A 72,089-nucleotide genomic window follows, 5' to 3' on the forward strand; every position below is an offset into this window, starting at 1 on the left:
AATAATTTAAACTAAAATCTTGTGTATGGAAAATTGTTGGATTTGTAAACCAAAAAAGTAAGTAAATTATCTGAAAAAGTTCTCTTTTTATCAAACATGTAAAAGTTTGACCTTCATATCTGTTTTCAGTTTTACTTTTAATTCTTGGTGTAATAAAAAAGAAACAGGATAATTATTCTAATGACTTATGTTTAAATTCATGAAAGCCAATGTAATAAACCATTGATTTAAAGCCTGTTTGATGTGGTATCAGTGACTTTATTTGTTATTTTAATGCTGGGCATTAATCATCAAAATTTTGTCTGGCCTACAAATGATACAAAATTCCCAGTTTTTCTCAGATTTTCCAAAAAATTCCAACCTATTCTCAAAAAATCCTACAAATTCCAAGTTATTCCCAGAAATTCCTAGGAATTTTTGAGAATTTTAAGGAATTTTCAAGGTGAGTATATTTCAGTTGGAATTCCTAGGAATTCCTAGGAATTCCAAGTTAGCTCTGTGTAAACTTGGAATTCCTAGGAATTCCGAGTCCAAATTACCGTGAAAATTCACACCTTAGATTCCTAGGAATTCCTAGGAATTTTTTCCTAGGAATTCCTAGGAATTCTTAAAGTTATCTCACAAGGGAAGTAACCAACAACTTTTCTTTGAGTATACATAAACACTTTGGCTCGCCTCACTGGAACAACTCTTGACATGGTGAGTGTCACGTAATGCCTAGATTTAAGATTTATAGCAGCAATTTGTATCAAAGAAGAGAAAATTAACTCAGCAAAACCCACTGTGATCAAATGACTAAGGGAAACTTAAACAAAGAGGGATAGTTGCACATTTGATTATTCAATAAGAGTTACGAATAATCATGCAGGGTCAACTTTAACTCGGCCTACAGGGGCTACATTTTCACATACAAACACTTGATTAAGTTGCCTCAGGGGGAGGGTTATCTCTGGTACTCGAGACCATATAAATAGGACCTGTGTTGCCTCAAAGAACACCCCCACGATTTTCAAAGGGGAAGGTCCTTAAAGAGGACCTTAACCTAGGGCAGCTTCAATGGCAGATTCCCTCTGATGGCTTGGATTTAAATACTTGATTTAATTACTTTTGAAGGGGACTAGAGCTTAAAAATCTTGCTCGAATGATGATGCTCTCATGTTACGCTTTCTTCACACATGCTAGTTGAAAATTAGTCGAGAAGCAGAAGCTTGTTTTTCCCCACTACGGCGAAAAGTATACCTAAGTGTTGTAATACTTATGCAAATGCGTTTTAACTTGTGGTTTCCTCCGCTGCTTTGAAATGCTCAACGATCTTGGCAAGAATACGGGTTGTTTTGGGTGTCTGGAAAACCCGAATGGCGAATAGCGAATAGTCGCGAATAGCGAACAGCGAATAGTCCCGAATAGCGAATAGCGAATAGTACGAATAGTGGCGAACAGTCTCGAATAGTGGCGAATAGTGGCAAATAGTGGCAAATAATGGCAAATAGGGTACCCAGTATCTCGCAGTCGAGCTTGCAGCAACGTAGGATCGGCAGGTTTCTTTCACAGGTCACAGGTCACAGGTCACAATCAAAACACTAAAAATGTTTTACTCTATAATTTTAATGAAAAAGGTTCTAGGGGTGGTATATGTACGAAATGGGTTGAAATGTAGCTTTCAGACATGTAGTGTTAATATATTTTACCGTAATGAGATAATTCATTATGATAGCAAATTGAACTGTTTTATTTCTATATATATATTTTTGGAAATCTTTACAACGAGTATGTACTAAACAGAAACAAGAGGGTCCCCTATACCTACTCTGAAAACAATTTCACGCATAAGTAATTGGCCTTTTCATGCATCACAAAAAATTCGAAAACAGCTTCACGTTAACAGAAAAAATCACTTTCCACGTAAAAATGCAAAGGCTAAATCATGCGTCACATAAAAATACAAATTCCATCCACGTTTCGCAAAACATACAGAACCCTTCATTTTGATGCATCGAAATGCCGTGTGCATGTGTGACACATCGTGACAGACTAGATTCTTGGTTCTCCTGGTTCACTGTCGCCGTGGTTAGTTCTCAGTCGCGTCTCATCTAGTTTAGTGTAGTTTACGAGCTCTAATGACGCTAAAATCTCCAAAAAAAGTGGACAATTATTCCCGCAAAAGTCGTTGGTTCACAAATCACGCGTAAGTAAATGCATAATTCACGGATCAGTGTAAGCCTCTTTCGTTTTCATATTATATTGAAAGGCTACAAACAATTTATGTTTTCAACAGAAGTAAGTCTTGGCTTTCTTTGGATCAATTGTTTTTTATTTCAGTGCTACAACTGATTTCCCCTACGCGTTTTGTGTTTTTTTTTTTGTGTTTTTTTTTGCAGAAAAGAACTTGGGACGCACTTGTATGCATCTGTTTTATGACGTTTTGGCATATTTTTTGGTGACCTGTGACCTGTGACCTGTGAAAGAAACCTGCCGACGTAGGATGGGATTTTCCCGCTAAAAAGCACAGACGCTTATCAGGACAAAAGGTGTTTCTAAACGTAATTTCTTCTGTTTTAACCGCTGCAAAAGCGTAAATACGTCTTTATTAGGTTATCCTTGTGTTTTCAGTTTTCTTAATGTCGGCGATGGACAGCCTACTAGCCTGAGTCCGGAGAAGAAAAGGTAATAAATTCACTGAAATTCTGTTGCTTATTTGGATAATTAATTAACGCAGGATATTAGATCTAAAGCGGTGACTATATTGACGACTATTCGTCACTATTCGTCACTTTTCGCGACTGTTCGCCACTGTTCGCACTATTCGAGACTATACGCACTAATCGGGACTATTCGCTGTTCGCTATTCGCGACTCGACTATTCGCTATTCGCTATTCGGGTTTTCCAGACACCCGGTTGTTTTTGTCACTCGCGGGCCTTGCTAGTTGCTGAAGATGGAGGTAGAGACAATACGCCAACAAGCCCTTTTGCCCCGAACTTCTCGAAAACATTCTTAAGGTCTCGATATGAAATGCCACTTCCGGCTATTTTTTCAGCAATCTGTTGCTTGATGGGGAATTCCGCGTTTGTTGGATGATAAAGAGTTCCTCGGGACGTCTGCAGGAGTTCGTGGCGACGATCAAGGTATTTCATGTCGTTTTCTGCGTACTGTGTTGTCGACATGTTCTCTGTCAACATGTCCTCTGAAATGTTCAAACGGGAGTCAAAGACTATTCTTCTTAAAACTCTAACATCCTCCATTGAATCGTGTGCGGGGAAAGGTTTATGGAAAAGTGTCTGATAAATGGATTGTTGATTTAATTTAACTGTGGGGTATCCAGTCCAGAATATCCCGATAAATTAGGACAGTCATGACGTCATGAAGCTATTGTTAGCAGGGAAAATGGCGGACCTTTTGTGCGGACCAAGAAAATATGTTGTTTCCAGTCTCGCATAGAGTCTGGCCAGCATTATCCAGGACTTTTTGCGACCAAACGTTGAGAAGGAGAATAAGCGGCCATCTTGGTAGTGGGAGAACGTTGACTGTCTTCTAATCATTGAGTTTTTTTGGTGTCAAGCGACGATATAGACGCGATTTTGTGGCCAAATATTAAGGTTAGTAAAGTGTACGCGTTATTTTCTAGTGTTCACGTATTTTTCATTGAGCTGTGTATATTTTTTACTGGTTCTAGTGTTGTTAAAGTTTCATCATGCCAAATTGCACGGTTGTAAACAACGTCGATATTTTGTAAACTCTCTTTGAATTTGAGGCGTTACAAGTGTACCTGAACCGCTGTTGTTATAAGGCTTGAGTAATGCATCGTTCCTTCATTTTTATGACAGTTGTTTTCAATTTCTCTCTCTTAAGTACATGGAAGAGCATACTCGACTGCTCGAGGTACTTTGCCGAATTTTTTGGGAAAAAACATAGGGAAAAGAGAGGAAATAAGACGTCGCTAAGTACGCGGACGAAATTAAACAAATTTGGGAGGTCTCTGTTTTGGTGGATTCACCGAATGTGCACCCCAGTTTTATCACTGGAGAGCCAGCAGCCTGTTGAAAACCACCTACAGCACAGAAGTGGCAGCGAAACAGACAGGCCAGGGGTAGTGCAGTGATTCCCTGTAAATGGATGCTATCAGTATCCCAAGGAATGGCACAAAGGGTAGAGAGATTGTTTGTGCTCATTTACCAGAGGTTGAGGGCCATGCAAACACGTAAGTTAAGGTTTGTAGGGGGCATTGTACTCTTTGTTTTGGCATTTTTCAAAAACTATACACACTGCAGCTGTTCCTAGTAGATGATGATTCTTTTCACCTCCCCATGAAGCTTGAATGTACCAGAAACTAATGTTTTTGCAAAATAATTTTTATAAACGCAAAGACTGAAAAGGTACGAGAGTTTAGAATGTAGTGTCGAGTGTTGAACATTACTAATTGTGAAACTAATGCAAAACATTAATTGGTTGTGAACAGGAAACATATCAGTTTGGTTAAGAATATGTAATAAAAATAGAAAACATAAGAGTTATCAGACCACTTGAGGGCAATCTCTTATTTAGTGAGACTAATGTGGTAACTACATTCAAAATAAATTCATATGTTAAAACGAAAAATACATTTGTAATAATATTGACATCTGTAAGCAATGTAATAATCTTCTGAGTGCTTGTGATTTGTTTCAGGTCCTGCATTCTGCTAAGAGGCAAATTCAAGGTTGAGAGTACCTAAAGAGTGAATAAAATAAAATGGATTTCACTTTCAAAACTGAATTTGTTTTGTATACTTTAAATAAATATATAATAAAACCTTCGGACATGTGGATGGATTGTGAATGCTCCCCTGTCAACCTGTCCAGGAATTATATTTTGATATTTTTGGGTAAATAACTTGTGAAAGTCAGCAATTATATGTAAGTTTTCATAATTTAAATGTGAAAATCAGACATGATATCTTTTAGCATAGTAACAAATAGATACAAGAAATATTTGAAATAAATACCAAAATGGAGAAATTACAGATTTACAATGAATATATTAACAAAATTTTTGGCTATCCCTGCATCTGACAACACTAAAATTTTGGATACATTTTTTCTAGCTTAGTTTATTTTGTATAAAAGAACAAGAATTTCTCACTCGTATGCGTTATTGAAAATTCTGTTTTAATGATGATTTCATTTCCTCAATTTAGCCAAAACGTATAACATTTTGGACATCTACAATTTATCTTTGCTGGCATATAAGAACACGCGCTTGCTGTCGATTTCAACCCGATAATCCCTAGATAAGAGGAAAGCCTCAATTCTCTTATCGATCATTTCTGTGCTTAGAAAAATGCAGAGTAAAGATGCTTACCGATTGTACGGTCTCTTTCTAAAGAACGATAACAGCAGCTCGTCAAACGTCGTCTGCATTGCATTCTGTTGTGCTTCCTTTGGTCCGAGGATAATTGTTATCTGGGCAGAATTGTCTGTGACATGGAACGCGAACACAAACTTCCTTTTATTTTATAATTTGGACTATTTAACTCAATTCGAGATAGATATATACCTCCTCAAGGCCCGCATTCATGGCATTGGCAAGTATTCGCGACTCTCTTTGTCCGCCATCTTGAATCTCTTGGTTTGTTATGAAACACAACACTCCAATCAAAACACACATTCTCATTGGTTGAAACGTGAGTTTCGTGACATCACAGATGTCCTAATTTATCGGGATATTCCGGACTGGTATCCGGACAACTCGCCCCCCGGACAATTCACCCCAGACAACTCGCCCGCGATCTTTAGACAACTGGCTCCCAATATGAAAACACCTATGTTACGTTGGACAAATATATTTTTATGCTCATAAGGTAATAATTTCTTGAAAGAAGAAGAAAGTTTGTTTTTTAAAGTACATTACAAGACCAAGACTTACGTTTGTAGCCTTCGATTGTAACGATCGCGTAAACACATGAACGTGACCATTTCGTAATCCAGCCACAACGTTTGATGTAATTGAAGTGAATCAGATCTAACTGTTTATGTTTTATGTTTTGGAGTATTCCGCTGTGAAAGAACAAACACCAGACGCAAATAACAAACAATTTTGATCGTAAACATAGCCGCCATATTGAATGTGCAATATTTGAGCCCAGGGAATATCAACCCAGGCCTGTCGGATAGACACAGCACAGCTTACCTCTCAGGAAACACGCACCCGTGCTATTATCACTAGTTAACACAGTATCCAGTCACTTCGCCCCATGGTCATTTCGCCCCCAATCACTTCACCCCAACCAAAAATCAGTTCACTCCATGATATTATTAAAGTGTAGATATGCTAACAAGATTGTATTTGCCTGACTGATGTTTTCTTGTGAAACACCACTCGGGCCGGGAGCAAAGTGTTTCGCAGGCTAGACATGTTTGCAATTCACTTGTAGCGATCATATTTGAAAAACTTTGAAAAACATCCACAGCTTTACATGCATTGTTTAATAAACTACCCTCAAAACCTTTTTATTGATTCAAAGTGTATTTGATTTATTGCTCATGTAGTTGCACAAAACTGTCTTATTGTTTTCTCGCCACACGTACCCACGCATGTGTGAACTTATGTTAATTCAAGGTGAGACTTTTTTTTCAGCACAACGTGCCGACCTTTAAAAGACTTGTGTATTTGAAAATTCGGAATACGACCTTAACCTCAGCTATTTGTGTTGTCCAACTCCAGCATCAAAACAAAAAGTTCACGACAATATTTCAGTAATTTACATGGAGCGAAGTAACTTCTGTACGGAACGAAGTAACTTTTGTATGGAGCCTCTTAAAGTGAACAAGTGTCATGAATACGTAATTTACCTCTCAGAAAACACACGCGCACTATATTGTGATTAAGAAGTTAGCACCTATTCAAGTGAATGAATGAAAATACAAATCACGTTTAAAATGATTGTTTATAAAAAGCTGAAAGGCTAACAAGACAGTCACTTGATCATTGATCACCAACCGAGAATCATCTCAGAACTACAACATGCGAACAACTATGGCTTCTGTAAGCGACGATTGTATACTGTGTAAAGAACCTGTGAGAGAATGGCAGCAAGGTGTTCAGTGCGATGGTTGCCTGAAATGGAATCATAGGACCTGTGACACTGGTAAGTGACATACATCTAAACTTGTTTTTATGACAGCCGAACATCGCAAGTATAGTTTCAAGTTTAAATTAAGTGGTTGTTTTTAACGTCAGCCAAAGAATTAGTGTGCGCACGATAAAATGTTCTAAAGAAGTACTTTCGCGCGAATAGTGATTGTGCTCAAATGTTCAAGTAATTCGCCGGCTCTGTGAGAGTAAAGACACTTAGTAATCCAATCATGTTAGCGCCAAGCCAAGTAAAATGAGAAAACACCTTAATTCCGGCTGACGTTCGCGGCTCAAGAATGCTGGTGCCTGATTTCACTAGTGATTTTTGATACAGGATAGGTGTTGTAGCAATCGTTGCTTAGTTTACAGTATTTTTCTCACAGGTATTTCTCAACAAGATTATCGTGCTGCTGTGAGGGCAGGTGCTGATATCGTTTGGTTTTGTCCGTCCTGTGGTCCAGAGTGTCCAACCACAGAAAGCACCAGAGTCACGGAGACATCAACGGGCATCTTAAAATCTGACGAATTCAACCCTCCAGTGAGAGATGAGTCAGCCGACTTATTCACAGATCAGTCCACCAACCCTCCTGTGAGCAATGAATCAGCCGACTTATTCATAGAGCAGTCAGCCAACCCTCCAGTGAATGGTGAATCGGCCGACTATGCAGATCAGTCCCCGGCCCAGCCAGTTATCGAAGAATCGTCCATCGAGGGTCCTGTGCCATTACCAGTGGAACCAGTCAACCAACCGCTTGCCTTCGAAATTGTGGAGGGTGGTAGTGAAAGGGGGAAACAAAAACTCATTGACAGCTGGGGATATAGCTATAACATAAAAAGGCAGCGCGTCAGTGCCACGGATTGGCGATGCACCATACGACCAATGGTAAGAAATTGTTTGTTTGGTTATTTGAACCAGAGCCCAGAGAGTGTAACATTCGGAGTTTGCAAGTTAGCAATACTGTGAATACTGATCATGATTTACTCTTGATTATTTTACCGCATAAACAGTTGTTATCAGAGGCGTAGCCAGGGGAAGGTTCCAGGGGTTCCGGAACCCCCCCCCCTCTGGGTTATGACTTAGACATAAAAAACTGTTGAGGGCAAGGGTACAATGGCGCATCTAACATGTTCTACTAGGCGAGGAGCACAAGCACTCCCAATCGTTCACTCCTGTGAACATAAGAAACATGCTTTTGGAACATTCAATGAGGTTTACAATTTTTTTAAGTACTTACCAAAGCGAAACTAGCGCCTCCTTCTCGAGGATATATATCTTTGCTGAGTAAATGGTAAATCACAAGACTACAGTAATTCATGAAGTATGTAATGTATTCAACAACTATTAACTTATCCATTTTTAATTTTGTTTTTGATCATGATCTTCTCTTACTGTTTTCAGGGTAACCGCTGCAAGGCTACGGTGATTCAGAGATCTCAGAATGTGTTTGAATTTGGCAAGAACGACCATAACCATGCGGCTCCAGTAGGAGCAGCGGTTGCTGTTAAGATCAAATCAATAATAAAACAGGAAGCATCGAAGGACGTTTTCAGGCCTGCTTCTGCGGTGGTAAACGATATCCTTCTTAGCAAATTAACCAATGCCCCTTGCCCCAGCCTGCCACGTGTAGACAGCCTACAGTGAACAGCCAACCGTTTCCGTGCGGCAGGTATATTTTGCAGGGCGCAGGTTGCAGGTTGCAGGTTGAAATTTAATTATAACTTGAAAACCGCTGGCACTTAAAAGAAACATACAGCTGGTAGACTTACCGTGACTGTTACATGAGTCTGCTTACAATCGCTCAGAAAGGCGGCTTCCACCTAAGTGCCAAACCGGCCGAAGCGATGGGAGGAGAGTATATTCCTATGATTTTAAACCTGCAATGAATTATTGTTTTTGAAGAAACATCTGAAATATCATCTGAAATATCTGCTGAATTTGGTTTCTTCCCTGTGAGTACAAAAATGAAAGCACACTGAGCTTGTGCTAGTATATTCCGTCGGTTAAAATCTTATGTTATTTCATTTCTTTATTTGTTTGCTTCATTTGTGATGGCAATCTTCTGTTGTTGAGGGAAGATCCGAGCCAAATCTGGAATCGATGGAAACATCTGTCGAGCGGCCATCCAGATGGTTTTCAAGAGATTTCACTGGTCTCAGCGTGTCAATTGATAACTATTTATCGCGACACTTACCGCGGATCAATCGTGTCTTCACTATGTGAAAGAGGCGAACTAATTTATGTAAGAACCCCTGACGAGTATGTAGGTTATTAATTATTTTTAGTGCCAGCGGTTTTCCAGTTATAATTAAATTTCAACCTGCACCCTGCACCCTGCACCCTGCAAAATATACCTGCCGATTTCCGTGAGCAATTGCGCCCACAAGATCCTAAAGACTTGGAATTTGAATTGGAGACAGAGCACATCCCTGATAACTTCTTTCGCAAAGATGTTAAGGTAAGATAGCCGAAAATTAAACATGCATCACAATTTTTTCGCAAAGAAAAGACTAACAAGACTGTGTGATAGAATGTTCATCTCTTGGAAACTGTTTACACGGGCTATGAAAAGAATGAACTTTCTTATTAAAGTGCATTCTAAAATTAACTACCAAATTTTTTACATAGCTTACATACCTCACGTTTCATTTTCAATCGTTTCCCTCCTTTTCGAGAAGAGGATTCGCTATTTGTAGGGGTTCTAAAATTCACACCGAGGCTGAAATTTTAAACGTTTTGCACGTGGGGCCAAATAAATTCGCTTTGTGTTTCAGATACGTGGACGCCGTCATTTGATATTCGCATCAGACCGGCAGTTGTAAGTTCGTAGCAAATCGAAGAGCTGGTATGTGGATGCAACGTTTAAACTTTGTCGTCACCCGTTTTCACAATTGTGGACCGTGAATGCCTTTGTTAAGAACGATGACCATGTGAAACAAGTACCTCTCATTTTTGTTATCATGTCGGGAAGGAAGAAGCGAAACTACAAATCAGTCCTAGAGGCACTTTTGTCAATCCTGCCTTACCAGCCAAGAGTGAAGAAGGTAACCCTAGATTTTGAAAAGGTGATGTGGAGTGCGGTCTGCCAGGACCTGCTGGACACTGAGCTGATGGGGTGCTCCTTCCATTGGACACAGGCCCAGTGGAGGAAGGTTAGTACAATGATCAATTAAAATATATTCTGAAAGTTAGTCCGCGCTTGTACCTATTATCGACATGACTAAAGCCAACAAACAGTGATCTGCTTCTCCATTACCACAGTCATGTCGATAATAGGTACAAGCGCGGACTATTGACAACTATGCTCGATCGCGCACATTGCCTGTGTTCGTCATGGTCCTACTTCACTGAGGAGTGCGAACGACTGAAGTCTGTTTTCTCTAAACTGAAATATCCCAAGCACCTTGTTGACTCCACTGTCAAAACCTTCCTAAATTTAAAGGTCGCTGACCAGCACTCATTATGGTCCAGATCTATGGTCCAACACTACTCGGGTTGTCATACCCTTTAAAGACCAGGAGTCTGCTAATATCGTGAAGACACAGTTGAAAGATCTCAGTGTGAAGCTGCAGACCAGTGTTCAACCGGTGTTTACGAACCGCAAGATTGCCCAGGAGTTCCCGACAAGCGAACCTAAGCCTCAGCTCATTGATCAACAATGCGTTGTGTATAACTTCAAGTGTGACCAGTGCGATGCTGGTTATGTCGGTTACACCCGTGGCCATCTGTTCGTACGCGTTGATGGACATAGAAGCAAGACCTCGTCAGTACGCAATCACTATGATAATAGACACGCAGGCAGGATTCCGGATGACCTTCGCAATTGTTTTAGCATGTTGAAAAAATGCCACAACAAGTTTGATTGTCTCATTAATGAGATGTTACTCATTAAACAATTACGACCGTGTTTAAATGTACAATCAGACTCAGTTCGCACTAAAGTCTTTGTCTAACTTATGCAAATTAGAAACTCTGAACTCTTAGTTACTCTTGAAATCGCATATTTAATTAGTTTCCCTTGACAATGGCGCCAAGATGTCGCCGAAACGTCGGATTTATCTATCGTTAGTTTTTGCCTGTATATGTTCATCTAAATCATTGTTGATTAGAATTCTGAAAGTTAATACAAGAATTTAAGGTGTTTCCTTATAATTGTATGGCGCATACTTGCTGCGCATAATTTATGGTGTCATTTAGAAACATGGCGTATTTGCTTTGACATCGTCGTCGTGTCGTCTTTTTATTGCATTTTTTCAATGACATGACATGTTTTTTTCTTAGTTTGTCTTGGGTAGCCTTGTGATCCATCCTTTTAATGTAGCTGATACAGTGTATACCAGGTTCAATGTTGAGGCGCTCAAGTGTTTGGCTAATGTACTGATATCCAAGGTTTACTTGCGAGATGTCTTGGGATTTTTTGAGCCTATAACACTGTTTAGGGCATCATTTCTCTGCGAATTTGACCCAGGTGATAACTTTGCAACTACTATGTCAAAGCTTTCTTTAAGTTGTTGTTACAATATGCATGTGATTACTATCAATGTTCAACTAGACTAGTATCTAGACTAGTCTTTTTATTGCATTTTTTCAATGTCATGACACTATCAATTGTGCCAAGTATGAACTGGTAAACTGTGAATTGTGTTCAAATGCAGTATATCTAACATACTTTCCATTTCTACTAGGTACAAGAGCTTGGACTGCAGGAGGCCTACACACAAGACCGTGGCACCCACGAGTACATCAGAAAGCTGATGGCTCTTCCATTCCTACCGACAGACAAGATCCAGAGAAGATTTAATGAGATACAGCAACAAGCAACAACAGAAGGTTTGAAGAAATTCGCCAGCTATGTAGCAGACAACTGGGTTACCAGTCACACTTTCCCACCGGCCACCTGGAGCGTGTACATGGAAACAGTGAGAACCAACAATGACCTAGAGGGATGGCATAACGGCCTGAATCGACGCGCCAAGGGCAAGTCCAACATGCTACTGTACGTCCTAATACAACTCCTGCACAAGGAAGCAGATCTGGTGTCGCTTCAGATCAGACTCGTGTCAGAGAGAAGACTGCGAAGACATCAATGCACAATGTACAAGAAAATGCAGAAGAAGCTGTTTAGCTTATGGCAGTAGTACGAAGAAGGTGAGAAGAACAGTAAACAACTACTAGAAGCCTGTTCGCATTTAGTGAATCCGTTTTAAGTTAAAAATCTGTTTTGTAGTACCACTTGAATTGCACTTTCAAGTTAATTTAGTATTTTGAGAATCAATTGTCACAAGATATCAAGTTAAGTTTACATGTAATTTAGTATTACCAATGCATAAGTTGATTGAGTGTTTTGAGAATCCATTGAGGATCCAGCTTCTTGACCTAGTCTGTAATAATTATTGTAGCATAATTAATTGAACACAAGAAATTATCGAGATATCAAGTTAAGTTTGCATGTGAATTAGTATTATCAATGCATAAGTTGATTTAGTGTTTTGAGAATCCATTGAGAATCCAGCTTCGTGACCTAGTGTGTAATAATTATTGTAGCACAAGGAACTGAACACAAGAAATTATCGAGATATCAAGTTATGTTGCATGTGATTTATTGTTATCAACGCATGAGTAACCATTGAAACCTGACCTAGTCTGTAATAATTATTGTAGCATAAGGAATAATAGAGATATCAAGTTAAGTTTACATGTAATTTGGTATCATCAACACATAAGTTAAGCAATTTGTCCATGTTTATTTGTGTTTAAGAATAAATGAACGAATTCTTAGAATTCTCAGTTATGGAATGAGTATCCAGCATTCAAAAGAAATATTCATTGATTACATCATAATACGCTTGAACACATGCTATAACCAAGATGGCAGTGTATTTACATATTCACGTCATTTGTTTCTCCAACCTCAACCTTCCTTCCAGAATGCTTCAAACCAAAAAAACATAAACAGTTAGATCTGTTTCACTTCAACTACTTCAAATGTTGTGGCTGGATTACAAAATGGTCACGTTCATGTGTTTACGTGATTGTTACAATCGAAGGCTACAAACGTAAGTCTTGGTCTCCTAATGTACTTTAAAAAACATACTTTCTTCTTCTTTCAAGAAATTATTACCTTACGAGCATAAAATATATTTGTCCAACGTAACATAGGTGTTTTCACATTGGGGGCCAGTTGTCTGAAGATCAGGGGCAAGTTGTCTGAAGATCGTGGGCGAGTTGTCTGGGGTGAATTGTCCAGGGGGCGAGTTGTCTGACATTCAACTGTGGAACCATCCGGTAAGACCAGAGAGGGATGTTTACGTTTGACCAAGTTCTTCATCACAGGGAGAGTGTCAGAAAAGAAAACGTTAAGACAGGAAAGTTTTTCACAAAGTTGATGTCCACCTTGACAAAGAAGAGTTGGATTATCGAAAACCTGAGAGTTGTGCCCGATTAAAACAGTATAAATATTATTATCCCTTTTCATACGCCTGACAGTTTTCTCCAATTAGCTTAGAAAATTTTCGAGTGACTTTCCAAGTGACACAGTTTCGACTGGTTGATTGTCTTTGAACAGGGTCCTGACGCCTCTGACTGTTCAGACACTTAAACCATTTACCCTTGTAGCATGAATATCTACATCCCTCAAAGGTAATATGTAGTTGTTGAAACAGTGCAAACTTGATTGATCAACTGCTGAAAGTTGGCATATTTCTGTGGTTTTTCCAGACGTGTTTGTTTCAATATCGTAAATGATGAAATTGTTAACAGTGTTTCTGTCATAGAGAAATTTCTCCACCACTGGTCTGATCGTTAATTCAGGAATGCATGTTTCAAAGTTTTTCAGCTCCTCACTTGAAATTTTTAAATTGATGATGTCGAATTCTTGGATCAGTTTGGTAGAATTGTTTGGATTCAAGGTAAGTCCTATTCCACTTTGGTATGTGTTTCCTTCCTTAGCTTGTTTTTTACCATCAAGATTTAACTTCTGCTTATGTAGTTGAGCTCTTCAGCGTTTGAAATTAATGCTGTTTTTTCTTAGTTTGTCTTGGGTAGCCTTGTGATCCATCCTTTTAATGTAGCTGATACAGTGTATACCAGGTTCAATGTTGAGGCGCTCAAGTGTTTGGCTAATGTACTGATATCCAAGGTTTACTTGCGAGATGTCTTGGGATTTTTTGAGCCTATGACACTGTTTAGGGCATCATTTCTCTGCGAATTTGACCCAGGTGATAACTTTGCAACTACTATGTCAGTACAATATTCATCAAAAATTCTCTCCAAAGCTTTCTTGAAGTTGTTGTTACAATATGCATGTGATTACTATCAATGTTCAACTAGACTAGTATCGAGTTTCATCCTCGTGTCTTACTGTGCTGTTAGCTATTGAGTGGTTGATTAAACGGAACTTGAAACAGTTGTCGCCATAGAGATCTTTGCCATAGGGTAAGTCAGAGTGTTTATAGGTAATAGGGTCTTTCCTGGCACCACACCATGATTCATTGCAATTTTTGTGGTTTCCAAACTAATGTGGTAAATGCTTTTTAAGGATTTTTGAAGGGCTGATGGATTTCCCTTATTTTGAGACACGCTATAAGTAAAACATTTGACGAAGTAGTTGATAACTTTCTGTGAGAGAGTTGAAGAATTTCCCACGTTGGCTTAGATTATACAGCCTTGTAGTAAGGGATCTTTTGGCATGCACAATGTCTCTCCACTTTTCTACAGGATAAGGGACCTTCTCTTTTATAAGTGTAGCTGTTGTGGAGTCTTCATCCCTGACATAAACAGATAGTTTGACATTAGAATTTAGGCTTTCAGTAAACAAATGGACTGCTGCCATAGGCTCCATTGCTTTTGATGATGCTGTATGATTGAGTCGACAATATTATTGTGTTGCTAGGCTTGTTTTCCAGTTTTTTAGCATTTGTGCAAACCCTGCAGGATTTTGTTCTCGTAGTATAATCCATAACCTTCCCATAAGTTAAACCCATGACTGCAGCATGACCAGTTGACGAGTTATGCCCCTTTCCCCGTTTTTGCCAACCCATGTAATATGAGCAGGGTATATTGATGCAGCCTTGGTCATCTGCTTTTACACCCTTTTTGATGGCAGCACTTCTTTCTTCTGACATTGCAGTTTTGCAACTTTTCTTTGTTAGTTGCTCTACTGCATGCCCAATCTTGTTTTCTCTACTCTTGAAAATTACTGGATTCATAGAGGGAATATTTAATGTACACAGTAAATTATTTAGGTGGGTTTCACCGATTCCTGTACGTAGACACCCAAGAACAGCTCTTGAATTAACATCCTGACTGAGTGGACCTCTTTGACCGCTCCTGTGTTCACTGGAGGTCTTGACAACATTCTCTGTACCACACACTGCACAGGTAACTGAGAACACTGAGGCTAACCCACACTTTTTTCTGCTGTTATGTTCCACAATGACAAATTGGCTGAAAATAAAGTGAATATATTGATACTCAGGAAGATCTGATACTTTATTCTGGCAGTGTTTTCTCCTTTAATTTGGAATAAATGAGCACAAGTAAATTTTTGCAAAAACTAACAACATTTTGAAATGCAGTGAATGCAATTTGTGGTCTGTGGAAAATTTACAACTGCTTGTTTGTTCCAAATGTACCAAAAACATTTTTGTTGCCAACAATAGACAAACAATTGTGTAACGCTTGTTATAGGGTAATTTTGAGGGTAAGGGTTTCAGAACTTGCCCAAAAATTTAAGGGCAAACCCCAGGCTTTTTATGGCTGATTGCATATGAGACGTTTTGTAATGTATTGAAGATATTCATTTATAATCAATCTCATATTTTTTTTTTGGAAACCTGTTAATTTTATAGCCTTAGAGCTGTGTGTACTTGCTATAAAACTAAGAATTCATTTTGACTTTTCTTTTTCCTTGGGCTGAAAAATGGTTCTTCTCACCTGCTTTACAATGCTGACAACATTTCAATGAACTTCTCAATACATCCAAGTCCATAATTCTACTTCCATGTGGAATGCAATTTTCCTTCTTTGTTTGTTTCTGATAAAAATTAAAAACTTATACGTTTTAATGGTAATTATTAGGTTGTAACTGTAACAAAAAATTTGTTGGAATTTTAAAATGAAATGTCAAAATGTTCAGGTATAATCATGTTGACAATTTGCTATGAACTACCTGTGGTATAATACAAAAGTTCAAATTGAGAACTATCTTAGAGCAAAGAAAGCCTTGATGAAGCACTTGTCTAAAAACTTTTAGGGAATCGCTTGGTGCCACGTATAGCGAAAACAAGATTTAAACCACACCTGACTTAAACGGGTTTCTCTTTTCTTCAGTGGGGACCAATCTTCGACTATTCCTTGAAACTGTAATTTCCTCTTTGCCCTCCACTCCTTTATCCCACGAGTCCTGTCGTCCATGTTTTCACTTTGAGTGGGTTTCTTTCGTGAGAACCGACCCTTCTTGTCACGCGATGGTGGTTGTGTTTCCGGTGTCAGTTGCGCCTTTGCAGACACTCCAGCTGTTTTCGGTGTTTCATCGCCAAGGGAACTCAAAGCGAAGCCTCCAACCATAAGAAGTACACTGTGACCACTCTGTGACTTCCCTCGCGTGCGATCACGACCGTCTTCTCTCTCCGATGTCGGCGCGATAAGTGCTGCGAATTGGCTTCTCAGTTTAACCACGTCAGGAGAAGACGAAAGAAGTGCAAGTTTAAACAAATTTCTAGGCGTTTTTTGATGAACACTTGTTCGGGACAAAAAGGATAGCGGTAAGTGGAACGCGACTCGCGATAAAGGTCTCGCCGCCATGTTTATTTTTGTTTTTTTCTTTTCTTTTAAATACTCGCGCGCTCGCGCCATTCGTACCCATGCTTCGCGCGCCAAAAAAACTTTTTAGAGCCACTTTAACAAAAACTAAGCACAAGTTCACAAGTACGCATTGCGGACCCATTTTTAATAGAGGTTTCACTGTATTTTACGTGAGGCATCAAAACTAAGTGAATATTTCAGTTCAATTGTACCGTGACTAATGTCAGGGGAAAATAGTATGATATCCATGATGCGCGGAAAAATAGGGTCTCGTTGCTTAGATGTTGTACTTGTGCAGTGTTCCGTGACGGTGGCCGTGACCGTTAACTTGATATATACGTGACCCATAATCCTTTTCGAATGCGCCTTTCAATACACCTATCGTGACGGTAGGTCAGAGTATACACAGGAGTACGCGGATGGATTTTTGTGTGCTACGATAATGCCAGATGAATTTTATGACGTTCTTTGCCATTTGTGTTCCAAGGTTATGAATCTAAGTTTGCCATGAGTGTCCAGTTCACAGAGGAGGAAAAGCGGGAGACTGTTGAATTCTTGCGCCATTTTGTGGCGGTTCGTCCCAACGCTTTTGGTGGAGATGAACCTTTACCGTTTAGAGTAATGGCGCTATCGATTTCTGTCTCCGAAGTAGAAGGAGAATGCATCGACTGGTGCTTACAATATCTTAAGAAAAGGTTGGTACTGGCTTGATTGTAATCCAAGCAGTTGCTAAACCCAGGTATTTTAGCGTGAACTAGTAGTCCTAAGACTGTTTACTTTTGAGCAAAGTCGATCGCTTAGCTTGCGTGTGCTTACAAATGCGCGTTGAATACTTAAGACGAAAGGAATTCACAAATGTTCTGTTTAAAACATTAGAATGGCCCCCTTCGTTTATTGAAAAAGGAAACATGTTTAAACACTTCAAAATACTTTGTAGTGGTGTCTTATTAAACTAAAAAAGCTTCTGTTTACGTCCACAAACGTCATGGTTAGTGAGCTTCACAGGAGGATTGAATCAACCTTGCACTGTTAGGTCAAATGTATTAACCAAAAACTCAGTAAAGTTTGAATTGTTAAATTTAAATGAGTGTAACCATTAGCTCACTACCAACTCCAGCGAGCGAAATTCAGTCGACGATATTTTGGTCGTCAAAGAAAGTCGCATTATTTCAAGAAATGTGTATTTGTTATGTTCCCTTTCTTTAAAGGCAAAAAGAGTCGATATTCGCAATTGATGGATCTTATATGTCGTTTCTTTGAAACTATTTTATTGCAAGCTGGCCTCAATTGAGATAAAAAATTACTGCAGAGTTCTAGCAACAGGTTAAAACAATTAATAAACAGGAGAATGAGGAATTTCAATTGGGCGGTTAAGCAAGACGTAAGTTTAACTAGGAACATATAAGCTTACATGTATTGAAGTTATTTTCACAGCAGTCATTCAGATAACCTACACGGGGGCAATATTTGTGCTGCATTCATTAAGCTTTGGAGTCCACATTGTTCTCGTGTTTTAAAGTAAATAGTTTCATTATAATCCATCTCATTAAGCCACTGAATAACCCACGGGTATGCAAACGCGCGTTCAGAGTGGACAGAATGATATGGCTTACTGACTATAGACTTCTTAAAAGGAACAGCAGGGGTTTCATTAAGGTTTTCAGCAGGAAGGCAATATTATGGGTTTTCACAGGCAGGCAAAACTTTTTAAACTGAACTTCTTTGTGAGGAAAACTTTCCCCCAGATGGGCAACCCGTCACAGCCAGTCAATTTGCCCTGTGCCATACCCTTGAGGTGATTCCTCAGTATTGCATTGTGCATCCCCACTGCACACGATTTTTGCATCATTAGCATGTGCACATGAGTGCGTGCACATACAAAACGTAGGAGATTGCCCTCAAACTGAGCTTGACAGCAAAATAAATGCCCGTTTTCTCTTAAAGAGCATGATGACTCCCACTTTTTAATTCATGAATTTAAATTACACAAGGTTATCTACAATATATCTCGATTTGAAGAAGAGTTTAAAATTCTGCCTAAAAATATTTTGATTTCAATGCTGTAAAGAACATGTCTTTAGGTAGTGCTAGGTGCATGTATGTGCACACTCAAAGAATTCTTAAGTTTGTAGTACAATTGTAACTCCTCTTTAACTAAAATGGTTTAAAATGTAAGTTCAGGGTATAGTTTGTTTAATCCCTAATAAATTAATCCAATAAGTGCTTTTCTTAGAATTTCTAGTGTCCCTTTCTGATAACTAAGGTTAAGTAATGACAACTTTGTTGGTTGCAAAGTTGCTATAAAGGCCATCCATGTTGTGCAAGAATGAGCTTGGTGACCCCTATTTTTTGTTGCATTTTTCTTATATACATAACATGATCATAGACCGCAAAACAGTCGTTTTCAGACATTTTCGGAAGGTGTGAAGCCCCGCGAGCGCGATCGTCGCATGTGAAGCGCGTGAGCCTCACATGCCCGTAGGGTGTTTGAGGTAAGAAAACGACTGTCGGCTTTTCATACAATGAATTTGTTCTAAGTGGGGATTGTATAATGTCACTGAGGTGACAGAAATTGCTTGACAGCTCCACCCCTGTCTTCCAGTGGTGAATCTTTCAGTCACACGCGACCTTCAGCGCAAACGGGTCTAGACAAAACCTAAGTTTTGGTGGACGTCTCGTTGGCAACTGTGTGCAAAATTTACCTGAAAAAGTGAAACCTTGCAGCGGTCCACTCGTAAAAATTATCATTTTACTTTCGGTATATACGGCTAGCTCACTAAATACCTTGGCATTAAATATTTCTTGAAATCTATAAATGAAGACATTTGTCGGGGTTTTCAATGGCCATTCGCATGCATGACCCTGAGAGCATGCTAATCTACATGCAAACAAATAATTTCTGCACATATTTTTCCTGTTTTTCTTGGTGTTAAAGACTGAACAATACTTAATCCTATAAAGTCCTATAAAACTTGTAACTTATGACCTTACAAAATTGTAAGGTTTAGAAGACAAATACATGCAGAAATAATTTGTGTGTATATTTGCTTGCTCACAGGGTCATTCATGCATGTGAATGGCCGTTGAGAAACCCGACCTGCCCATCTTCAGTTATAAATTTCAAGGAATGTTGTCAATGTATTTAGTGAGCTAGCCGTTCATACTGAAAGTAAAATGATAATTTTTATGAGTGGACCGCTGCTAAATTGCTCAGAAGTGCATCCAAGTCAACGTCATCCATTTTCCTGCGAGAATTACTGTCTTTACTGTGAAACTGAAACAGTGTCTATATCTTTTTGATGAGGTGTGAGTGACATTTGATGACAGGTTGTGTCAGAATTAAACCAGTGGGAATTTCCCGTTGCTGGAAGAACAGGTAATTTTGAACGAATTTAACACATGCATGGCAGACAGTCGTATTTTTTAGCGCCTCTCCCCATTCGTCCTCGCCGTTTTTACACTTGTTCCAGACCTTTTGATCCAGTATTGACCGTTGCTCGCGTTCGCAAAAAATACGACTGTTTTGCAGTCTAACATGATCACCAACTAGATGAAGTTTGAGAATTTTTTTAAAGTGCCACTTCAAAAATTGTTTTTCACTAAATATAAATCTCCTTTTCCTGATCATCACTGCAAGAAAATTATTGTTGTGGCTATTTTCATTAATTTCCAATGGATTTTCAAAGTTTGTAAAATTAGCCTTTTCCATGTTCACGACGTCACTAGTAGCCCGACCCAGATTCCACTTTGCACAGTCGTGAACATAGAAATTACAAGTTACAAGTTCAAACGCCTGTAGAAATGCAGGGATTTTGTCAATCAAGGTTATTTTTTGCTGAAGTAGTTGAGGAAACTAGTAGATTTTATTTAAGGAAAAATGTTTTTAACCGCACAGCCATGGGCCGAGTGCGGTTCATGTTCTACCCTTGGTTTTTTTTTTTTTTTTTTTTTAGTTTTGTCAGTGACCAGCCCCAAGCTCCCTCTGGGCCAAATTTTAAGTCACGCAACGTGTGATGTTTTTCCGCCAGCAGCTGTTAAAACATTAATACAAGGACAATTTTACGGGTATTGTTTTCTTTGTTGCGGGTAAACTATATTTTCTTTTGGTTTTATCAAAGTGTTTGATTCAAAGGGAATAATAAATACGCTAAAAAAAGTATTACGTCAGCCATGGAATGCGCTGACGTTGCAGCTTTCAATTTCACTAGGTGACGAATAAGATCGTGTTTACTTTGCAAGTTGATTTTGCCAAAAGCGACAGTCATTAATTTATTTTCAATTTAGAGAGTATTTCTTGAGGTTTTGGGCAAATGAAGTAAATTCTTTGGCTGTTTCATCACAGCGAGTTCATAGATCAGAAGGAAAATTAAATGTTTGCAAGCCAAGAAAAGAACATGTCAGAACATGCAAGGATTACGTCATTGGTAGGGAAATAACCACTGTACTAATGATAGCTGTGGATAATGCAATTCTTGAATTATGTGACTCATGACTTCTTTGCTAGCCCTTTACTTAAGGGAAAAAACAATTCAACTTAATTGTGACTTTTAAGAAAGAAAGCTGTTGTTAATAGTGTTTGTATCTTCATGCCCATACATATCCCGAAGAAAGTTCCAGATCAAGAACATTACGTCATCAGAGATTCCACAATGGCTACGACTGATGGTGCAATAATACAGTTTGTGTTGATCAAGTGATGTGGTGTCTACAGTAATCAATGAATCATTAAGGATTGCTTTGGAATGTGCAATGTGTTGCGAATGTAGTGCTAAGAAAACAGTTAAATATTAGGAGCACAGTTATAAGATTGAACAGATCTTCTTGTTTGGGGTTAGTTTAAGTTTATGGCATCCATAAACTGATGTTAATGAGACCTTAGAGACAAAGACAGGTACACACATTCTGCATTGTAACACTTTATTTCAGAGACATGTAACACTATGAACCTCTTGTCACGCTCATAGGTAAATCCCAGTAACATGAGTAACATGCCACCAATTCCTGATCTCAAGGTCCATCAGGGATTCCCAGTTGAAAACAATCACCCCCTTCAGATATCACAACAAACCTTTCATTTCCTAAGTAAGGCCACTGTTATCTACATCTGAAGAAGCTAGTCATAAAAGGGGATAAGTGACGATTTTGGTTGCTTTTCTTTTTTCTTGCACCAAATTAGCTGAATTTTTGCATGTGGTCTTCAATGTAATAGAAAAACGTGTTCCCACTGGAGACAGGTCCGGAGAAATTACCTATTCCAAGGTGGCTACCCCCGGTACCACCTGATCTGTACACCCCTAGGAGGGGCTCCCCCTCCTGGTTCCCTCAGTCTCCCGGGACTGTGGGATGTGGGCCTCACCCCTGGAGGCAGGTCTGGAACTTTTATTCCAGGGTGACTACCCCCGGCAACACCTGATCTGTACTCCCCCAGGAGGGGCCCCTTCCTAGGCCCCTACTCCCAAGTCGTCCTTCCCTGCCACCCAAATTTTACCCACAGCCAGTGTGTTATTTCCTAAATGTAGTATCGTTAGTGGCAGCTCAGACCAGGCCTTGAAAGAGGATCATTAAGTGGCGCTTTAATACTCCTTCTTTTTAAGTGGAATCAAGAGAGATTTACTGGAATGTAGAGAGATAATGACACTATTCATTAATTGCAGTTCAATGACACAATTTACGTAATATTATGTGCAATGCAATTCTTTGTTGACACTCCCAATAATTAGCACCATAGAAATAACTATACAACACACAAGAATTAACATAGGCATGCAAGGCGTGCAAGAGTTATTTTTTGTGAATTAAAAGCCCCTGGATGTAGCAGCCTCGGTGGACTCTTCTTAACAGTTATGATAAGATTAATTGAACAAGTTTGTTAGGTTACGATGTACAGCGAAAAAAAATTAGCATTTATTTCACCTTAGGATATGTGATATCAAGCCGGGTGTCGATAAAACTCAGAACAAGGAACATTCCGGAACATCGAATAATTACAAGAAAAATATGTAAAATGAAAGTTTCAAACATAAAATTAAAGAGTTTCCATAAAACTAACCTTTAAGAAAATCTCTGCTAACTTTCGGTTTTTAAGAATTGAAGGCTTTCGTGCAAAAAGGGTGTATGTGACATTTTGGGCTGATTTTTATTTTTTGCAGGATTGAGCTAATTTTTGGCAGACTGACTAGTTTTACTATTCATCTAATTACGCGTTTCTCATACTGTTGCTTCGTTAGAGCAAGTGAATAAGGCACTGAACTGGCTGGATGCAAGTTTGTTTTGTCGTGACACCGGTTCGATACGACGTCTGTCAATTTTTTTTCCGGTCTATTTCTCTACTTCTTTCAAAAATCAAAACATCTATTTAAAAAATACCGTGCTGTCAAAGCTGCTAAAAGTAACCATTTAAGTTGGCACTGCGTCAAAATCCACCTTGGAAGGATTCGCTCCAATAGATGCTGCTTGGAAAACTAAGTTTTTTTTGCAAACGTTATTTCTCAAAAACGAAGCACAAATCAACAAAAACAATTATGCAATGATGCTTTTCATGTCAAAACAAGTCAGTCTGCCAAAATTAGCTCGATCCTGCAAAAAATAAAAATCAGCCCAAAATGTCACATACACCCTTTTTGCACGAAAGCCTTCAATTACCATTAATGTAAGATATTAAAATGCCTCTGAAGAGACGTGCCGCTAGATTGGCTTCTTGTTTGTTTATTCCGACCATGTGAACAAGAGTCACTGATTCGTCAGTTTTAATTGAAACTACTTGTGCATGAAAAGCAAAAGTGTCAAGTTACCATTTAATATCTTGTTACAGTTACCTGTAGCTAAAACAAATTTCAAAACTCCAGCAGTGTTCCCATTCATAACTAGCTGTTGATAATTTGTTGGGTTTGACAGAGATGAATATCTCAGTATTGATTCCAAGAAACGTTTTAACAAGAAGACAGTATTACTCTGTAAACGGCGCTTCTTAATTGAGACTTGCATTCACAAAGGTCATCAAGGCAAAGCCTTGATGACATGTTTGTGTATACCAAAGACTATGATTCCTCAACTGATTATCAAATTTTGAAATCTTTTGAAACCCCTCTACTAAGTCCTGGGCTTAACCACAGTAAACACAGCATCAGAAATGTCGGAATAAGGCCAAAACTTATACCTGTTTCTGTTTATAGAAAAACAAAGATGGCCATTCTAAAATCAGGATGAAATCTTCACAAACATGATTCACTTTTACAAGCGACAATTTGATTGGTTGTTTATAGTAGCCCAATCTGATTGGTGTGCCATACATACATACTTCACTCAGTCACCCACTCGTGTACTCACTCACTCACTCATCCATCAACCCGCCCATAACATACACTCAAAAATAGTAATCACAAATGGTTGAATCAACTGAGAACCACTTGATAGGGACCTACACAAATGATTACCTCTTAATTGAACAAAAGTGATAGAGTCCCTCAGCCTGAGTCATGCAGAATGCAGGGACAATGCCATGCTGTAATAGGAACATATTTAAATGACTGTATGAGTTTCTTTTTTCTTAATTAAATCTTTTAGTGAAGCTCCAGAAATTGTCACAGCGCTTCTCACTCATGCTGCTGTGAAGCAAATCACTGAAAGAGATCTTTCTACCTACAGAACTGATGAATCAGAGGATACTTGTAAGTTGTTGAGTACTCAGATATGCTTATATCTTTTTTAGATGTTTTTGGTCTAGGAATGTTCAGGGCTATAGATAGTATGTGTCATGTGCATGTATGGCTGTAGTATTATATGTAGCTCTGTCTTTTCTAAAATGACCGTAAAAGACTGAGAGAAAAAGATATAAATTTATACTGAAATTACAGTTCTAAGAAATAATTTTAATAGCAAACAAATACTGGCAGTGATAAAATTAAGGTACTTAATTAGTGGTGTGCCGATCATCAATTATAATTATAATTATTGAACATTGATTGAAAATTTAAACAAACTCAAAAGTCGATTTTGCTTGATGCAGGAAAAATTCCCAGAAAACTCATGTAGCATTGAACACTATTATCAATGGGAAAGTACAGGTGCTCTGTTACAGGCTTACTATTGAATACAAAATCTCAACTGATTCCCAACACTAGTCACAGCATGGGTAAAATGATAAATATATGCTATTGATTCAACTATTCAACAGTATTTTCTCCTTTTACCAGTGCTTGATGCCCCCAAAATTGCCAAAGATGTTATAAACAAAGTTATAGAGGTTTGCAAGCAGTGGGACAGAGAACCTCCATGCTTTTATAGATCAAAGATGCTGTATGAATCATATGTTCATGCCATTAAAAACACAAGGAGGAAAATGGAGGATAAACATGTTATCTTTCCTCAGTATAACAATATGTTTGGATTTCCACAGGTAACTCTCTTCTCTAGATAGTAATGCTGGACGTGTGATAAAGTTGTGCCATTATTTTGATATTGGATGACACATTCAGTCAGTAGACTGAACATTTGTTTGATCCATTTTAGTCATGGATATTATATAAGTATTAGTTTTCAGGAACAAGTTATGGACAAGCCTGAGGCTCTTTTATTTTATTATCCTTCAAATAATATATTTTTTTAGATATTGGTAGATGGAAATAAATCTACATGTGTGGTTCTGAGTACTGTACAATGTAAAATTAATATTGTTTTGTTGTTAACACACATCTCCTAGGACTATATGCTGTTCAGATTTTCTATATCAGACACCAAGTAATTCTTGAACACCTCCACAGGGCTTGAAAAAACCACTGTCTGCTCGTCTGGGGCAAGTGCATTTTCCATTCGTGCAAATAACTTTATCTCCTCATTTGCCCCATGGGCAAGAACCCAGGCAAGCTGTCCGCCAACTAAATTTTTGAAAACGAATTTTGAAACGAGTAAATTTTGGGGACATGTGTGAAATAAAAGTGTTTAGATGAAGCTCGACAAAAGTTATAAATTATATTGTTGTTTTGTTGATTTTGTGATACCTGTTCATCGTTCAGACATGGTTACCTAGCAGGTGATCAAAATCTGCCCCAATCAAATTTCTTTCTACAACTAACAATAGCCCTGTACAACTCAAAAATGCTGTGTTTGGTTCTTAAAATTTTAGCAGTTTTTTTGCAAGCATTTACCAGTTTCACTGTACAAAAACAAACTTGACATGATTGTATTACTGCTGTAGAAGCTGTACGCAAAAAGAAGCCGTATATTTAACAACCTCGTGTGATAAAGTGCAGGAATTATGCTAAATACGATCCAACTAATTTCTGCAGTGATTTGAAGAAAATCCCCTGGGATGATGTGTTGAGTTCGACTAACGTCGAAGAAGCCTGGTCTTTGTGGAAATGCAACTTTACGGCTGAATGTGACAAACATGCTCCACTAATCGACAAAAAAGTTAGAGGACGTAATTGTCCATGGCTTACACTGGAAATCAAACAGATGATGAGAGCTCGGGATGCCAGTCTCAAGAAATATCGTAGATCAAAATTAGACACTGATTTGGCCGCATATCGATTACTCCGAAACAAAGTCAGTGCAAGGATTAAACGTGCTAAGGAAAGCTATAGTAGATCACTACTTGAAGAGAACAGCGGCGATTCTGAATCTTTCTGGAGGTCTGTGAAGAAAATAATGCCGGACACGAAACAGAAATCTATTCCGACCTGTATCAAGGCAGAGGGCAAGATTGTTACTGATAAACAAAGCATTTCAGAATTGTTTAACACTTACCTTACTTCTGTTGTGAACAAGTTATTTGAATCATGCCGGTATGCAAGACCAGTTTTTAATTCTACAACCGAGGAGCTGTTTACAAAGAATCATTTTGAGTTCACAGCAGTGGGTAAACTGTTTGTGCTTAAGCAACTTAAATGCCTAAAACTCAAGAAAGCTACAGGTCTAGATGGTCTACCTGCTAGACTTTTAAAGGACAGCGCAGTTGTGATAGCTGACTGTGTAAGACATTTGATAAATCTTTCTATTGAAACTGGTGCAGTCCCGTCTGAATGGAAGCAAGCAAAGGTTGTACCCTTGTTCAAATCTGGAAACAAAGATGATCTGGACAATTACAGGCCTATATCAATTTTACCGATCTTGTCGAAAATTCTGGAGAAAGCTGTCTTCCATCAGCTACATAGCTACCTATCAGAAAACTCTCTTCTCTCGCCTTATCAATCGGGGTTTCGCGCAAATCATTCAACTCAGTTGGCCGTTACCTTCCTTACAGATAAAATTCGTGGTCATATGGACAAAGGGCTATTGACGGGGGCAGTGTTTATTGACCTGAAAAAGGCTTTCGATACTGTTCCTCATGACGGTCTTTTAAACAAGTTGTACAGATATGGAATTCAAGACCAGCCTCTCTCGTGGTTTGAGAGCTATCTCACTAACAGGACTCAGAGAGTGTCCATTGAAAATCACCTTTCTTCTGCCGCCAACATCAGTAGCGGAGTACCTCAAGGTTCCGTGTTAGGGCCTCTCTTGTTTATTCTTTACATAAACGATCTTCCTTTGGCCGTTGGTCTGTCTAGTGTTATGTTATATGCCGACGACACCGTTATTTTTACTGCTGCTTCAAACATTGACCAACTACAGCTGAACTTAAGCCTTGATCTCAATAACGTCTCTAACTGGTTAACAGCAAACGGTCTTTTCCTCAACCTAAAGAAAACTGAGTATGTTTTATTTGGAACTCGGCAAAGGCTAGTCAGATCTGAATCTCATAGTCCGCTTTGCATGGAAGGAAAGGAAGTCAACCAAGTAAAGTCGTTCAAGTACCTAGGAGTCTTGCTAGACGAGTGTTTATCTTTCAACGATCACATAAGCTATTTAAGGTCAAAAGTTGCTAGCAGACTTGGCCTCCTGTCACGATTACGAGGTTGTTTAACCACGGAAGCAGCAAATAAGATCTATTTGTCCACGGTGCTACCGATATTAAGCTATTGTGATACGTGCTTTTGCCCTCTGGGAAGCACTAACAGAAAGACTCTTGAACGCCTGCAACGACGAGCTGCGAAAATCGTATACGGTTTTAAACCTGACATAGCCACGGAAACAATACTCGAGAACCTACGCTGGCCCTCTCTTACAAAAACCATGGAAAAGCACTGTGCACTGTTAGTTAACAAGTGCTTGGTCGGAGAAGTTCCTTTATACTTTAAAGACTATTTCCTGTTACGCTGCCAGAGCGACAACCAACATGTTTTTAACAGATGCACCAGATCGTCAATCACTGACATTATACTTCCTAAATTTCATTTAGATGTCGCTAAAAAGTCTTTTTATTATCATGGTGCATGCACATTTAATAGCCTTCCAACGAACATAAAGATTTTACCACCTAAGGAACGTTTCAAGGCTATCTCCGATTTTTTTTCTTAGGTTATTTTTTAGAACATTTTCAATTCTATATCCAATTTTTATGAGAACGCTATTACCTTTTTAAGCTTTTAAATTTTTTAAACATTTCAGCGTATCTTTTAAAGTAGTTATTTTTTTTATAGATATATATTATTTATACATGCTCTTTTTATTTTACGTTATACAGGGCCCCCGTTGATACCAGTCCTGCGACTGAAGGGGTCACCCTGTTTAAATATTGATTATTATTATTATTATTATTATTATTATTATTTCTACCACAAAATGAAGCCCTTGCCAGCAACTAAATCCCTGTGTCGATCGTGGGCAAAACATACAAGTTTTCTGGTAGAAGCATGAGCTTACTTAGGCGCCACTGTGCAAAATAAAAAGTGTTTTTAATACAATTAAAAAGAAATTGTTTAGAAAGTCACCAAAAAAACTTTCAGTGTTCCTGGATTTTGACGGGCAATGGTTTTCCATTCAAACAAAGACGTTTTCACTCAACTGAAACTATTTTTCAGCCACCCAAATGAAAAGTAAAATGCACTTGCTGGCTTAACAAATTCGACTAGAGCTGGGCCTGTTTCAAAACTGAAGAGGAGAAGCCAAATTGTTGGGGTTTTTTTATTCTACATGTTTTTAATTCTACGCGCTTCTCTTCAAAATGATTTTTTTGGAGCTCAGCAAGATGCAGCAGATGCAGTTTAATGTTCAAGGAGTTGAGATCAACCTTTTACGGATTGAAGACATTGATTCAAGGACTTTTGAAGATACCCAGCATGTAATCCAGGAAAGAGCAAGCAAGTACACAAACATGAAAATGATCAAAACTAGGAAGATTACAAGCAAGTCAGACAGGTTATTACATTCAACAAGCCAGTGAATTACTTCCATTTTGTGTCATGAATTATTATACTTAGTTTGAAGATTGTGATTTTGGTCCTGAATAACTCATACATTTACTCTTCATTAACTTGCCGCGTAGTGACACCATAAAAATATGGACACTTGCTGTGGTTCCTATGGTATCTGCAACAATACAGCTTAACTGTAAAATAGATTCGTGGACATAAACCATGAACAACAAATTTCACAGCGTAAAATCACTTTGCAGTGACTAAGTACTTCAGAATATGATTTAATAATAATAATAATAATAATAATAATAATAATAAAATATTTATATAGCGCCAATCCACTATTTGTCCATGGTGCTTTACCTTAAATAAAAAAATATTTAAAAAGCTAAAAAAGGGAAGGGGAAAAAAAAATTTTAAAAAATCATCTAAAAATTAAAAGAGTTAAAAAAGCTTGTTTAAAAAGATATGTTTTTAAATGCCGTTTAAAAATGTCAATCGAACTACTGGATCTTAGTAGATCTGGATTTATAACTTCAGTTTTTTTCATTTTAAGGAGTACACGAATCAGGCCTTCTTTGCTGTTTATGATGGCCATAGTGGAGTTGATGCTTCCAGTTATGCTGCCACCCACCTTCATTGTCATCTGGCAAGAAACAAAAACATCGATACTGACCCAACATTGGCTTTGAAAGAAGCATTTGAAAAGACTGATGAATGCTTTGTTGCAAAGGCTAAAAGAGAGGTTAGAAGTATTACTATAACCTTGACTTTAATTGACAAAATTAATAGAAGATGGTTTTCCATATTCTCTAAGAAAATAATGCACATTTGAGGTTTAGAAAAATTGCTAGTGGAAGCACAAGCAGAACAAGAGTGCATTCAGCAGTTTTTCTAGAACTCAAAAGGGCATTGTTTTCCTACATGTAGAAAACATAGTGAACACCATCTTCTTTTTTGGTAGAATATAGCTTGAAAAAGTGGAAATTATCTGAAAAAGGGCAGTGATTGCACTTGCAACACAACATCTGGGACCTGTGTGCTCTTGACAAAAATTTCCAGCTGTGTATCTATACACAGATGCAAATGATGCATGTTCATCTGAGGCTGTTAGGAAAGTAGATGAAAGAAAAAAGGAGCAGGTAAGAAAGACAAACATACAAAAATTAGGTTTGGTAATTATACTTCAAACATAAGCACAGAAGGTGTGCTTAAGTTTTTTTTGTGAATTAAACACCCTTGGAGTTACCAGCCCTCGGTGGAATCTTGACAGTTATGATAAGCTTAATCCAACATGTACAGCAGATAAGAAAACAACTTAAGGTGGCTCCTTATAGTTTTTTGACCACGCATGAACTGGTTTCGAAATCGCAATGGCCCGAGCTTTAAAAAATCTATGCAAAAGTCGTGCGCGAGATCACGCAATAAAATGTCAACAAACATGGTGTCCAAATTTGTAAAAAAAAATTTCAGAGCAGTTACGTGAGTCTCTTCCAGTTTCAAAACATTTATCGAGTAAACAGAAGACACTGCCCTTCTGTACTTAATACAAAAGAGAAACATAAGAGGTTTGCTGTAGCTTCAATTGATTTGTCCAATAGTCACGCAAATTACTTGGATGGGGCGAAACAGCACAGTTTGTTACCTCATGTATTTGCAGTCTTTGGTGGTGTTTGTGGAGCAAACTCAAATGAAATCCCGCTAAATCTGGAATAAGCCAGGATGTAACTCCCCAGTTCGAACAGCAGGTTGTCCAACAAGCTGACAGTGCACGAATGGGTGCTTTAAAAAAATGAAACAACAAAAGAACATTGGCCCCATGAGAGAGACGTTAAAATCTTGGAGTGCTAAAAGGAAACTTGTCCTTGAAAGCGCCACAGATGAAAACAAGCCACCTTCCAAATGTCAGACAAGAGGTGCAAAGGTAAAGTACAACTCTTCAAGCATTGCTCTTGTTCATGCAAAGAGTATAAATCGAGTTCGGAAGTCAGTAAATCTAAATCGCATGTGATGAACTTCTTCATAGGCTGCCATGTTACAAGAAGAGTCTGTTCCACATGGAACCCGCCTTATTGATCTAGATGTCTTCCATCAAAATATCAAACAGTGTCACTTTTGCCATTCAGGTAACATTAGAAGATCTAGATGATAACAAGCGCAATTTATATAGGAAAAGCATTTTCTTTCCTCAACTTTTTTAATTCACTTCTTTTTGAATTTCCGAATCTAATCGCCCTCTTAACAATGAACGCAAATACCATCCCCCCCCCAAAAAGAAGACAAAACAGAAATAAGGCAACATTGTTTACAAGCATAAACATCTAAACATCTTCAGAAGCCCCTACAGAGATTTATTTAATTTTAAATCACAGGAAACCCATTTCATAGTTTTTTTCCTATGTCTAAAAGTTGGTATACAATACAGTATTGTTCAAAGCTTTTGATTACATTATTTTTTCAGAATTATTTAAGTGGAGAAACTAAGCTTTGCACAAACCAAATTTAGCCATGGTGTAATGTATCTCTTATTATCCCACCACAAAAGTACTATAGTTCCAAGTTAAGTTTTTTTATTAACACACTTAGGTCCACTGTCATTTTGCAATGTGAAGAATGAGATTCAACATGGCCTAGCCAGTACATTCTTGATACCCTGCACATTTTGTGGCAAAACCAATGAGATTTAAACTTCTGGGGAACAAAAAAGTGGCAAGCGTGGACCTTCACCTTTTGATATAAACACCAGAGTTACTTTGGGTTGTCTGCCTGCTGGGATAGGGCAAATGAACATCGACAATGTACTGTCAACTAGTAACATTCCAACTATCAATTCTTCCACATTTAAACGGAGAGAAAGGGAAGTAGGTAAAATCATTGAAACTGTGGCCACAGCAAGCTGTCAAGAGGCACTAAGCAATGAGAAGGCACAAATCCTTAATGATGGCTTCCACCTAGATAAGGATAATTTGGTTTCAGTTCCTTGCTCATTTGACATGGGCTGGCAGAAGAGGGACAAAGGCCATAATTAACATACTGGTCATGCAGCAGTAATGAGCCTTACAACTGGTAAAGTTTTGGATTACATTACATGAACCAAGACTTGCAGATTCTGTGACCACGGGGAAAATAGCAACAAAAAAGTTAAAGTCCATGATTGTCACAAAAATCACAATGCTTCATCAACGGCAATGGAGCATGCCTCAGCTTTGGAGATGTTTAACAATGCCCCCCCAAAGAAAGTGAAGTATGCCTTTTATACTGGAGATGACCACTCCACAACTGAGGCTCACATTCGACAGAAAGTCTCCTATGGAGGTATGGAGTGTAGTGATATAATACATATGAAGAAATCCTTAACTACACGATTATATAATTTAAGCCAGAATGCAAAATTTCCTGATAGCTCCATCTTGTTGCAAAAGGTAATAAATTACCTGGTAAAATGTTTCTCCTATGGTGTTGCACAGAACAAAGGAAATGCAAGAGCAATCAAGGCAACCATTAACTGCATTGTTCCCCATGCATTTGGTGACCATAAAAACTGTGACAATAAGTGGTGTAAATTCAAGCAAGATGCAGCTTCATATAAACATCATGACCTTCCATATGGGAAAGACTTGTTTGGAGACAAATTGAGATCTGCCCTTGAAAACATATTCGGTGATTACTGATGCAGTGGCTGACAAATTAGCCCCCGTGACAAATTCACAAAGGAACGAAGCTCTAAACAGTGTAGTTGGTTCGAAATATCCAAAAATCAAGTTCTATGCAGATAGCAAAAACAATGACTTTCGTGTAGCGTGCAAAGTTGCACAAACTAACTTAAGATATGGATATGTCAGCCAAACCCTTGAAGCACTCAATATCAAGCCTGGAAAATACTGCACAGAGTATAATGACAGAATGACAACCAAAGTTCTTCATGATAAAATCAGAAAATCAACTGTGGATTTTAAACACAGAAGATCTCAACTTAATTCCCAAAAGTGTTCACAGACAGCCAGGAAAGAAGCTCAAGAGGGCAAAGCTTATGAAACAGGTATTGGCCTAAACTTTGACTTGACATCTATCATGTCCTCTACTACTACCTATTGTCAAGCATGTGTAATGGCAATGCTACCAAACCAGTTTAAAGACATTGAGAACTTTGCGCCCAAGATTACCCTTAGGCCTGTAGCAAAACAAGTTAACTACAACGATAACATATTCTACAACTTCTTGATTTTTGACACCGAAACAAATGCAACTGGTAAATCTGCCGAAATCTGGCAACTATCAGTAACTAACAAATCTGCTTCACACAAGTTCTCAGTCTACATTATGCCCACACAGGACATCAATTTGCATGCTTCAAAAGTCAATAAACTAAAAATAGTAAAGTTCAACGGAGAGCATAAACTGTACAAGGATGACAAAGTTGTAAGAGCTATACCTTTTGATACTGCGATTGCTCAATTTAAGGGCTATCTCTCACAGTCCATAAACATAGCCAACAACACCACCAACAAACAAGTCCCTATGGTTCTCATTGGACACAATGCCTCCACGTTCGACACTCCAGTTCTTTTAAGAAATGTTGGAAAGGAATTCCCTTCAAAGCTGCAATCTATGAATGTCTAGTTTGCTGATTCTCTTTCTCTGTTCAAAGACCTCATTAAAAGTCAACTTACTGCTTTATGGAATGCCAATGGCACATTTCCGAAGACTAATCAGCCCTCTCTCTACAAGACCCTGTTTAATCAAACCTTCGAGGCACACGATGCCTTGGAAGATGTTCTTGCCTGAAGAAATATTCTCTTTTCTTCAAAATTGGAAATGTCAAATAAGACCATCGTAGAAAACTCGTCACTCACCGACACAAATCATGCATTCGAGGACTTGGTTATCTTGATGGTCGCCACAAAATATTGCAATCCTTCCGTGGTAAGCCATACAATCCAGAAAGAAACGATGGCGCCATAACGAAAAGCATAGCAGAAGAAATTGCCGGGAGTGGTTTGGCATATGAAGATTTGAAGAACGTGTACAGCCATTACAGGCAAGAAGGAGTCATCGCAATTTTGTCGAGACCACCATCATGTGCAACATCAAGATCACCATGAGTTACTCGCACTGACCGAATTTTAGCAGCCGTCGTTGCTCATATCCAATGTGCTAGCTGTCCATAGGGTAAGATTTCCTTCGCTTAAATTTCCATCTCTAAACATGTGTCATAATATTTCCAAAAATAGCTTTTAGGTAGGACATAAGAGCTCAAAACAATTTACCTTGTTGTTAGAATTTTCGAACACGCCACTGACGGCAGTGGGCCATTGATACGCATGCGCACATGGTCATCTTGAAATTCTATGGCGTCACAAAGAAGCAAACGAAGAAAAACCATGCTCACTTTTCTCATGTTTTCTTTGGTGAAATTTTGTGAAAGTTTGTATACTTCATGATATAAAAGCCTACTTTACAATATCATTTTGAAACAAAATTTTATCTCAGGATTTCTCTTTTTTAATCAAAAATAGGAAATTGTAAAATTTTTAAGAATCCACAAGATTAACTTTTCACTTTTGCAAATTAAAGTATTGTCCAAAATCGTTTTCACAAGACTGCCGAGTTTCGAGATATAGTTTAAAGAAGGTAACTTCAGAAAGGGAAGCAAATAGGTGTAAAATAGCAAAAAATGGTTATATTTACGATTCGTTGTTGCCATGGCAACAGTCTGCGATGCACTTGTATAAACGAAAACAAAACCCTTGGTGTCTTGCTAATCTTTAGTGCAAATGCCAGGAGCTTAAACCCAAAGGTGAAACAAAAAAATCATTTTTAGTTCTTCATCCTTCTATAGGGGTAGATGTTGTTGATACTGTAGGGAGCCACCTTAAGAATTTGCACTTTAGGAAATGTGATATCAAGCCTACTTTTTTACCAGTCGGTCAGTGGCTTTGTTTATTAGGACTATACAGAACTGTTACCAGCAAGACAGCTAAACATCATGTGATGTCTGTAATAGTAGCTAATCCAAGTAATGGTAAACTGCAGATTAGTGTTGTTTCTGTATAGCTTTTCTGACTCATTTTATAACAAGAACCAATTTAATTATAACATCGTCACGCAGTAGGGTAGTTTTATTCTGTTGCCAGCAATGATCATAGATTTTTTCAGTTTTGATATTCCACGAAACCCCTTCAAATTAATATCGATTTCAGAACCCATTAATAATGAGAAGACATTAAAGGTAAACAGCACTAACTTGAGACTTGAAACAACCAGACACATGCATGGAAAACTGTATAAATTTTATAAGATTCCATGAGATCTGCAGAGTTTGGAAGTTGCCTTGTCACACATTTATTGTCATGTTACCCTTCCCAACGCCTGAGTTTGTTTTTGGTGCAAAAAGTCAGTTACAGAAAATGTTTCATCTCTTTACGAGAGACATAAGTTCACCTCTTTTAACTGCGCAAGGATTACTGTTTCAAAACCAAAGAACCACTGTGTCGCCTCAAAATATTCTCATTAATTTGCAGTTTAACTTGCTGCCATGAAGTCTTCAGGAAAATTTGGAGAGTTTCCATACCACAAACCTTTAAGAAAATCTCTGCTAAAAATTCCCATTTTTAAGAATATTTGAGAACATTTTGAAATACATTTGACAATGAATATTAAAAGAATAAAACTATGACGTTTTGAAGTCATCTTGACTCCATTGTCAAGTAGAGGTGCTAGCTGTTTTTTGAGATTAAATACAAATAAAGGTGATAGAGTACATTAGAATAATAAGTGTTTCGTTAAACAAGCAGTCAGACTCAATACTGTGGAATGAGCATGTTAATGTGTGGGTGTGGAATGTGCGTGGAATGTGTGTGAGTAATGCAAATCAGTTTCATAACATGATTTTATCTGTTAGTTGAATAAATGGACTCGATGAGTAAAGGTCATCTCTTGAAAACTGGTGTCAGGAGTAAAGGGAATCCGCATTACCTGGTCTCTCTGACAATCTAACAGTCAATTACGGCAGATGGTCTCCGAAAACCCGAACCATTGAGCTTCAAGGGTAGTGTCGTGCCAAACTGGAAACATTTCGCCCAAGAGGTGGAAATATTCATCGCCACCGCTCACGGAGAAAAGGATGACAGAACCAAAGCGTACATCTTCTTGAATTTGGCAGGAAGAGAAGCGATTGAAAAGGAGAAATCTTTTATTTACGCTGTACTGAGCGAAGATGGAACCGTTCGAGTTGAAGCAGAATCTTGCGAGAGTATCGAAGTGCTGAAAAGAAAATTTGCTGAAATTTTGCGACCCTCGTGGAAATGTCATTATGGAAAGGCACAAATTCAACACCCGAATCGAGAAAGAAGGGGAATCATTTCAGTCATTTGTAGCTGATCTCAGAATCCTAGCAAATACATGTGAGTATGGCATTTTGAAGGATGAGCTTATTCGTGATAAAATTGTATGTGGTGTCAGCTCTCGGCACGTTCGAAAGCAACTCTTAAAAGAACGGGATCTCACACTCAATCGCGCTACTGACATTGGCATTGCCAACGAATTATCAGACAGAAACAACACCGAGCTCTCGTCGAACCAAGTCAGTGATCCAAAGGAAGAGGTCCATGGTGTCGACAAAGGGGGTTTATTGAAGAAAGATTCCAAACCTAGTATCGAAAATTGTCAAAATTGTGGTGGTAACCATGCAGCCAAGCAGAAATCATGTCCAGCGTTTGGCAAGAAATGTCTTCATTGCGGAAAGCCCAATCATTTTGAAAAAGTTTGCCGTTATAAACATGATGGTGGGCATCCAAACACTCAAGATCCTCAACGGCGTCCTAGGCGTTCTGTCCAAACGGTCAATCCACAATATCCTATCGGACAAGATGAGAATTTATTCGTTATCGATGCAATTACATCCAAGCCGGGAAAGAAAAGTGAAATTTTCTGCACAATGGAAATCAATGGCCAACCAGTTGAAATTATCATTGACACTGGCGCCAAATGTAATGTGATCACACTCAATATATTCAAAAGGATCAGCCGCAATGAGAAGATTGATAAGATGAAAGCAGTGTAGTTGGTTGCCTATGGCGGAGACATGTTAACTACCCTGGGCAGTGTGAAGCTCGAAGTTCATTTACAGTCGATGTCCTGTAACCTGGAATTTCACGTCATTGACTAACTGGTAACACCATTGCTTGGTCTCATGGACTCTTTAAGCTTGAATCTCATTCAGTTGCACAGCATGGTCCATGAGGTTGATACCACTGATGCTTTCCGCGCAGCAATACTTGACGAGTACAAAGACTTATTCCAAGGCAATCTTGGCAATAAGCCGTTGTTTACAAAATGAGGCTTGATGCCAATGTAACCCCTGTGATTAGACCGTCGTGCAGAATACCCCTTACAATGGTGGAGAGTGTTAAAAGAGAGCTTGATAGGATGGTCAAGATTGGAGCAATCACACCCCTGTCCAAACCGAGTGGGTCTCACAAATGGTAGCAGTGAAGAAGAAAGATAGCAGTATTTGCATCTGCATAGACCCGAGGGATCTCAATAAAGCCCTTAAACAACCCCATCATCCTACGAGGACGGTTGAAGATGTTGCATCACGTATGTTCAATGCCACAGTATTCTCCACCCTTGACACGAGAAGTGGTTTCTGGCAAATAAAACTTGATCAAGAATTTTCACTACTCACAACCTTCAGCACACCATTTGGAAGATTCCGCTTTCTGCACATGCCGTTTGGCATCACTTCTGCCTCAGAAGTCTTCCAGCGTGAGGTGGAAGAGCTATTTGCTGGGTATCCCTGTGCCATCATCGTTGATGACCTGCTAGCATGTGGCAAGGGAACAGCAGACCATGATGTTAACTTGAAGAAAGTGCTAGAAAGAGTGCAAGAAGTTGGCATGAAACTAGCTCCGAAGAAATGCAAGTTTCGCCTTAACCAAGTATCCTATGTTCATCAGTTCAGAAATGACGGTCTCAAGCCTGATGAAGCCAAAGTTGCAGCTATTAAAGAAATGCCAACATCGGATGGACCAGAGGCACTGCGTCGATTTCTTGGCATGACCAATTATCTCCACAAGTTCATTAGCAACTTCAGTGAGAAGACAGCGCCACTACGCGAATTGCTGCGCAATGATGTACACTGGAGATGGGAGCCAGCACAGCAACAAGCTTTCGACGCCCTCAAGACAGACATCTCCCAACCTCCAGTCCTGTGGTACTTCGACCCCTCAAAGCCTGTCACGCTGTCTGTCGATGCCTCAAAGAGTGGTCTTGGTGCTGCGTGCTTACAGGATGGTTATCCTGTGGCCCACGCCTCACAAGCCGTAACAGAGGCAGAAACTCAATATGCGCAAATTGAGAAGGAGCTGCTTTTTGCCACATTTGCAGGCAGAAAATTCCATGATTTCATCTATGGTCAGCAAACTAATATCGAGACCGATCACAAGCCTCTCACAGCAATTGTAAACAAGCCTCTTCATTTAGCCCCAGCTCGTCTTCAGTGTATGCTTTTGCAGCTTCAGAAGTATGATTTGAAGTTTATCTACAAGAAAGGGACTGAACTTTACGTCGCAGACACGCTGTCATGCTCCTACATCGATGAGAAATCTGATCCAAACATGAATGAGCAGGTTGACATCCTGTCCCTTACATCAATTTCTCCAGCACGTAAGGCCGAACTTCAGAAACACACTCTTGCAGATCCTGTGATGTAGAAAGTTACCCATTTCATTTCTAATGGCTGGCCAGCAAAGTCCAAGAGTGTACCCCCAGAGGCACAGCCTTTCTTTCCAATCAGAGATGAGCGTATTGTGGACCATGGAGTCATCTTGAAAGGCTGAGAGTTGTGGTTCCACAGACCTTAAGTAAGGAGTACCTCCACAACCCCACAAGGGGCATCCTGGAATGGACGCTAAAAAGAGGAGAGCAAGAGAAACCGTGTATTGGCCTTCTTTGACACTCGCCCAATATTGATTCTGACGTAGCGTCATGCTAGCCTTGCAACAGTGCTCGACCCCACCAACAGAAAGAACTGCTTCTCATTCACCCGGTTCCAGACCTCCCTTGGTCCTTAGTGAGTGCAGACATATTCGACTGGAGTGGACTGATGTACCTGATACTCGTCGACTCTTACTCCGGTTGGTTTGAGATGAGCACTCTCAGCGACTTATCTAAAAGTGTGATCATGAAGATTGAACAACATTTTGCTGTTCATGGCATTCCATCCAAGTTGCTGACGGACAATGGTCCACAATTTGCAAGTAGGGAGCGAATGGAGCTTCGAGCATGTTACTAGTAGCCCCTACTTTCCTCAGTCTAATGGTTTCACGGAGAATGTAGTCAAACAAGCCAAGAGCCTTCTTGAAAAGTCTAAGAAGGATTGTTCTGACCCCTTGCTTGGCCTTCTTAACCTCTGGAATCAAGTCCTAGCCTCTCCTGCTCAGCAGTTAATGTCGAGGCGTACCAGATATGTTCTTCCTGTTGCGAGGAAACTCCTTATTCCAAAAGCACTCAACACCAGGCACGTCTCCTCACATTTGAAGCTTAAACACCAACAGCAAAAGTTATACCACGATCAGCATGCCAAACCTCTCCTACCTCTCCTCTCATAACATGATTTTATCCGTTAGTTGAATACAAACACGTGCAAAAGTATTTAGTGAAACATGTATATACTGCATGCACTGTCATGTCAAACACCAATGACAATGAAACATTTATTTTAATGTACTCTGTCACCTTTATTTGTATTTAATCTCGAAACTACAGCTAACACCTCTACTTGATAATGGAGCCAAGAAGACTTTGAAATGTCATAGTTTTATTCTTTTAATATTCATTAAGAATATTTGCCATTATTAATGCAAGATATCGAAATGCTGCTGACAAGACACTAACAAAAGAGACATCCAAACATTTATGTTAAGTTAAAGTTTCTGGATGTGCCACTAAATGGACTTCTTGCTTGTTTATTCTGAAAAACAAAAGTGTCAAGTTACCATTTGAAACTAAGAAATAAAAATATCTTGTTACATTTACCTGCAACAAAAGCAAATTTCAAAACTCAGCAGTGTTCTCATTTGTTACTAGCCGTCCATAATTTCTTTGGTTTTGATAGAGAAAACCACTTCAAATGAGTATCTCGGTATCGATTCCAAGAAATGTTTCAACAAGAAGACAGTATTACTTTATGAACAAAGCTACGTAACCGAGACTTGCATTGACAAACTGAAAGATTTTGCATAAACATAAATGGTGTGAACTGCACATAATGCAAATGGTATTGATGGCACCATGGTGAATATCATCACAGGCAAAAGTTCCCTCGCCGTCCTAGAAATCACCAAGTTGTTTGTAAGACTCATTTCATTCGAAATTTCATGTGATGTGAAAAGCAAAGCCTTGATGACATGTTAGTATATGCCAAAGACTATGACTCCTCGGCTGGTTATCGAATTTTGAAATCTTTTGAAACCCATCTACAAAGTCCTGGGCTTAAGGTTACTTCCCACCTTTGCAGGTGCCCTTTGGGAAAAAAATCGTACGCATGCCAGTTTCAATAAAACCCCAACAAACTATATATCATAAGAAAGCTTAATAAATAAAAAAAAATTTCAGCAATGTTTTCTTTTAGGAAGTGTCAGGAGGCAGTGAGGTGGGAAACGACCGAGGCGTCTTCTATTGACAGAATTTATCAGGTATCGGATTCCGCACTAGAAGCAAAATGGCTGCACAGTCTTATTCACAAGGCATCAATCAACAAAAGTGTGTCGGGCTTTTTCAATATTCTGATTGGTTGTCTAGATATCCACTTCTAAAAATGGAGTAGCTAAAAATATGCGAGATGTGTTGTGTAAATGGACGCCACAGGAAAACTGTGTTAAATATCAAAATTTCCCAACACTTTTTGGTTTGTCATTATCTCTGGAATGTTCTGGCAAAATTTCACGAAAACCCATCAAATCTGCATACCCTATAAATTCGCTCAAAGTGGATGTATTCCTCCAAAAATCAAATGCAAGATTTTGGCTTGTAAAGGTTCGTAAACAAGTCGCGCCACACCCAGAGATTATCATGCCTGATAAAACCGCAAACCAATGGAACAACAGGACCTCTTAGTATTTATGACAATAGATCGAGATTTCCCGGGAAAAGCATCCCATCGCAACATGTTTTTTATATCTCGCTCAGTGGAGTTCAATTCAGTACGGCGACGTAATGTAATGGGCAAAGATGCCAAAGGCAAAGGCAAAACCTGCGCCAAAAAAGTTGAAGGCGGAAATGTGCCACTGAAAAACAAGACGTTAAGGAATCGACAGACAGCTTAAGAAATACCCTTTTTGCTGAAATGAGTTCCCTTGGGTAAGTTTCATTTTCTTCGTCACTTCCGCCAGATTCTGATGAAGAATCTTGTTTGCAGCCTGCGCTGACGTTGACTTTGATTTTTAAGCTACTTTCTCCAAGGATATTCGAATGCTCCAGATCTTCAGCAGATGCCAAGATTGTCGAAGGTGTTTGGCCAAACAAAGGGTTCTCGCCCGTTGACAAGATTGTGACACCTTCCCTGTTTATTAACTTTATTTGAAAATACGTTTTTTCTAAATAACTTGGCCGCTTTTTGAGATTTTTAATGTTTTTCTTTTGGAAACACTAGATAAAATGACGCACTTAAATTTTGTCAAATAAAAGAAAAAACGATTTTTTTGGCCTCTGAAGGTGGGAAATAACCTTTAGGTGATTCCTTAGAATTGCATTGCGCATCCCTACTGTGCACCATTTTCACGTCATTAGCGCGTGCTCACGAGCACATGCACGTACACAACATATACAAAATGGTGGCTCTTGGCTTGCGAGAGATAAATCGTTGTGTTTTTGTCGGAAATGAGTACCGGGACCTAACGATTTTTTTATTTAGTTTGAATGTAGAAATCACCTTCTTTCTATACAGTGAATATGGACCAATTTCTACTGCAGAGTAAAAAATTATCACGGAAAATGAGAGCATAGCTAGCACTCATAAAAGATAATATGTGGCCCCAGAACACTGCATGCTTGGAACATATTGTATCCCTGTCGACTAAATATGAGTGCCTTTATAATGGCACGTACATCAAATTGGTCCTTAACATCTATGCAATACATCCATTGTTGTATTTCTCGCTTAACTTTCTCTCTATTTTTATCCTCTGTTAATGCGTGAGGTGAACGGTTCAAATATAAATGTTTCCGAAAGCAGATAATTTCAGGAATTATGGGGTTTTTCTAAGGTCCTCCTGCTCCTAAATAAATATGGGGACCCCCTTTTTTATTTCAAATTTTAAGTTCCCTCGATATAAGCAGCCAACAGGCAAAGTTTGAGAGAAAATCTGTTGTGAGTTCTATTTCGATGGAATTACCTTAACCATTGATATAAGTGCAGCATTGGAAATGTCGGAATAAGGACGATACAAGAATACTTGTTTCAAAGATGGCCGTTTTATTTTCACACACATGATTCACCTTTACAAGTGACAATCTGATTGATTGTTTATGGTAGCCCTAATCTGATTGGTGCGACATACTCACATCTCTGACTCATTCACTCATAACATAGGATGTAGTCCAGCCCTGATGACTAAGAGGTATTTTTCCTTTTAAAAAAGTAACTACAAAACCTTGTTGATGAGCAATTGGCCTTTTTTGTGCTGCACTAGTCACCAAATTGGTGACCTGTTTACAAAATTTGTTGCCAAATGTTTTTTTTTTCAGTCACCATGGCGACCAAAACAGTTACAGCTTGGAGTGCTGAGTAGCTGGTACTGAACAATCAGAACCTCCCAACGTGAAAACAGGGAGGGACATTATGATTTCAGTTTTTATCTTACGCCTATGAAGCACTTTTAATTAATGTTTTCACAATAAATATGATTTATTATTGTGGGTATTATTATTCCTGGCAATCACTTCTTGACAACCAACATTTTATTCAATGTTACACCGGTTAAGAAAAGTTATTAAAAAACTACAAAATCCAACGTTTCGGCTATTAACATAAGCCTTCTTCACAGGTAATACCATTGGGTTTTGAAGATTTTTAAAAGCTTTTCTTAACCAGTGTAACATTTTTATATTCATCATGGAACCACCTGGCTACAAATCAGTTTTTAAAATTTATTCAATACGTTCCTGTGGAAGTTTATACATGTATTTCAAGTCCTTGGTAGTGAAGGGGCTAAAACCCCAAAAGATCATCATCTACAGTAATAGATTTTGCAAACCTTCCAAACCTCCCTCCCATGCTGCCTTTTTACAGCTACACTCTGGCCTACGTTTTCTTCAGGCAGTTTGGCATTGTAGTAAACAATGGAAGCCCAAGGGAGTAAAGACCTAGGCCTTAGCTTGTGAGATCTATGGTTTCAATAAGAGTAAAATGATCGTAAAATTCTTGGTCATGGTAGTAAGGTGGCCACTTGTGTTTGGGCTTGTGTGCAGTTAGCAATTTTGTGTCGGCTAGAAGTCTTGTTTCTTTCTCATGCCATGTCCTAGTTTAGTTTTCATGACTGTGTGTTTTATTTCATGCTAAAGTGTATGAACAACTATTGCCTCCTTACACTTCCAAAAGGTCATCAGGCCAGCAGGGGATGAGAATATAAAGAAAATTTATAACACCTGTAATAATTGAAGGGGTGAGTGCAAAACCATGCTAAGTGATGATTTGGGTGGAAAAAAAAAAATTTTCGCGAAAGGGCTTGAATTTTTGCATGTGGTCTTCAATGTAGTAGAAAAACGTGGTCCTTTATTTTTGTCGCTGGTTTTTGCTTCGTTCATAAAGACGACGCTAGGAAAACTGAGTGGTTTTTCTGCATACGCAATATCTCGAAAGCGAAGCTTAGCGGAAGAACTATGGGACATTGTTAAACATACCTAAACAAAACTGCATGCGAAATTTGGAGCGTTTTCGACAAAGTTCACTTTTGATTAAAATACCTAGCGCCCTTTTCCCCGCCGAGGCCTTCAAATAAACGAAGCCGGGCCTTTGTTATGATAAACAGAGCCGATCCTTTGTTATAATAGCCAAGCCAAGCCTTTGTTATAAGTCGAAGTCTCGCCTCAGTTTATCATAACAAAGGATCAGCCCGCTGCGACCGCAAGGACTTTGATTTCACTTACGGTCCGGACGCACTGGACTGACAAAATTTGTTTGGCCCTTCCAAAAATCTCGACAAAATTTGTCTCTGCCAAAATTTTAATTTGTCAAGCGTGGGCGCACTGAATCACAGCAAAATATTTGTTAACCACAAGTGTCAATCACAATCACCGCTCTTCCTCTGGCTCAAACGAGTGGTACTTTGCCGCTTGTTTCTTTGAACCTTTGCCCCTTTTTCTGCTCTCGTCTGCTCTTGAATCCTCAGCTTGGCTGCTTTCAATTTGATTACATGTGGTCGTGAAACTTGCACTTGTACTTGTACTCGGCTGACTCGGGTGGACATACGGATGTACAAATTGAGCAGAGCTTGGTCCTGGAGATGCAGCTGGAACGTTAACGTGGACTTGGGAACCGTAATAGTTGTACTGTGCGAACGGATCGTCATGGAGCATACCGAGGTACGAATCATCCATGTTTATCGTTTGATTGCCGCGCAAATATAAATTTAATTTTCGCGGGCGTCGGACTGAAATACTCCGACTAAAAATAGAGATCAAATTTTCTTGATTGACATTTTCCTTCAAATCGTGGCGTGTAAATTGACAAATCTGTCAGATTTCACGCCTGACAAAAATTTGTCCTGCTCCGAGGCAGGACGACGGCGTCTTTGAAGTTTGGTAAGCCTTGACAAAATTTGGTAGATCTAAAAATCACCGGACGCACTTGTCTCAGGGAATTGATGACAGATTTTTTCGCAAAATAAACAAAAATTTGCCTAGTGCGTCCGGGCCCTTAGAAAGCAGCAAAATGTCAATTTCACGCAACGTATAAGCTCAAAAATGTTGATTTTAGGTCAAAAAAAGGTTTAAATGTTGATTTCACGTTAACGCGTGACGGCAGGGAGGTTGATTTCTCTTAGAAACCACCAAAATGTCAATTTCACGCAATGTATAAGCTCGATGTTGATTTCAGGTCTAAATAGGTTTATATGTTGATTTGACGTTAACGCGTGACGGCAAGGAGGTTGATTTTACTTAGAAACCAGCAAAATGTCAATTTCACGCAACTTACATAAGCTCAAATTTGTTGATTTCAGGTCAAAAGTGGTTAAAATGTTGACTCATGTCAACGCGCAACGGCAAGGATGTTGATTTCTCTTAGGAAGCAGCAAAGTGTCAATTTCACGCAACGTAAAAGCTCAAAAATGTCGATTTTAGGTCGAAAAAGGTTTAAATGTTGATTTCACGTTAACCCGTGATGGGAAGGTTGTTGATTTAACTTAGAAAACAGCAAAATGTTAATTTCACGCAACGTATAAACTCAAAAATGTTGATTTCAGGTCTAAATAGGTAAAAATGCTGATTTCACGTGAATGCGTGATGGCAAGGATGTTGATTTCACTAAGAAAACAGCAAAATGTTAATTTCACGCAACGTATACACTCAAAAATGTTGATTTCAGGTCTAAATAGGTAAAAAATGCTGATTTCACGTTAACGCGCGACGGCAAGGATGTTGATTTGACTTAGAAAACAGCAAAATGTTGATTTCACGTTAACGCGTGACGGAAAGGATGTTGATTTCACTTACAAAACCGCAAAATGTTAATTTCACGCAACGCATAAGCTCAAAAATGTTGATTTCAGGTCTAAATAGGTAAAATATGGCGGCCGGAAAACAGTGTTAACATCTGGAACTTACTTTGGTTATCTGGAACAATGATTATCTGCACTCAACAAATAAACATTAAATAAGCACTTTTCCAAACACAGCAACATCTTAAATGGCTAAAAATCACGAGATAAATACATAGTTTTCGACAAACGCGATCGTAGCTTTATGTCATGCACCGCCTAACAGATTAACAAATTAACCCTTCTGCACAACGTACGGGTCTCCATACATCTGCATGTCCGCTGATCCCAGAAGTTCAAAACACTACAAATGGTGCCGATATGAAATAAAATCAACGTAACCTGGATCACAGATCTATGTTACAATCGATCGCTACTTGTTGGCCATTACTATGTTTAAATGAAAAAAGTCGAAGCAATCTAGTTACCAGTTTGAGAAACCCAAGCAGAACGTGATCGCAATGCATGCCGGGAAGGGTCTTTACACCTAGTGCACGGGAAAACATGGCGGTCGATACAAGACAAATTTTATCACTCTAAAACCAGTTCTCGCTTTCCAAACTTTGACGCTAGCAACACTTGGCAATTGAGCCACGACTCACCAGAGGGTATTTTTCTTGGGCAAGAACTGTCTTGGACTTTGCTGCCTGGCTCGATCTGACTTCGAACGCTGATAACACGATTACAGTATATCAGCTGCCTTCGAAGTTTGAGAACACATTTTGATCCTTTAAAACATGCTGATGACTTACGGGTTTATCGAGACTTTATGATGCTTCTCAACCACCAGGCAGACATACAAGGTACCTTAAAATAATGCTTAAGATATTAGTTGACAGAGCTCTAATGCGGCACATCTCTTTTTTCTTCGATGAATTTCGTTTGACACTCGATCGATTCACGTGTCGTGTTCACGTCACAATAACTAATGTAAACAATCTCTTCCCAGATTTCTGCTCTGTATATGCTGTGAGATTTGATTTTGACTTCATGCACTATAAACAGTCTGCCTGTTTCCTGTTCAACAAATAAACTCCTAAAGACATGGCTAGGAAAAGCCAACTATTTTTGCATACGTTAACTCAAAAACGAAGCAAAAACAAGCAACAAAAATACAGGGCCGCGTTTTTCTATTACATTGAAGACCACATGCAAAAATTCAAGCCCTTTCGCGAAATTTTTTTTTTCACCCAAATCGTCACTTAGCATGGTTTTGCACTCACCCCTTCAATTATGTACTGTCAATGTTTGATGAAAACATTTCTGGAACCAACATTGAAAAACATGTACTTGCCAGGAACATTGTTGATATAATATTGTCAACTTAATGAAACAATAAGAGTGATCAAGATGTTGTAAATCTCTCCATTGGTGCTAATGGAATTTTATTGTTTCCAAACCTGGTAGGGTCTTCGAAGTGGTTCCACAGGCGTAGCTGTTCTTATTAAGGGTGAAACACTTTATGTTGCCTGGTTAGGAGATTCACAAGTTGTACTATCCAAAGCTGGACAGCCTTGTCTATTGATGAATCCCCACAAACCAAATAGAGAGGTAACAAGAAGTATCAAAGTTGTCTTTTTCAGGAATTGTATGTGTATCTGTGGTGTCACAGGGTGGGTTAAGTGTGGGGTGAAGGAAAGCTATTATCTGTACCATGCTAAACAGAACAAAACATGATCCGTTGGTTATTTTATATAGATGCAGATATTTTGTCATTAATAAATCTCTTTAATGCAGACCCCCAAGAATTAGAGCTAAGTGATCATGTTATGGAGCTGTCTGTATTATACGGGTTCAGTGTGAATAATCTTGTTCCTCTGGGACCAAATAAACTGTTCATAACATACATGTACAGGCATATGTAGAATAGATACAATACTGATGTTCTCCTCACAACAAGCTGCTTAGTATTCAAATTCACTGTGCTAAATAAAGGAACTGTCAATGTTACCAATTGTAGTGAGTTGTAATTTCTTTATAATTTTGATTTGCTACAAGATTTTAACCCTTATTGTAACGTTTTATAGGATGAAAGACAGCGAATTGAGGCCCTTGGGGGTTGTGTTGTATTTTTTGGTGCTTGGCGTGTAAATGGAAGCCTTTCTGTATCACGGGCAATTGGTGATGCTGAACACAAGCCTTACGTTAGTGGAGAGCCAGATACTAACCAGTTTGATCTTGAAGGTAATATGACTGAAGAAAACATACGATTTTTTTCACTTTCACCACCACATGCTTTGCATTTTTTAATGGGCAGCATGTTCCTTTTAACAGGTGACGAAGACTTCCTGATATTAGCATGTGATGGCTTGTGGGATGTTGTTAAGCCAGGTGAAGCTGTTGATTTAGTGGTCCAGCATGTAGCAGAAGGAGGAGATAGATCATCTGTTGCTAAACTTCTTGTGGATTCTGCCAAAAGTGGAGGGTCTAATGACAACATCTCAGTGGTTGTTGTTTTCTTACATTCTCACAAGAAAGATGTTCCTGTGAAAGACATATGTGATAACTTTGTGAGCACAACATTAGCTGATGTGGAGGAGCACATTTCCTCTGATGAGAAAGTTACCAATTCTTCAGAAAATGGTACTAGTGAAAATATTAATTCCGAGAACACGGGTGAAAAGTCACTAGTACTACCTTCTAAACTCTCAACAAACTCTCCAAACAGCTCATGTGAAGAATCACCAAGTTGTAAGGATGGCAATACACCTGAAGAGCAGAATTCACCAGTACCTCACTGTAGTAAATCATTCCAATCCACTGCTGCAACATAGTGCCTCAGTACTAAAGGTGGATCAAAAGGCTTTCTGTAAAACTGTGAAGACTTGTTGCTCAAATACAGATATTATTTTAAGAGCAAACTTTTACAATTAAAACAATGACACCAAATTCTCTATGTATAACAATACTGTGAGCTTGAGGTTTCTACTAGCTGGTAGTTGGTGATGGAAAGCCCACATGGCAATTATTTACAGTAAGTTAAAAGAAACTGAGAGTGAGCAGACAGTGTGACAATATTTTAGCGTAACCCAGTGGCTGTTCTGTAACAGTGTTAATATAGTATATCAATATCAGATTTATTCACAGCTTTTTTTAAGGTAGCTGAAAACAGTTTCCAGCAGTTAGATTTTGATAGGTCATTATAACAACTCTTTATCACTTGATGCTACAATCATGGTATCAAAAATCAGTCATCGGTAAACACGTTGTTATCTTTTTCGTGACACAATAAGTTACCATAGCAACAGTATGACCTGCTAAAAGCACCCTTAATTACAGCTTTAGGGGCTTATAATTCAACAAAAGTACAGTGAAATTTTTTATATCATCAGATTTTGATAAGCATGATAAGACAGAACTTTTGGCAAAGTTTTAAAGGAGAAGGTCACTCCAAAATATGTATATTACATACATACATACATACATTTTATTTGTTATCAAATTAAAATTACAATTATAACATGCCCGCGGATAGCTGAGCTAATCTAGGCGGGTCATGTTTGGACCAATGCTAATAAAAATCTTGCACTAAGGCTAGTCACTCACTGAAGTTTCAGCCCCTAAAGTGCAGGTTTTCCTTAGGAAATTCGTCTCTAAAGAAGCCGAAAATTCTAACATCATTGCCGCCATTTTGAACAGTACTCAGCAGCCAGGCCATGTTTTCATGACGTCATTCTGTCCAAGAGATTTTGTCCAAAATGACTTCCGACAAGCCTTTTAATTAACACGCTGGGTTTTGGCTGCTCTTGAGCCATATTGTTTTGAGCCAAACATGCTCTAAACTCGGAGATGATAGCATTGAAGATAGTGAAGTGCATAATCACTTGGAAAAAATAGATTTTGCTGACCTTGTGAAGGATGCCAAGTCAGCAGGTTTTTCTCCTTCCCACCAATTTCAAGTCAGATGGAATGACATCACATAAACACGGCCTGGCTGCTGAGTCAGTTTCAAAATGGCAGCCTCCAAAGTTGCTTATTTCAAGATGAATTTCGTCAGGATAGCTGGCGTGTCAGAGGCTGAAACTTCTGTGAGTGGAAAAGGTGAATGTTTACTTGCTATAGGTGAAGACAAAAAAGTAAGCTTTTTTGAGTGACCTTTAAAAAAATTCTGTACATAGGGTTCAGAGCCACCTTAAAGTTTTGCAAATTTAAGGTGGCTCTGAACCCTATTTACAGAATTTTTTTAAACTTTGCCAAAAGTTCCGTCTCATGATCAATAAAAAAAAATTTTACTGTACTGTTTTTAAGTACAGTGAAACCTGTATTAAGTGGACCCCGTATCAAGTGGACACCAGCTTGAATCCCTAAATTTTCTTCCCACTTGTACAGTAAAATAAACCTGCATTCAGCGGACGTGGACACCCATGTTAAGTCATTTTGTGACACAAAACCTGCAATAACGGACACTTCAAGAGCCTTTTACTTCTAAAAGCTCAGCTCAGACTCCTATAACATTGTTCACTGAATGTAGCTTTAAAGCTAAGTAGTTTATTCCAGATTGATGCATTGACTGACTGGACATTTTGCTATGAGCAGTCTTCGATCTTACACTGTGTTACAAAAAAGAGTTAATAATTAGTCGGGCGATCTGACTATTTACCCCTGTATTTTCGTATCAAAGCTCAGTCACATGCAATGGGCAATACGGCAGACTCGTCGTTAAGGCTCAACTTTCTTTCAGGATGTCGAAGTTGATGCTGGAAACGATGCCAGAAGATAAAGATTTACGTCGAATTTTTTTACAAATGGCACCATCTTTTCTACGTTCAAACATACAGACCTGCTCACCGTTCGTGGTAGATCCACTCTAAAAGATGACGTAGTCAATGAGCGTATATTTCGAAATGGGTCGTTCCTCGCACTCAAAACAGCAAGAGAATCGAATGATTTAGCGAGATCTTACTAGAACCAACTGAACCAGAAATCAAATTACTTATATGAGTTATCAATGAACAGAAAATATGGACAGAATGTTACTTCAGAATTTACGAAAGTTTTAAGTTTTGATAAAGACAAGGTGCACCGTGATGAAACTCAGGAAACTACAACAAAGTTGCCATGTTTGACTGCAAAAGGGGCTTTCATCAGAGTGAAGAGAAACATAATAGTCATATTTATGTTACCTCTGTCATGATTATTACATTGATTTTGTTTTTTCTCGAATAGAGTGCATTATTAACTGTTATTTTTCCATTAGTTTTGTCGTTTACGTGTGTATATTATATTCGCAGGAATGTTTGCGTGGTATCAAATAACGTGGTGATGTATTGGTTTTCATGCGATGCAGTCATATTTTTTCTAAAAAAATTACCTTTTCTTCAGAGGTTTTAGTTTTATCAGATATAAGACCCTTTAGAAACTTGACAATTCACAACGTTTTAGTTCGACAAGATTCTTTGTTTTGTAATAGGGCGCGTTTGAGTTTCCAAGCTTTTCCGTTGCGTGACATTGAGGTAATTCCCCTGAAATAGAACTGCAGATAGATTTTTGTTCAAACTTTGTCCAATGAATATTAATCATATGATAACTTAAATTATAAAATAAAAAAGGGGGTGCCCGTGCTCGTTAAGGAGCAGTGAGGCATTGAAAATGTTATTTAATGCTTATTACAAGAACACAGTCCAAGTTATTATAAACTCTTTGTGAGCCCAGACTCATGAAAACATGCCTCAAACTACAGTCAATACTTGTGTCGGACACAAATAAACTTTTTAAGTTTGATTTTGACAGACAGCTGAATCTTTGTTAAAATATTGGAACCAAGTTGCTCGCCACCGCTATCAAACTGCAAAATAGAAAGGACCACAGTGCAGCTGCTATTTTTCTTATTTATTCAGTTTTCAAACATAGAAATCAGATCAGTCTTTTCTCACGCAAAGCTAATGATTAGTTGATTAAAATGACTGGAGAAAAATTTGGGGTGCCCGAGCTCATTAGTGAGCTACAGCGGCGAATTGTACAGCGCCTAGAGCAGGCATGGATAGGCGCTATATAAATATTTATTTATTATTTATTATTACAGCCATTTTTCAACTGACAGAACTCAATATCAAGGCAAATCTGCCATGTTTTCAATGTGCGCGCTAATGACACCATGAATTATGCGCAGTAAGGATGCGCAATGCAATACTGGAGAATGACCTTGAGGTGGCTCCATAGGGTAATCATTTACAGTGTTGCACGCGTAAGTGTTATGTTTTGAATGCTGTTTTTGCATTCACTTTCACACCTAGTCATCTCAAACTTATTACATGTAATAAGCAATGATTACATTGTTTTGCTATCATCTCTGTTAAAATTTTGAGATTTAGTCTTAAATTATAAATGCCCAAACAAAAGTGTTTTTTACTGTTTTTATGGCTTTATTTGTGATTTTCATGAATTTCCTTCGGTGAAATCTTCCAAAGGTTTTACAGCACATCTCTTCCAGCGGGATACGAATTTTAAACACGAAAAAAGTAGGGTTTGTAAAGGTAGTTTTTTCGATATTTTCAAATTTATGTCTTTTACTGCTGCAAAAAAATCTGGTCCTATAGATTTCCCTGAAAAACGGGCTCCGACTAAAGTAAAATACTTGCTACCAATCTGCCAAATTTTACGGAATTTCACCGAAGGAAACGCGAGAAAATTCACTGTCAGTTTTGCGTTTTGTCCTCATGTTGACGTAATAAAATATCGAAAAACACTGACGTTTTCATTTGAGCACACGCAGATTACTTCTTCAGCGCTCGCGCAATCGTAAAACTATAGGGAGCCACCTTAAATGGCGGTCTGAGAGGGCTGTCGCGTAGGTCAAAGGATGAGTTATCGCTTCAGTTCTTGCTAACTGGACAATTCTTGCTCTAGAAGAAGTGTCAGTTTCGATGTGTCAGAACTCTAGAGTAATAACTTTTCGTTTCAGTTGCAAAACTCAATGAGAGATGTTTCTGTTACATTACGGCCGCCAAAGCTCTATAAAATTTGGGTGAAACACTTCTCCGGATAACACGCAAATGAAAAACTGCACAAATCTAATTCTTGACGAGGTTGTTTATTTATCAATCATCTATCATATCCAGATTCTTGACTTTATTTATTGAATTGTTGTTTTTATGAGTGATGGCGTGAATTAGGATCAATAATGACAGTTTAAAGTTTGTACAAAAGATGAGAAAGAAAATAATGGGTCTTTGGGCAAATATCTATCTTTGTGTATGTATAGCTGTAATACATCATCAAGTGTGTACAAGAATGCAAGCCACATAGGTCATTGTGCTACTCTGTGTAGTGACATTGAAACAAATCCTATACATAGTATTGACCCTACTCTAACAATCATTAGGCACCATATGTTCAAGGTGATATTATGTACTTTGGTGAAGATGCTGGAAAACAATGTGTTGCTATGACTTTGACTGCTTTGATTTATAGTAAGATAAAGGGAATACATAGCTGTAATGACCTGGTGCAAATTAGGGAATAGTAGTCAATTATTGTATTCAACAAGTGCTGTCACAGTGTGCAGGACAGGTGTATTCAGTGCAAACAGAATTATCGTCAATGATTGGAGATCGCTATGTCTGAGAAAAATAATTTACCAGCTTAATTAATTACAGTGAAAGCTGCACTGGTAATTTACATCATTGTGATTCGATAATTGAGGGATATCAGTAGATTATGTCTAAAGACAGGGCTTTTGAATCACTCTTGTCACAAAACTATTCTTCATTTATTCTGACAATAGAATGTATTGGTGTCAGTATCTATCATACTGATAATGGGAGTTATAAGGTATTTGATTCTCGTGCAAGAGACAAATATGGTAGAAGCCTACCCTCAGGTGCATGTGTACTATTAGAAGTGCCATCCATTGAGAGCTTAGTACAGTGTTTCCAGACTATTAAACACTCACTCGGTGACAATTATGAACTCAGAGGAGTGCAGATTAGTACATACGAAATAACTGCAGTGAACAGTGAGAGAAGAAGACAACTGCTATCGTAAACAATGCTATGCTGTACGGCTTTATGCAGTGTGTTACTCAGTAGCAAAGCCTTATGTGTAATTAGTACTATTAGTATTAGTAATATTAGTATCACCCAACTAGTGGACAAATGCAAATCCTGCATTTTAATTGGCTGCTCTACTAGAGGACTATTAGTAATAGTCCTCGAGTAATGAAATTGCTGCAATCTAGCATGACGCTTTCTTTTGTTTTATTCCCAAATAAAGATTTCTTCAACTTGCATTTGCTAACTTTATTATTGCCTTTTCTGTCCGACTAGTTTTGTGATACTAAAACAATTCAACCCTTTGCCCTCAAGGGCCACGGTGCAACAGCCCAGTCAACTTTGCCTTATGGGTTATTGACCCCTTGCGGGCTACGGGTCTAATTGTTAATTAGTATTAATAGTATATGTAATAGGACTACATGCAGTCCAATTAGGAAATAATTGGATGAGAAAAATTCCTCAGACTGCCAAATTGGCAGAAATTTTTTGAATCCGATTATTTTCAAATTGAACAAGCATGTACTCCTATTACCTATTAATTATATAGCATCCAAAAACAGATGAACATGGCGCACTTACGGACTCTAGTATGCTGTATCTCTTGCAGTTGTATTTTAGATGGCGGTCTAAGGAGCCTTACATAACAACAAGGCTATCTGGCTCGTATTCATCTCCGTTTTGCTGTCTTAACTCTACATAAAATTGGCAAAGAACGTGGTCAAGCTCGTCTTCGGGAATATCTCCCCAACCTTTCTCACTTCGCTTCGCCCAGCACGCCTCAGGTCAAGCACTTTAACCCAGGTTTTTGTGCTTCTTTGAGCGTTCTAGTTTTGATTTTTCTCCCTCATCTCGAGTAAATCAGTACCATCTATCTCTGCAAACCTAGCTGAAGACTCCAATTGAAAGTTTGAGACGTCAAAAAGATGGAGAGAAAAGTCGGGAAATTCTGCCATTATCAAAATATAACAAAGCTTAGCGAGCTACCATCGCTGGCTGATGTTTGATGGCAGTGATAATAGCTGCAATTTGATTGGCCAATACTCGGTTCGTTTATTTATCTTGACATTTGATTGGTTGATGGAAGGTATCCAGATTTTTCTCAAATTGGACAGTCTGTTTAAAGCTAAACTAAACGTTCGAGCAAAAACTATCCAATTTCTTTTAAATTTGGACAGTTGGCAAAAATAGATCTGTTGGCAATATTGGGTTTTGATGCAGCTATATAATTAATAATGGTAATAGGACTGAGTGGAGTCCAATTCGGTCTGTAATCATAGGAGTGATTAACAAAATCGAACAACCACAAAGCGGGAGTCCAATTTGTTATGCATCAGTCAATTCCAGCAGTGCCCATCCCCCCCCCCCCCGGGCTAACCCCCGGGCATTGGCATTTTTTTAAAAAAATGGGCAAATTCCCCGGGGTGGGGAAACATTAGCTGTCTAAATGCCCCGGGGGGGATGAAGAAAGAGGGCAAATGCCCCGCCCCCGGGATCGTCACCTTCCAACACCTCCGCAGTTTTTTAATTAATCAGTGAATACAACGGTCAACGGTTCAGTATTTTAATGCAACGGTAAGACTTCAAGGACAACAGTACGTGTTAGTTGATTCTGATTATATTTATTTCTTTATATTTGTTTTTAAGAGCCTGTCGACAGTGACGCGCTGACCATCGCCTCTCCGAGACGAGGATGCCATATATATTTGTTTTTAACAGTTTGCTAGAGGATAGCAGTTATTGTTTTGTGATAAACAAAATATAGTTCACCTTGTCGCTTATATTTATATGCTTACAAGTAATGAAGAAATATCTAAAATTGAGAAAACATAACTTTAAAAACAAGTTTCTCTAGTCCCTGACGGACAAGCCATTGTTCGACAAACGCCTCGTCTTTCCCGATGAACTCATCCATGGCACTTTCCAAAACATGTGTGTCGAATGCCCGGGGGTTGCCCCGGGGTACGCAAATGCGCAGCCCCCGGGCTGCAATAAAATTGCGGATGCCCCACCCCCGGGACTGACAACTTGAGCAAATGCCCCACGGTTGCCCGGGGGGGGGGGGATGGGCACTGCTGGAATTGACTGATGCATTAATCATGAGTATGATTACAGACTGAAATGGATGACACGATGTCCTGTTACCAATTAATCATAACCAAATGATTACAATTTCCCACAATTTGAAAAATAGCTTTTAATAGTCATTTTTGAATATAATTAAGAATATGCGAATAGCTTGCAAAATAGCTGTTAAGTTTCTTTCAAAACAGTCACTGGAAACTAAACCTTCACAATTTTACAAAGTCAGACTCTTGAATTGATTACTATAGTGACTAATCAACGTTGTTATTGATGGATTTAGTGGAGAGGACTTAAAATGATTGGCTCATGTAACTGTCCAATTACAGGTGTCCTATTACAGCCAACTGTCCAATTGCACTGTCTGACTACAACTTTGCAGATTAACTAGAGCAAAATACACCAGTTTATGCACCAGTCACGTTTGAGAAAATTGTAATTGTTATGATTAGTACGGTACATATCACACATTCTATTTTTAGAACCACTGTGCACCACAAATGATCAACACTTGTAGTAGCACGTCTAGCTACAGCCCAACTTACCATCTTAGATCGTCTTGTTTTAACTATTATTGCACAATATATTAGAACCTGTTTAGAGCGGACACCCTGTATTAAGTGGACAGTAGTGAGTGTCCCAAGGATGTCCGCTTAATACATGTTTCACTGTATAAGCACCTAAAGCTGTAAGGGTGTTTTTAGCAAGTCATACTGTTGTTATGGTAACCTATACATTGTGTCATGAAAATGATAACAATGTGTTCACCAATGATTAGGTAGTGTTTTGATACCATGATTGTAGCATCAAGTGATGAATAGTGGTTATAACGACCCATCAAAATCTAAGTGCTGGAAACTGTATTGAGCCTCCTCAATTATCTTTGTACACTAATATGGAAAAAAAGGAACTTTGTGCACACTCTGTGGATCTTCTGCTAGTCATTAACATAACCCATCAAACAAAATGAAATTTCTGAAATAAAATATTTTTGGATGGATTGGTCAGTAGATTATGCTAAAACAATTAGACAGAGCCTCGCAGTCTCAGTTTCTATAAATCTTGACATTATTTTGGGATAATTTTGCTCTTGTGACTTAGATGAGAGTCAGCTGTTGGGTTATGCTAAATAATTATAGTTACAAATAATTAACCGTCAGAAGAAAAATGTTATGACCTGAAAAGAATTCTTGGTCAATTTAAGACACTTTTTTAAAAACAAAATACTCTTAAGGCAGGTAAGAAGAAATTTTTAAGCAATGAATTACTTCTTAAGGTGATTACCTTGAGATGTGATTTAACATGTAAATAGGCCCTTTGCAGCTAAGCTATCACGTGACCTACTTTTCATAAAATTATGGGTTATGACTTAGCAAATGCCAGAAATGGAAAAAGCATGTCGAACATATCAAAATGGCCAAGTTTGAGGCCCCCATTATTAAGGAATGAGATTTTATGACAGTCTGAATTTTTAAAAGAATAAGAAGATTTGTATGGAAAAAGTTGTTGGAGAGTAAGGTCTTGCTCTCCAGCAACATTTTCTATACAAATCCTCTAAATTTTCCGAAAATTCAAGCTGTCGTATTAACTTACTCTTTAATGCCAGGGGCCTCAAACTTGGCCATTTTGGTGTTTTTGATGCGCTCTTTCCATTCTGGCATTCTTTAAGTTATAGCCCATAATATGAAAATTTTCTCGGAAAAATTTGGTCACGTGACCCCAGCTGCAAAGGGCCTATTATGGGAAACTTTCTCTATTTCGTAATAACATTGTGATAAGTAAACGTTAAAATAACAATGAGGAATGGGAAATCTCTCTTGGAAGCACAATACTCTTTTTACTAGTAACTCGATTATAAACAGGGTAATTAATACTGGTAATATTGTTTTTACAGTACATATCTAAAACGGACACTTTTTGTTACAAGGATTTCATTATACGACAATAGTATGGTTACTGTCCATTTTTAGTACAATTTAGTCAAGTATATACTGTCGCTATGTTCTTTTTATAATTTACATAGGTCCCCACAAGCTTAGAGTAATGTTGCATTTTGTCACCATTATCATACTGACACATGAGTTAACTAATAACCTAAAATTAAATTATTGTAGTACTGGTGTAAAAATGAAATACACAATAATTGTGTAATAATTATTATTATTTCCACTTTTACTCAGATTTATAATAGCAAGAAACAGCGAGGACAAAAAAACTTTTCCAGTGCAATGCATTGTAATGCAATTAGCTCATCTCAGGGTTATTCTGGACTTTTAAATTTGTAACTGCACCAAAATAAAAAATTAACCTAATTTAAATTTACAATTCAATAATGTGTAACATGGAGGAAGTTTTCATTAGAGAATATTACAGGCTATATTCTATACTTCATGACATACATTTGAAATTCTTCCAAATTTTTGGGCTGTCAAGGTAATGGGCAAGTTCAAATTTTAAGCAATAGACCTTTTTCGATTGGGCAGTTTGTTGCGCCATTTCAGACCATTTTATGATACACTTGAGAATTCTTCCTTTCAAATTTTCAAATAGTCATGTGCATATGAATAAGTAATTTTTAGATGGATAAAAGAACAATTGAAAGGCCGCGTGCAAGAACGTCCCCTAGATTTTTTGGCCATTTTGAAGTGTTCAAAAATAGCTGAATTTTGGCATGTAGGCTTCGTTGTATCTGAGAAACATTGCTCTGAATTTTTTTTGGCTGGGGCGCTCTTCGTTCTCAAGAAATAACGTATGCAAAAAGCTCAGTTTTCCAAGCGGCATCTTTTGGAGATCTTTTGTTGAACAAACAAGAAGATCTGTTAGATCTTATAACCGCGCTTTTAAAATTTAACTGTTTGCTTAGCACTACCGTCGGAACGCAGTGCACATTCCAAAGCATTTATTGATGATTCTTTTCTTACTGTAGACATCACATCACTTGATCAACACAAACTGTATTATTGCACCATCAGTGGTAGCCATTGACAAATCTCCGATGACGTAATGGTCTTAATCTTTGTAGAACTTTCTTCGGGATATGTATGAGCATGAGCGATATGAATGACACGATAATAACACTATTAACAACAGCTTTCTTTCTTAAAAGTCATGATTAAATTTAATTGGTGTTTTCCACGAGTAAAGGGCTAGCAAAGTAGTCACACAAGTCATATAATTTAATAATAAAACTCTATCCCGACTGATGTATCGATTTTGGTCACTCCGGTGACCACAGATTGAAAACGTGACAGAAAATTGGCGTTACTTTCGATGATCTCATCATTAGCCAATTATAGGCCATCTTTCAGCTCTTTTCGTCATATCCCCCCCTCGGGAGAATTTTGTCAAGTTAACTAATTTAGTATGCAAGCCACCGTAATGGCGGTCACCGTCGACGAAATGTTTATTTGCTCAAAATTGGGGCAAAATCTTTCGGGGGTGGAAATCAGAACATTTGTAAGGATACAGAAAGTAATTTGGGGCCGGTTGCTGGCTTCTAAGGCTGAATTTATCCAGAAGTAAGCTGTATTTTCGTTTTCGTGCCGAAAGCCGTGCGATGAAATGTTATCGGCTTGTTCTGCTGTCTTGTTCTGTTTTTCTCTTGGTCTTTCTTGTAGCCCGCCGAGGCCAGTCTTTCATCTAAATCAGTTGAAAAAAGTTCGAAAAAGATGTTCCCATTCAAGTTTAAGCTCTCAGGCGATAATTCTGGAGATTTTTGGCCGAAACATTCGGCTTTGTTATGTTCGTGTTTTTCAGTTGCTATGGGCAACCGTTGCTTCCTTTGTTAGGTCAAGTCTGGGGAGTGAGGTCACAAAAAAATTCTAATTAATTCTGGTTTTGTTCGATTTCGCTGAAATTTTAACACGATAAGGCTGGATTGTTAACGAATAGATTTACCGCCTGCCGATGTGTGGTAGCTATTAACGCTGAAGTGTTATATCGCTTCGAAGTCAGGGTTTTGAAGAGATTTTTTTGCACCGTGTAGGTTCGGCGTGATTTTGTAATCGGAGGTTTTTGTTGACCCCGAAGAAAAAAATATCCGGAAAAGGTCATTTCATCGACGATTCAAAGGAATATAAATATGTATATGTTCCAAGCTAAATTTCTGCTGAAAAAATATAATTTTTGACGAACGCTGGGTTTTTAATTTTTTCCCGCAAAAGTCAGTATCGGAGATGAGATTTATTAATGTTTCAACAGCTTTTGGCGAGTAAACATCACAGGTTGCGTGACTAAAAATTTGGCCGAGTGGAAGCTTGGGTCTGGTCGCAGACAAAACTGCGAAAAAAAAACCCACGGGTAAACCATGAACCGCGCTCGGCCCATGGCCGCGCAGTTAAAAACAAAAGAAACCTTATTATTTTGTTGAACAGCAAACAGGCAGACTGTTTATAGTGTATTCCACTGAATCTTAGCTGTCTTAAAGTCAAAGGAAAATAGTATATAGAGCGGAAATCTGGGAACAGATTGTTTACACCGGTTATTGTGACGTAAACACAACACGTGAATCGATTGAGCAGCAAACGAAATACCATCGAACGAAAAAGAGATGTGCCGCATTGAACAGTGTTGGTAACGCTACCTGACATATAGGGGCGCTATATCAAAATACCAAAAGTTTATCATTACCTCTACATGGTTAATGTGTCACACTACCAATAAAAGGTTTAAAATGACAGCTTTGGACTTATAAAAGTGTTAACACGACAGCTTTTGACTTCTGGGGGAAGGAAAAGACTAACAATGAATTGGTTCGCTGAGTTGAGGTTCGAAGAATGGAGGTGTCGAGAAAGATCCACCTAGATCCACTGAAGAAAGATCCATCTAGATCCACTACAACGAATGCTTTCTTTGTCAGTATTTGTTAAGTCCTAAACTTTCTAAATTCGGAATATTTTTCAGGATTTCATAATTCTTAAGAGAGTCATAAATGGCCGAAGTCTCCTACATGTATTGCAACTCAAGTTCAGTAAACTTTAATTTGAATGGGGCGATCTGTTTCTCAAATTGTTACAGAATTGATCCAAATAACTTAAGCCACGTGTGGATCTGGGCTGTTAGGTTTTGGTGAATTCATAAATGCTTCATGTTTTCAAAATTGATTAATTTATCGCATAGTCTCTTTCGCAGCCTTTATTGCGAAGGAATCTGCATCGTATCTATGACGGGAAAAATACAATAGTGATCGTTTTCAATGTCACGCAATAAAACAATAAATACAACACCAATACAGTACTAGTGGATAAAGTCAAGAAATAGATACAGAAGATCATTATTTTTCTTAGTGTTAGGTCTTTACGTTTTCCCAAACTTAAGACATTCGTATAAATTTTTCACAGAACTTTATGGAGCCCACAGTACGGAAACCCCGTGTTGGATTACCTTCATGGTCAACTAAATATGGCGGCCGGAAATATTTTAAACATCTGGAACTTACTTTAGCTATTTAGGCGATCGATCATCTGTATTGAACAAATGAGCATTTGCAATTAAGCACATTTCCTAATGCTCCAACTTCTAAAAGGGCTAAAAAACTTGAGATAGTTATATTTTTCTACAAACGCGATCGTAGCTCCATGTCACGCTCCACTGCCATCAAAATACTCTGTTTGAATTGTAAACAGATATAAATTTACCATCTCTTATGCCTGGCTCTCAAGTTTTGTCTACGTACACGTATTTAGAGAGGTAAAATTCGAGACTTCTGACAAATAGGGGCGTCTGACATATAGGGGCATCTGACAAATAGGGGCGTCTGACAAATAGGGGCATCTGACATATAGGGGCATCTGACAAATAGGGGCGTCTGACATATAGGGGCATCTTACAAATAGGTGCATCTGACAAATAGGGGCATCTGACAAATAGGGGCGTCTTACAAATAGGTGCATCTGGCATATAGGAGCGTCTGACATATAGGGGCATCTGACAAATAGGGGCGTCTTACAAATAGGTGCATCTGGCATATAGGAGCGTCTGACATATAGGGGCATCTGACAAATAGGGGCATCTGACAAATAGGGGCGTCTTACAAATAGGTGCATCTGGGATATAGGAGCGTCTGACATATAGGTGCATCTGACAAATAGGGGCATCTGACAAATAGGGGCATCTGACAAGTAGGGGCATCTGACAAATAGGGGTGTCTGGCAAATAGGTGCATCTGGCAAATAGGTGCATCTGACAAATAGGGGCGTCTGACATATAGGGGCGTGTGACAAATAGGGGCGTCTTACAAATAGGTGCATCTGGCATATGGGGGCATCTGACAAATATGGGCGTCTGACAAATAGGGGCATCTGACACATAGGGGCATCTGACAAATAGGGCCATCTGACAAATAGGGGCATCAGACAAATAGGGGCGTCTTACAAATAGGGGCATTGTATTCTACTTCAGTGCCAGAAAGTTGAATCAACATTGCTATAATTTAAACTACTACATTGATTAGTGCTGCATTGCCTAAAATAACTTTAACATATTCTTACTTTCACGCGCTTGGACTCCCGACATTTTCGAGGTCTTGCTTCCCTGAAAGAAAGACAATTTGAAATTGAACTTTTCGATTTGTTTTTCCTTGCCTGTGAAACATGTCTTTCCTCTTACATGCAAGTCATGGCAGGCGAGCATAATCCATCATGCGGAATGGTTGGACGGTCTTGGTCACTCACCATTGCAATGCTTTTAAAGTGTGATCAAGTCTGCTGTTCTTCTCAACTGAAGGCTAATTAAGGCACTTCAGGAGTCAGCATTATTCTGCTGTTCTTCTCAACTGAATGCTAATGAAAAAACTTCAGGAGTCAGCACTATTCTGCTGTTCTTCTCAACTGAAGGCTAATTAAGCAATTCAGAGTCAGCTATGTACACTTTTCCGCGTTTTCGGCATTCTGCTGTTCTTCTCAACAGTAGGCATGTCTTTACTACATACATCAAGATAATGCTAAAAAGGAGGGAAACCCTTAACACTTTGCCATAAGAACAGTGACCTCGTTTATTTCTACATTACTGTAAGGTTTTGGTAATTCAGCCTGTTTACTTTTTACACACTGGATAAGACGTTTTCCAATCTTTTTGAATAATTTACCGTGAGGTTGTTGAGATGTAGAAATTGCACCTTGTTCACCGTGTGCCATTTCGTGTATGACAACACTCAAAAATGATGCATCTGTCTCTAACTCTTCCTGAAAGATGACAATGAAGAAGTTGTACTTAGGGGTGTGGAAATAATGTGTACAACCAAGCTTCCTAGTCGTGTCTTTGGTTACGCTTGCGTGGTCTTCAGCAGACATGCATTCGATGTGAGTTTTGCCATCTGGGAAAGGAAAGTCTTCGTAAATTCCAGCAATTGCCGTGTACAGCTCTTGAACGCGCTTACTTTCTACTGGGTAATTTGCTGCCACACGCCGTAGTTGCTGCACTTTGCCTTCGTTTTTTTCCTTTCAGTTTCCTTCTTTTGCTCCCTTTCGAAGACATCTTGGCACGGTTTGTACCGCCACTGTGGATTGTTAAAATTACCCATTTCGCACTTACCGTGAAACCAACGTTTGCAGGCAATACATAGCACCATCTCATTGCCATCGTCAGGCATTCTACAGTGGCAGTGAACAGGACAGCGCCACTCAGAAAGAATATCCGTGTCTTTTTTTGGAAGTGCTGCAGGCTTTCTCGACGAACAAAGCCATGTCTTCTTCTTCGAAGCTCTTAAGTAACTCTTGACGCATGATTTTTTTATCAAAACGCTCTCTCGCTGGATCTCGTCCCATGCACAGCAATGTCGCAAAGGCGATTGCAAATAAACCACAGTCATTCCCTCCTTCCTGTTGTTGCACGTCGTCAACCAAAAAGGTTACCTCTTTGGGAGGTTGCATTATTTGGCAAACGTTCTGTTCAATGCTTATGGGGTACCTAATCTGTGTATCTTTATTTTTGTCCACCCCGTGAAGGCTATCGTATATGGAGACTTCTACCCTGAGATTTTGCACATTAGACAAAGTTATCCAGTGGTTGCCCCGCACATTTACAATTTGAACAAATCCGTCTATAGAGAGCAAAGGGGGAAAACCATCTTTCTTTGCTAGGATAACGTCTGCCAGACCGGCAAAATTCGGTGCTATCTTCCTCGTCAGTTTCATTGCCGCATTGATGAATCAATCATTTATCCAGTAGTCATTCATGATGAGGTATTTGTCCCGATTCTTAAGCCCCAAATCTTTGATCCAGTAACAATCTGCCAAAGATAGCGGGTGCTGTAAAGTTGCATCAACGTCAATGGGGCCATTCTGAGTGCCTAAGTCTGATGACTGGGGTGATTTAGGTTTCATCTTCTCCGTAGTGGCTTGTTGGTTATCAGTGGGTTGATCTTTTGTACCCGAGACTGATGGGTCGGAAGATTCAGGTCTCGTTATCTTCGGAGTGGCTTGTTGGGCAGCTGTTGGTCGATTCCCTGAACTTGAACCTGATGGGTCGGACGATTCAGGCTCCATCTTCTTTGGAGTGGCTTGTTGGGCAGCTGTCGGTTGATTTCTTGAACCTGAGCCAGATGGGTCGCACGATTCAGACTTCATCTTCTTTGGAGTGGCTTGTTGAGCATCGTCATCCATGTCACCTGCAATATTCTGCTTCTGATGCCCCTTCCTCTTCACAACTATTTTGTTCGTTTTATCTAGGACAGCACAACCGTTTTCATCGACTTTGATCTGGTGTTTAAAAGCAGCTCTAAGTCCGTCTTTTTGACGTCGGTTGATCCTTTCACTATGAATGTCAATGTTTGAACGAAATAGAAAAATGTGGTTTACTGGTTTCATTTGGTTTAAATATCTAGTGTCGTGATTGTATAGGAGATAGAGCTGCTCATCTTTCTGCGTGTTAAGGTTTCCTTTCACTTCCTTAATATTCCTTACTCGTTTCAATGCCTCTTCATCTTTCTTTGCGTTTCTTTCATGCAATCGATCAAAGAGACATAAATGCTTATCGCTTCCAGTCACCGGGTGCACCTTTGTAGTACTGCCTTTGTCATTTCCACCTACGTAGTTGTCGTTTAACAATGGCAGCGATACTTCCAGTTTTCCTTCAAGTGCCTCTTGCACATTTTCTTTAGTCGGTTCAGCAACCGTACCGTTGTGCGGACTAAACATTTCTCTGTTTCTCTTTTGTCCACATGCAACTAGCATGTTGGCCATATCACTTACCACGATATTTGGCTGGTGTGCCATAGACAAAATAAGATCAATGTAATCCCTTGGACTTTCTGCGCGCAGAACAAACTTCAAAGCGTAGATAACGCCGTGCTGACAAGTCCCAGATACCCATCCACCAGAGCGACCCCAAATCTTGTTAAATGCCTTCTTAACCTTTTCGTCGTCCTTGGAAATGGCCTGCTTAATCTGCATGATGACATCCAATACATTATGTAGAGGGCAAATGATTAAAATGAGAGATTTTTTCACACAAAGTCAAAAATCAGTACTTGTCTTCCAAATGAAAATGGGCCCCGATTTGAAGTGGGAGCGCTAACTAAGTACAGTATATAGAGGGTGAATGATTGAAATGAGCGACTTCTTCACAAAAAGTAAAAAAATCTGTAGTTGTCTTTCAAATGAAAATAGGGACCGTTTTCATAGAAAAGCGCTAGCTAAGCATAGCATATAGAGCGCGAAAGATTGAAATAAGAGACTTTTTTACTCAAAGTAAAAAATCCGCAATCGTCTTCCAAATGAAAATGGACCCCGGTTTGATGTGGGAACGCCGGGTAAGTACATTATGGAGAGGGTGAATGATTAAAATGAGCGACTTTTTCACAAAAAGTAAAAGAATCCGTAGTTGTCTTTTAAATGTCGATGGCCCCGTTTGATGGAGGAGCGCTAGCTAAGTGCAGTATATAGAGGGCAAAAGATTGAAATGAGAGACTTTTTCACACAAGGTAAAAAATCCGCAATTGTCTTCCAAATGGAAATGGACCCCGATTTGATGTGGGAGCGCCAAGTAAGTACATTATGTAGAGGGCGAATGATTAAAATGAGAGATTTTTTCACACAAAGTCAAAAATCAGAACTTGTCTTCCAAATGAAAGTGGGCCCCGATTTGAAGTGGGAGCGCTAACTAAGTACAGTTTTTAGAGGGTGAATGATTGAAATGAGCGACTTCTTCACAAAAAGTAAAAAAATCCGTAATTGTCCTTCAAATGAAAATAGGGCGCATTTTCATGGAGAAGCGCTAGCTAAGTATAGCATATAGAGGGCGAATGATTAAAATGAGAGACTTTTTCACACAAAGTAAAAAAATCCACAATTGTCTTCCAAATGAAAATGGTAAAAAATCAGTACTTGTCTTGCAAATGATAATGAGCTCCGATTTGATGTGGGAGCGCTAGCTAAGTACAGTATATAGAGGGCGAATGATTGAAATGAGCGACTTCTTCACAAAAAATAAAAAAATCCGTAATTGTCTTTCAAATGAAAATAGGGCCCGTTCTCATGGGGAAGCACTAGCTAAGTATAGTATATAGAGGGCGAATGATTGAAATGAGAGACTTTTTCACACAAAGTCAAAAATCCGTAGTTGTTTTTCAAATGAAAATGGGCCCGGTTTTCATGGGGGAGCAGTATGTAGAGGGCGAATGATTGAAATGAGCGACTTCTTCGCAAAAAGTAAAAAAATCCGTAGTTGTCTTTCAAATGTAAATGGGCCCCGTTTTGATTGGAAAAACTAGCTAAGTACAGTTCATAGAGGGCAAATGATTGAAATGAGGGACTTTTTAACACAAAGTAAAAAATCCGTACGGTACTTGTCTTTCAAATGAAAATGGGCCCCGTTTTCACGGGGAGCACTAGCTAAGTACAGCTTATATAGGGCGATTGATTGAAATGTGACTCACACAAAGTAAAAAATCCGTAATTATCTTTCATGGGGAAGCGTTAGCTAAGTAGATTGTGCAGCAAGCGAATGATTGAAATGAGAGACTCTTTCACAAAAAGTACAAAAACCGTAATTGTCTTTCCAATGTAAATGGGCCCCGTTTTGATGGGAAAAACAAGCTAAGTACAGTTTAGAGAGGGCGAATGATTGAAACGAGAAACTTTTTCACACAAAGTAAAAGATCAGAAATTGTCTCAGTTTCAAATGTAATGTGGGTGAGCATGAGCTAAGTACAGTAGCTGGAAGGCACGCAAGATATAAATGAGAGAATTTTCACATAAAACTTCTGTTGGCGGGAATTACTCAATACCGAGTTTGTATGGGTGTTCAAACAGGGTTTTGTGATGGCGGTAGTAACTAGAGCTGTCCGCTTACGAGAGTGTCCACTTTCAAAAGATAATGAATGGCAACAGAATACATTTGGTAGAAAAAAACTATGATGTCCGATCAACTCTTAGAAACCGGCATCGCCAATATCTCACACTCCTATATGTCAGACGCCCCGATATGTCAGATGCCCCTATATGTCATGTGCCCCTATATGTCAGACACCCCTATATGTCAGACGCCCCTATCTGTCACATGCCCCTATTTGTCAGATGCCCCTATATGTCAGATGCCCCTATATGTTATGTGCCCCTATTTGTCAGATGCCCCTATATGTTAGACGCCCGTATATGTCAGATGCCCCTATTTGTTAGATCCCCCTATATGTCAGAAGACCCCATTTGCCAGATGCCCCTATATGTCAGATGCCCCTATATGTCATGTGCCCTTATATGTCAGATGCCCCTATATGTCAGATGCCCCTATATGTCAGATGCCCCTATATGTCAGATGCCCCTATTTGTCAGATGCACCTATTTGTAAGACGCCTCTATATGTCAGATGCCCCTATATGTCAGATGCCCCTATATGTCAGACGCCCCTATTTGTCAAACGCCCCTATATGTCAGATGCCCCTATATGTCATGTGCCCCTATATGTCAGACGCCCCTATATGTCAGACGCCCCTATCTGTCACACGCCCCTATTTGTCAGATGCCCCTATATGTCAGATGCCCCTATGTCATGTGCCCCTATTAGTCAGATGCCCCTATATGCTAGACGCCCGTATATGTCAGATGCCCCTATTTGTTAGATCCCCCTATATGTCAGAAGACCCTATTTGCCAGATGCCCCTATATGTCAGATGCCCCTATATGTCATGTGCCCCTATATGTCATGTGCCCCTATATGTCATGTGCCCCTATATATCAGATGCCCCTATTTGTCAGATGCACCTATTTGTAAGATGCCCCTATATGTCAGATGCCCCTATATGTCAGATGCCCCTATTTGTCAAACGTCCCTATTTGTCAGATGCCCCTATATGTCAGATGCCCCTATATGTCATGTGCCCCTATTTGTCAGATGCCCCTATATGTCAGACGCCCCTATATGTCAGATGACTCTACTTGTCAGATGCCCCTATATGTCAGATGCCCCTATATGTCATGTGCCCCTATATGTCAGATGCTCCTATTTGTAAGACGCCCCTATTTGTCAGACGCCCCTATATGTCAGATGCCCCTATATGTCAGACGCCCCTATTTGTCAGATGCCCCTATATGTCAGATGCCCCTATATGTCATGTGCCCCTATATGTCAGATGCCCCTATTTGTCATGTACCCCTATATGTCAGGTGCGTGAAGTATACAAGAGAAATGCAGAAACATTAATATATGCTGTTTGTCGTAAATGGGAATTATTAATATCTCCAATCTTACCTCTCTAAATACATGTACGTAAAACAAAACTTGAGAGCCAGGCATAAGAGACGGTTAATTTATATCTGTTTACACTTCAACCACGCGTATTTTGATGGCAGTTGAGCGTGACACAGAGTTACGATCGCGTTTGTAGAAAAATATATAACTATCTCAAGTTATTTAGCCTTTTTAGAAGTTAGAGCATTAGGAAAAGTGCTTAATTGTAAATGCTCCTTTTTTCAATACAGATAATCAGTAGCCTAGATAGCGAAAATAAGCTCCAGATTATTTCCGGCCGCCATATTGGTTGACCACGAAAGTATTCCAACACGGCGTTTCCATACTGTGAGCTCCGTAATTTCGTGCGAAACAGTTATACAAATGTCTTAAGTCTGGGAAAACGCAAAGACCTAACACTAAGAAAAATAATGATCTTCTTTATCTATTTCTTGACTTTATCCACTGGTACTGTATTGGTGTTGTATTTATTTTTTTATTGCGTGACATTTAAAATGATCAGTATTGTATTTTTCCCGTCATAGATACGATGCAGATTCCTTCACAATAACGGCTGCGAAAGAGACTACGAGATAAATTAATCAATTTTGAAAACATGAAGCATTTATGAATTCACCAAAACCTAACAGCCCAGATCCGCGCGTGGCTTAAGTTATTTGGATCAATTCTGTAACAATTTGAGAAACAGATCGCCCCATTCAAATTAAAGTTTACTGAACTTGAGTGGCAATACGTGTAGGAGACTTCAGCCATTTATAGATCTCTTAAGAATTACGAAATCCTGAAAAATGCTCCACATTATTCATACTGAGACTTGAATTTGTGGATCTAGTGAATCTAGATTTCTTGACACCTCCATTCTTCGAACCTCAGCTCAGCAAACCGATTTATTATTAGTCTTTTCCTTCCTCTAATAGTCGCTACTGACTAGAAGTCAAAAGCTGTCATTTTAACACAAACCATTTATTGGTAGTGTGACACATTAACCATGCAGAGGTAATGATAAACTTTTGGTATTTTGATATAGCGCCCCTATATGTCAGACGCCCCTATATGTCAGACGCCCCTATTTGTCAGGTAGCGTTACCAACCCTAGTGGCCGCATTAGAGCTCTGTCAACTAATATCTTAAGCATTGTGTTAAAGTACCTTGTGTGCCTGCCTGGTGGTTGAGAGGCATCATAAAGCCTCGATAAATCCGTAAGTCGTCAGCACGTTTTAAAGAATCAAAATGTGTTCTGAAACTTCGAAGGTAGCTGATATACCGTAATCGTGTTATCGGCGTTCGAAGTCAGATCGAGCCAGGCAGCAAAGTCCAAGAGCAGTTCTTGCCCAAGAAAAATACCCTCTCGTGAGTTGTGGCCCATTTGCCAAGCGTTGCTAGTGTCAAAGTTTGGAAAGCGAGAACTGGTTTTAGAGTGATAAAATTTGTCTTGTATCGACCGCCATGTTTTCCCGCGCACGAGGTGCAAAGACCCTCCCCGGCATGCATTGCGATCACGTTCTGCTCGCGTTTCTCGAACTGGTAACTAGATTGTTTCGGCTTTTTTCATTTAAGGGGGTCTTATACTCTCAGATATAAATTTTTCTCCAGAAAACCATTTTTTTGGAACATGGAGATTCAACATCCCTGTCCATTTGTAAATCGTATTTTGAAACGATTTTCCTCTAATTACTCCTGAATTTACGTGTAAATTAAGAAATTTGAACACTTCTAGCTATATTTCAACATAGCAACACCCATAGCAACCATTGTTTACAGTCTAAAAGTACTCACAAAATGGATTCAATTCAATACATTTTAATGATACTTTACACAAACGCTTTAAAAATGTGTAGTTATGAGAATTTTGCATCATGGTCCTGAACATTATTTCTTCTACCATCTTATACGCTCCTTATACTTGGATAACATTTCTATGACTGGTGTGTATTCGGGTGTTCAATGAAACATTTATGTAAAACCTTTAAATATACCCCTCCCCCTGCCCCTAACCTCCCCCGCCTAGTTCACAGGGCTAATTTGGGCTCTCGGAGACCGAAGTAAAACTTTAAAACCTTATTTCTCAAAATGACCAAATAGACGGATCATCAATATCTCGCACACGATATCTCCACTGGATTTTAACCGAATGTTGTCAAATTTTCAACATTGATGAAGGTCACAATTATCTAGGTCTTAAACCTCCAAAATTTGCAATTTATGAAATTTTTCCTGTTATTTAGTTAATATAGTTAATATTAGTTAATATTAATACACTTTTTCAACATTTCACGAGAAAAACCCCCTCAAAACACTGTTTTCTGAGGTTTGTCTCCTGGACAACTTGCTTATGGACAGGATGAACTTAATTCCATACTTCTCGAACCATTCATTATTACGTTATCGTGTTTATAATGAACACCACTTTTTAACACTAAGGAGCTAGTTATTCATTAACTATCGTGGCACGTGAGCTGGAAAAGCTCATTTTTGAAGTCAGAGTGCAAAGTCCTTTAACGTGATACCAAAACTGTTCCACAGAGTTGTTTTGCAAAAAAAAAAAAATTTAGGTATAAGACCACCTTAAAGGTAATAATGGCCAACAAGTAGCGATCGATTGTAACATAGATCTGTGATCCAGGTTGCGTTGATTTTATTTCATATCGGCATGATTTGTAGTGTTTTGAACTTCTGGGATCAGCGGACATGCAGATGTATGGAGACCCGTACGTTGCGCAGAAGGGTTAATTTGTTAATCTATTGGGCGGTGCGTGACATAAAGCTACGATCGCGTTTGTCGAAAAATATGTATTTGTCTCGTGAGTTTTAGCCATTTAAGACGTTGCTGTATTTGGAAAAGTGCTTATTTGATGTTTATTTGTTGAGTGCAGATAATCATTGTCCCAGATAACCAAAGTAAGTTCCAGCTGTTAACACTATTTTCCGGCCGCCATATTTTACCTATTTAAACCTGAAATCAACATTTTTGAGCTTATACGTTGCGTGAAATTAACATTTTTCTGTTTTCTAAGTGCAACCAACATCCTTTCCGTCACGCGTTACATGAAATCAACATTTTTACCTATTTAGACCTGAAATTAACAATTTTTAGCTTATAAGTTGCGTGAAATTAACACTTTGCTGTTTTCTAAGTGAAATCAACATCCTTGCCGTCACGCGTTAACGTGAAATCAGCATTTTTACCTATTTAGACCTGAGATCAACAATTTTTAGCTTATAAGTTGCGTGAAATTAACATTTTGCTGTTTTCTAAGTGAAATCAACATCCTTGCCGTCACGCGTTAACGTGAAATCAGCATTTTTACCTATTTAGACCTGAGATCAACAATTTTTAGCTTATAAGTTGCATGAAATTAACATTTTGCTGTTTTCTATGAGAAATCAACATCCTTGCCGTCACGCGTTAACGTGAAATCAGCATTTTTACCTAT

General features: G+C 38.8%; 4 protein-coding genes and 2 pseudogenes across 6 annotated transcripts; 4 read left to right on the top strand and 2 right to left on the bottom strand.

Annotated features, from left to right (window-relative positions):
• The first annotated feature begins 7,908 nt into the window (after positions 1–7,908).
• LOC145462511 (uncharacterized) lies at positions 7,909–12,346 on the top strand (annotated as a pseudogene). The gene is made up of 5 exons (XR_014041212.1): positions 7,909–7,992; positions 8,509–8,772; positions 9,479–9,565; positions 9,882–10,259; positions 11,793–12,346. The product of XR_014041212.1 is annotated as an uncharacterized LOC145462511 (transcript).
• A 1,298-nt stretch (positions 12,347–13,644) lies between these two features.
• On the bottom strand, positions 13,645–15,314 carry LOC145462462 (uncharacterized; annotated as a pseudogene).
• A 130-nt stretch (positions 15,315–15,444) lies between these two features.
• On the bottom strand, positions 15,445–17,008 carry LOC145462475 (uncharacterized). 2 transcript variants are annotated; one of them, XM_081446012.1, is made up of 3 exons: positions 16,408–17,008; positions 16,042–16,141; positions 15,445–15,552 (listed from the first exon to the last, which is right to left on the bottom strand). In XM_081446012.1, the coding sequence occupies exons 1-3, from the start codon at positions 16,960–16,962 to the stop codon at positions 15,506–15,508; spliced, it is 702 nt and encodes a 233-aa protein (XP_081302138.1). In that variant the 5' UTR covers positions 16,963–17,008; the 3' UTR covers positions 15,445–15,505. The 2 variants fall into 2 exon arrangements, with proteins under 2 accessions (XP_081302138.1, XP_081302137.1); XM_081446011.1 differs by lacking the exon at positions 15,445–15,552 and having other exon boundaries at positions 15,986–16,141.
• A 10-nt stretch (positions 17,009–17,018) lies between these two features.
• Positions 17,019–49,057, top strand: LOC145462403 (protein phosphatase 1F-like). Its single transcript, XM_081445926.1, has 7 exons — positions 17,019–17,606; positions 24,475–24,578; positions 25,104–25,306; positions 29,701–29,889; positions 47,309–47,452; positions 47,929–48,085; positions 48,176–49,057. The coding sequence occupies exons 1-7, from the start codon at positions 17,419–17,421 to the stop codon at positions 48,673–48,675; spliced, it is 1,485 nt and encodes a 494-aa protein (XP_081302052.1). The 5' UTR covers positions 17,019–17,418; the 3' UTR covers positions 48,676–49,057.
• Positions 29,982–32,373, top strand: LOC145462495 (uncharacterized). The gene is made up of 3 exons (XM_081446032.1): positions 29,982–31,068; positions 31,171–31,270; positions 31,731–32,373. The coding sequence occupies exons 1-3, from the start codon at positions 30,937–30,939 to the stop codon at positions 31,829–31,831; spliced, it is 333 nt and encodes a 110-aa protein (XP_081302158.1). The 5' UTR covers positions 29,982–30,936; the 3' UTR covers positions 31,832–32,373.
• Positions 32,332–32,816, top strand: LOC145462488 (uncharacterized). Its single transcript, XM_081446024.1, has one exon. The coding sequence runs from the start codon at positions 32,333–32,335 to the stop codon at positions 32,813–32,815; it is 483 nt and encodes a 160-aa protein (XP_081302150.1). The 5' UTR covers position 32,332; the 3' UTR covers position 32,816.
• Positions 49,058–72,089: the final 23,032 nt, after the last annotated feature.

This window comes from Orbicella franksi, chromosome 12 (assembly GCF_964199315.1).
Source record: "Orbicella franksi chromosome 12, jaOrbFran1.1, whole genome shotgun sequence".
In the NCBI taxonomy this organism is placed as follows: domain Eukaryota; kingdom Metazoa; phylum Cnidaria; class Anthozoa; order Scleractinia; family Merulinidae; genus Orbicella; species Orbicella franksi.

Bases quoted from the DNA above. Each gene is read 5' to 3' on its own strand.
- LOC145462475 (XM_081446011.1), bottom strand. From the start codon at position 16,962: ATGGCGCGAGCGCGCGAGTATTTAAAAGAAAAGAAAAAAACAAAAATA. The intron at 16,142-16,407 runs GTGTGGTTTAAA...AATTTTTATCAG, and splicing joins GAGAAACCCGTTTAAGTCAG to AAACAAACAAAGAAGGAAAA.
- LOC145462495 (XM_081446032.1), top strand. From the start codon at position 30,937: ATGAAACAACAAAAGAACATTGGCCCCATGAGAGAGACGTTAAAATCT. The intron at 31,069-31,170 runs GTAAAGTACAAC...ACTTCTTCATAG, and splicing joins GTCAGACAAGAGGTGCAAAG to GCTGCCATGTTACAAGAAGA. The intron at 31,271-31,730 runs GTAACATTAGAA...TAACACACTTAG, and splicing joins GTGTCACTTTTGCCATTCAG to GTCCACTGTCATTTTGCAAT.
- LOC145462488 (XM_081446024.1), top strand. From the start codon at position 32,333: ATGGAGCATGCCTCAGCTTTGGAGATGTTTAACAATGCCCCCCCAAAG.
- LOC145462403 (XM_081445926.1), top strand. From the start codon at position 17,419: ATGAGTGTCCAGTTCACAGAGGAGGAAAAGCGGGAGACTGTTGAATTC. The intron at 17,607-24,474 runs GTTGGTACTGGC...TAAATCTTTTAG, and splicing joins TTACAATATCTTAAGAAAAG to TGAAGCTCCAGAAATTGTCA. The intron at 47,453-47,928 runs GTAACAAGAAGT...AACGTTTTATAG, and splicing joins CCCACAAACCAAATAGAGAG to GATGAAAGACAGCGAATTGA.